This window comes from Macadamia integrifolia, chromosome 5, assembly GCF_013358625.1.
Source record: "Macadamia integrifolia cultivar HAES 741 chromosome 5, SCU_Mint_v3, whole genome shotgun sequence".
NCBI classification, from domain to species: Eukaryota; Viridiplantae; Streptophyta; class Magnoliopsida; order Proteales; family Proteaceae; genus Macadamia; species Macadamia integrifolia.
This window is the reverse complement of record NC_056561.1, coordinates 15,427,170-15,498,145: the sequence shown is the minus strand read 5'-3', so window position 1 is coordinate 15,498,145 and position 70,976 is coordinate 15,427,170. Positions and strand designations below refer to the sequence as shown.

The window sequence follows — 70,976 nt, the reverse complement described above, 5'->3', positions numbered from 1 at the left end:
CAGTGTACCACAATGCGGGCACTGGGGATCACCTTGGATTCTCGTTTTACAAAGACTATCTCCAGTAGCTAAAGCTCCAGCACATGCACGCCATAAGAAAGACTTAATTTTAGGCAAAGATTGACATCTCCATATGGATCTCCAAGTGGAAGAGGCAATAGAATCCCACATGTTCACTGAACGATAAGTTCATGTAGCCAAAGATGGGATTGTGGTTACAATGTCTTACATGAAATCAATATACCTTCTTCGTTAGACTAGACAACACCATTGCTAATCCTAAAAATACAAAAAGCTAATAAGCTAGAAAACTTAAATATGAATCCCAAGGGGTAGTTGAGTTAGCAAGGGACATTTACCTCAGAAAGTGTGTGATTCTGAGTTCAACTCTTCTTAACTCATTAGAGACATTCACATGGGGTGTTTAGTGTTTTTCACTTCTTTAAAAAAAAATAGAACACATTATTAGAGAAAAAAAAAGAGGCAAATATGGTCCTTACACAAATATGGGCTTGCTAGATGCCCACATATGGCGTTACATGTCCTCTAGACATGTTTAGGCTCAGGAATACATATGCTAAGCCCATTAGATATGTAACACTAATGCACTTTGAAGTTGGTGTTCATCCCTTAAAATCTTTATACATACATTACATTTAGGAATTAGGATAGGCTGGACCGGACACACATTGGGCTGGAGGAGGTCAGTCTATCGTAGTCCATATTTCTTGTTAATAATGAGCACCATTTCTTACTTCATATCCCTCCAGGTTTTAAAACTTGGAATCGGGGATCGAATCAGTTTTTGGTAATTCCAATCTGAATCGGATTGGAATCAGCTGGAATTGGTCCTAAGAACCCTATAATCTGAGAAATTCACCAATTCTAGAGTTTCTTGCCATCAATCGGCCTGAATTTGGATGTCACAGCTGTTTTCAATCCAAATCAGCCAATTCACCGATCTGATTCCCAATTTTTGCTAACCATGAAGAAGAAAGGGAAACTGACTCAGGTATTTATGTCTCTAATTTTTTAAACTGTGTTCTTAGTTTCTTACGAAAGACTATATTTACTCACTCCCTTATCCCAAAGTTACAATTCTGATTCTCCCATTAAGGTAAATTCTGATCCACTCCTCTTTTTTGTTGGGTAATTCAAAATTCCTAATTTGCATCTCACTATCTAGTCTTACCAGTGTCAAAATATACGTGAAAAGCGAAAAAGTGCCAAAAGTATCAAATAGAAATCGTATCAAAATTGTATTTATATTGAATAAAAATCATATCGAATTAATACAGCATTGATATTGAAATATAGGAATTTTTTAGTTACGATACGATTTCAGTATCCACTCTTAGTAAATTGTATCAAATTTCATACCGGTTGACTCCCTTAAATCCAGACACAAGTTTTACAGTTAGTGAGAGATCTCTGAGAGCTTTTCAGTTAAGCATCACCAACTCTTTTTTCCATTGCAGTACAATCCCCTACAGTTGCTGTAGCCCATCTCCTATTTCAAGTTTTTTGTTAGCTAGAGTTGATAGTTTCCACGAAGTTCGTTCATTCTCCATATGAAAGTGGTTAAGGTTTTTCTGCACTGTATAGAGGGCCCCCTACCACTAAGGGAAAACGAAAGTCATTTAGTTTACTGAAAAAAGAAGTCTCTCATAATCTCGTATTTTATGCTAATCACAATGGCTAGCTATCTTTCTTCAAGTGAGAAATCAGATAGAGAAACCATCCCCCCAAAGGGTGTTGTTGCCCTCGTTGAACCTACTTGGATCTAAACTACAATTCAGATTTAAGTTTTATTGAAATCAGATTTCTTTTTCATGCTATTTGTGCTTAGACCTTACTTTTTCCCTTTTTTTCTTCCGGTCCAATATTTGTTCTCAAAGGGCTTCATTTCCGTGTAGAAGCAAACTCTCTCAATTTATGTTCGTTTCCATATAGAAGCAAATTCTCCAAATTTATGATCTTCTAGAACTTCAACACTATATTTTTCAAGTCCTTTTGCACGGCACCAACGTTGTGCTTATTCTTCTTTTTAAACAGATTTTTTTACGCAACATTAGTTTTTCAGACTACTGTTCAAATCTCTTTTCAGTTTCTTCCTAAGGAAAATGGTTAGATCGATCATGATTAAATGAGGAAGATTTGATCCTGAGAGAATGGTTGTCAAAGACTCAAAAGACGTAGCATATTTCTCGATCACTGATCACAATCAATCATTTTTACCCCCACTGTCTTATGAGACGGAGACTATGTTAGATCAAACACCAAGAAACATGAAAAATAAAGATACAATAGATCTTCACGACACAGAGATTTAACGAGGTTCACACACCAGGGTGGTGTGCTACGTCCTTGGGCGAAGAAGAAGATGTTTCACTATGCAGAAGAGATATTACACCAAAGCAGCGGCGAGAAAACTAGCCCTGAAACCCTTGCTCGAAAAACCCCAAAAATAGGATGATTTTCTTAACAAGCAACAGTACATTATATATATTCCAAGTTGCAGGTCCACCCATCGGGTCGCGGTTGATCCGGTCGAACCATACTACAGGGGCGTAGCCCCCTCACCCCCTTACGAAATCAGTGATGGGCTTTGGGCTTAGGTCTATCGGCCCAACCCCTCTGTTTCCATCACAGATCTTAGAAAACTTCTCATTCGGGTCATTGACAAAATATGTCAGATCAGGTCAATCTTCAGAACGGGTAAAGAATTCCAGACAAACTTGACAGACTATTATACTTAGACTTTTCCTTTGTGGGATAGGTCAACAATTCCAGATGTCTTCTTTTGTTTTAAGGATAATCACTTCTCGTATGGTGAATGCTAGGTTCCACCACAAGAAAGGACTTTTGGAAGTGGATTGTGAGGTCCCCGTGATTGACGGAAAAGAAGGTAATAAAAAGGAGGCTAGAATTCGAGACCTCCTAATGAGTGTAGAGTTAGTGCACTCTAACTTCACCAACTGCGCTAGACTATTGTCGTCACTGAAAGGGTTTTTGACTACGTAAGAGATCTCTCAGTGTTCAAACTATAAGCTGATGCATTTGCTTTTAGCATATTTTTCTTAATGATATTCCTCCTCTCATCCTACTTGGTCATCTCCCTCTCCCACTCTCCTGGATTTCTCTATCTCATCATTTCCTTGTTACCAAATGAGTTACTCTTTCAGGGACCCCTTCCCTGAATTGATGAACACCACCCTCTTCTTCCTTCTCATCCTCCTCCTCTTCATTGCCATAATCCAAGAAGCCAAATCAGTAGACCCAAAATTCGAAGCTTGCGAACCTAGGAGCTGCGGCCATGGTCCAATTGTAAGTTATCCTTTCTGGATTCCTCTATCGCAGCATAACTACTGCGGCCACCCAGACTACGAGGTAACCTGTTTGGAGAACCAAAACCAACCAGCCCTTTTGATTTCTGAAGTCTATTACCTCTGATCAAAGACATCTCCTATGCTAACCATTCACTTCAGGTGGTGAACACCGAAGCAGAGTCGAATAGTTGCTCTGTGCCTCTGCAAAATTTCACCATCAAGAACACTCCTTTCGAGTTCGACCGCATACCCGTTAATCTCTTCTTCTTCTATAACTGCACAAGATCTGTCCTCTCGGGTTATCAATCCTTCCAGCTTAATTGTTCGAGCAGTGTTACTGGGAATCGCTCGTATGTCTTGTTTGAACACGATTTGGAATTGCCGGACCTGAATTATACTCTTCAGACCTGCAAGTCCACAGTGAGTGCGCCGGTATACACGAATGGTCTGAGTTTGGGAGATTTACAAGGGATGAACTACTCGAGTTTGATGAGTAGAGGGTTTCTGTTAGAATGGATTGAGAATAGTAATTGCAATCGATGCGAAGCAAGCGGTGGCCGCTGTGGATATTTCAACAAACAGTTCTTGTGCCTTTGCCCCAATGGATACCATGGCCAAATCTGCACAGGAATTAATGTCCCCTTCTCATATTCTCATTTCAGTATATTTATATTGGAAAGGGAAGAAAAAAAAAAAATCTTGAAAGGGTTGTTCTCAACAAAAAAATTATTTTTTTTCTCTCTTTTATTTATTTATTTATTTTATCACTGGTCAGATTGATTATTATTAACTAGCTTGATGACCGGCCTGGATCCCTCTAAAATGGAGAAAGAAGCTTGTAATACGTAATATTTGTCAGCACTGCATTTCCTATTTTTCAAACAAAATGTGGCAGTCCTCGGTCATGGCTTGAAGATATGTATAAATTACCATCATTTCTTCTCTAAATGACTTTGATTATCTATTTTATTATTATAATTTTTTTCTTACAGCTATTGTATCGAGCATTATATTTGCAATTATATTACTAGCAATTCTTATGAGGAGGAAATCATCACCGAAGGGATTGATTTCATTTTGGAAGAAAAGAACAAGAAACTCTCAAAATATTGAGGCTTTTCTAAGGAATTATGGATCCCTTGTACCCAAAAGATATAGTTATTGAGATATCAAGAAAATGACGAATTCACTAAAAGAAAATGTGGGTCAAGGTGGCTATGGTGGTGTATTCAAAGGGAAGTTACCTGATGGCCGTTTGGTTGCAATGAAAGTCCTAAATGACTCTGAAGGTGATGAAGAAGAATTTATCAATGAAGTTGCAAGCATTAGTAGGACTTCCCATATTAATATTGTCACTTTTCTGAGATTTTGTTTTGATGGCTCCAAAAGAGCACTTATCTATGAGTTCATGTCCAATGGATCTCTTGAGAAGTTCATCTATAACAAGAAATCAATAAAAACAAGCCCTCACCTCGGTTGGGACAAAGTACATCAAATTGCAATTGGCATTGCTAAGGGATTAGAGTATATACATAGTGGTTGTAATACTCGTATTCTACATGTTGACATAAAACCTCATAATATTCTTTTAAACGAGGACTTTTGTCCAAAGATATCTGACTTTGGTCTTGCTAAACTATGTCTTAGAAAATATCGTATCTTATCAGTGGCAAATGCTAGAGGGACAGTAGGATCTATTGCACCAGAAGTGTTCTCTCGAAACTTTGGAGGAGATTCACACAAGTCAGATGTCTATAGCTATGAAATGATGATACTAGAAATGGTTGGAGGACGAAGGAACATCGATGTGGGAGTTGATCACACTAGTGAGATTTATTTTCCCATTGGATCTATAAGCATATTGAACAAAGTGAGCAATTACAATTAAACATAGTTATTAGGGAAGAGGAAGAAGAAATAGCTAGGAAGATGATTTTTGTTGGTTTATGGTGCATACAATTGGATCCAGTAAAACGACCATCAATGAACAAAGTGGTGGATGTGTTAGAAGGAAACATTGGATCTTTACCAGTTCCCCCCAATCCTTTCTTGTCTTCTCCTTCATGATAACTAGTTTATTTTAGGATTATATGGGTGTTTCAATAAATTGTACTTTTATAAAGATGTTATGATTTTGTAGCGAGTTAATTCTCTGTAATATGAGAGAGGCATGAGGATGAACGAGTGTAACCCTATTTTCTATTGATAGTGAAGCAAATCTCATCTCACCGTGGACGTAGGCCATCTTGTCGAACCATGCAAATCGTTGTATTATTTTATGTGATATTATAACACAAACTTGCACTATTTGTACCAACGTAGTGGAATTTATTTAAGGGAGAGGGTTACCTAATTGGCAATGTGGGGACAAGGGGGCATAAACATAGGCATCATTTATGGTAGGATTTCTATTTTCATGGGGGTGGGGCCATCATTTTGCTTTTCACTATGTCTAGGGATAGAGATCAGGTTGCCTTCTATGCCTCTTTTTTCGCTTTATTTCATTATCAGGGTCCAATGTTCATTGAGTCCGCAAGGCTAGAAAATCTCTAGATACCAAACTTCTCCATGATTTGTGCTTTGTATGATCCCTCCTTCTTAGATGTGCTTGTTGGTGAAGCTTTGGCCATTCTCTTGGGTCTTCAGTCGCTAAGTGACATCTCCCCCCCTCCCCCCAAATAATCTTATGTGGAGGTTGATTTGGCTCCCCTTTGCCATCTCAAGTATCTTGGATGATATTTGGATATTAGAAACTCAATTCCTCAACTGTTCTTTTCTCTATGTTTTTAAGGAGGCAAATTATGTCGTCGATACCCAAGCCAGGAAGGCCCTCTCTATGGTAAGTAAGATAGTATATAATTGCTTACCACTCATTAGCTTATTGATATTTGTAATCAGAATGCCTTGTGCTCTTCTTGCCGGCCTTTGCAATAGATTTGTCTTTTACCAAAAAAGAAAAAAAACTTTCACCATCGTATCATTCTATCTAATTCTTCATTTATATCTCTAACCTCTATGTTTCTAACCAAACATTGATGTCTTACAATTCCAAAATTAATATATTATGATTTCTTTCTTTGATTAAAAAAAAAAAAAACCACTTTTCTCCCTGAGATGGCTTCACGTACAAGGCACGTTTCGTCCTTTTCTTATCTCCTTCCCCTGCCACAGGTTCTTCATTCCTTGAACCATACCCAAAAAAATAAAAAAATCAATCTTCAACCCACTTTTTCTACCAGGTCCCACTGCTCACTTTTCGCCACCTATCCCCTCCTCTCAACTGCCTTTCACCTTTGGGATCATTTTCTCACTCCGCCTGCGTGGAACCATTTGGCGCATCGTTTTTCTTCTTTAATTGGTGTCTCCAATGCATTCTCTTCTCTGGACTATATTGCGTTCTTCTGAGAATGCGTTTGTAGCTCAATGAGCGTTGTCAGTCATAGATCAGGCGTATGATGTTGGAGGTCATGTATTCAAATCTCCGTCCATTCCTCCTTATCTCCCCTCCCACTCTCCCCTTGCTTATGGCCCCCATTATATAGGCTCTAAAAGATGATCGGCAATCAATGAGCAAAGAAATACTATGTTCATTTTATTTTTATTGGAAGAAAGGATAGCGTTCTCTTGTCCATTTTAATTTTAAATTTTTTGATTTAGCCTATCAAAGGCCATGCATATAGGTCAGTAGGTAGGCAGCCATGGGGGCCGCCAGGAGGTGGTGCCCTAGTGGTGGCCCTAGGTGAGGGAGGAGTATAGAGTTTTGGGGGATGGGGGATGGGGAAGGGGAGGGGAAAGGGGGATGGGATGGGGGGGGTGTTTCGAGGGATGCAAGCCAAGCACCAAATGTGGTTAAAAGGACTGCAGATGAAAGGACTCTATCAAGTGATCAAAGCCCCCGAGCATGTTTCAACAAAACATATCAAATCTCCAGACCAAGTCTGGGATCATGACCCCTTTCTTGTTTCAGTCACTCACCAGTTACTATATTTTTTTTCTCCTTATGTCCCTTACATATTCTCTTATGTGAAATACGATCTTATCAAAAGTGAACTCCAAAAAAAAAAAAAAAAAAAAAAAAAATATGTGATCAAAACTTGACCTGCCATCTACATTGATCCGGTAGGAACTAACCACCCTGATTATGTTAAAAATGTGTCATATTTACTAATCGATAGAGCCTAGAATGTGCCTTCAGTTAACTCTCTCCCGTCAGCTTGCCTATTCCATCCAAGATCTTATCCATCCCCCTTACATGCATGCACTAGGCATGATGATTTTGTGTGCTGCCTTTTCCAAAAAAAAAGCTCTCACAGCCAAAGTCACCCTTAATTTAAGTTTTTCTTAGGAAAACTCCTAAAGGAGGGAATGGAGTGGGTGTCCCTTGTGTGGTGTTGAGAGGGAAACAAACTAGCATTATTTTTGTTTTGTTCTTTTTTGAATCTGGACAGTTGGATTTTTAGGTCTAAGGACTGAGCACCTTAGTAGTAATTCTCTCAAAGAAACCCCTCAATGTCTCACAACAGTAGAGTTTATTTAGACCTGATTTCATTGTTTTATTTTTATGTTCGATATTAGAGTAAGGAATGATTATATATTAGAGTCGATTTCAGAATTTCCCTAATCAATGACAAGCTCTAAGAATGTCGTTAGAGGTGGTATTGTCATGTCCAACGAAGACTTAGAGAAACCCCAATTAAGAGGAGTGATCTGATTCCAATTGACGGAGATTAAAGATCTAAGGCAAGCCTAAAATGACCATAGGAGTAGTGAAGAAAGACTTGCATAGTCTAGGATGTGTCCCAAATATGTGCGTAGATAGAATTAATTGGATCTTTCCTTTTATTTTCATTTCTCCTTTATTTTATGTTTATATTCACATAATCAACCCTATTAAGATGGGATAATATTGAGTTTGTTGTTATTGCTATTGTTACTTCCTACTTCATGTGCAATATGAGTAAAAACCTCTCTAAACCAACTCAGGTACTTGTTAATATCAATAATTGGGAAAAAGACCTGAATCTGCTATTCCGTAAGCCACTTGATGAGGATTTAGGGAAGCATGATGATAATATTTACCTCGGATTGAGTACCAAGAGTTGTTATCCTCTAACTCATGCATTATTGTCATCGCACTTTTTCTACAAGAACAGGAGAAGTTGGATGGGCATCTGTGATAAAAAAATTTAGTTCTTGGTATAGTCTCTCACAATACTGGTAAAATATCGTTTTGGATCGGATCAAATTGAAACGATACAGATAATCAATCCGAATCAATTAGGTATCGGCCTTAGCTGATGCAACACAATATAACCGATACAGTCGATACAATACCAATACTTATGATCATTATTAACAAGAATTTTGTTAACACAATTTTATCCCTAACAACAAAACTCTACTCTAATATATACAAATTCAACAATAATTATATGAACCATTATATAATACATGACGTGAAAACCCAATATCAATCGTATAACAAAAAAAAAAAAAATATCATAAATTGTGTCTAAAATTAATTCATGATTTGAAGTTGGGTAAGAAGCATACTCTGAATTTCCATTTCCGGTGGTAGGGTACGTATAGAAACAAATGCAACTATCACATCATTGATGGATTATAGAACGAATCTATCACAAGTGCAAGGGTTGTAGTAAATGTCTTATTACATGATATTTTTTTTCGTATGAGTTTTTACGCGATTAAAAGCGTTGTTCATTGTTGATCTTCGTTCCACATTGTTGTTATTATTATTATTGCTAATGATGGGTATCTAGATCTTCCGGCTGATTAGTCCAGCAAACCTATATTGACCTGAAAATCATATGGATAGAGTCATACCAAGGTTGAATGAGAACAATTCAAGTTTCACTGAAATAGTGAAGAGCACTAAACACCCAATATATGTGTGTGACCCAAGAAAATAAAAGTCGAACTCAAAACTAAACGGTACATTTCAACCTTGACAAGGGAAAGAAAGAAAAATTAAAATAACTCTCTTTAGATCATGGTTCTAAAAAACGAAATGGACGATGAGGGACAAAAATAGTGAGGGCAGCTGATGAGGGCTTTAGAGATGTGTTCATCAAACTTGGAATTTATATTTAATATTAATTTTATTTAATTTTTATGATAATTAATAGGTTATGATTGCCTCATATTTTCACCCAAAATATATTCAACCGGGGATACGATTGGATATTTTGTTCATATGATCGTTAGATCATGCGTTCTTTAAAATGTTCATTCCAAGACGGAGGTGTGAATACACATACAATGTGTAGATTGTATAGAATCCCATGAGAATCATGCATGTATTATTATCAGTTGACAAGTAAGAAGATTCTCATTTATACAATTCGATTGGTACCTTAACTTGAGATGTCATGTATTTTTCTGACTATAAATCATTATACCAGATACCAGATTCAAGGTGTTTGATCGTGAAATAAAGAATTGATTAAGATAAAATCCATTATCTTTTTTGAGGAATAAAGGAGAGGAAATGTCTAAGTATGATTGGATACATATCCAGACCTGATGACAGTTTTTAAAAGTATTTACACAATGGTTGCAAAACTAATATTATTTTATTCAAATTTTTACTAAGATATTTTTCGTCCAATCCTTGGATTGATACAAATGAAGGGTAATATTTTTTTTTTGACAGTTAGAGAAAATTTTTCTGTTATGATCCGACTCGTATTGAGATCTGATCAATATTGAATCTGTGCGATCCCAAGATCAATTCCAATATCTTAATCCTTGCTTTCTAATCTAGAAAAATTACAAAGTGTTCATAGACTGATGTCATTATAAATGAGGGATGCCATGACAATTTTAAATGTATAAATATCTTTTTCTTTTTCTCTTTTTTTTTCTTTTTTCTTTTTTTTTTGATAAAAATGCATGGATATATAAATAATAGTCAAAAAATGGGTCATACATTCAATTTCATACTTAGATTTAATTATTTAAGCTATTCATTTATTTTCAGAGAGCTCTCATTTTTTGTTAATTTTTCAAAACCTTATTTTTTCACTTAGCTAATGTAATTTGGCCGAAACTCGCCATTTGAACAGGAGACCTTGGGCTTATCTTTCACAAAAATTTTGAATTATTAGAAAATTTGGAGTAAATTACCTCCCATTTAAATTATATATATCTACCAAACTATGAAAAATAGAGTTTTCTGATACATGTGAGAGCTCAAAGTAGTGGTCAGAGTATTATAATCTTACCCCCCCAAAAAAAATTGAGAATATTATAAGCATGCATAATTGCATACGCATAAGGATGTATGCCCATACATAGGATGGTATTTAACATGGATACGGATACAAATACATAGAGATGAACCACTTACAAGCTTATCAATGCCAAATCGTTAAAATGAGGTTTTACCTTGAGTGGAATATGTAAGGTAATGTTTTGGTTAAAAAAAAAAAGTAAGCTAAAATATACCACCACTGGAAACATGGGACATGAGACCGTACCTAACAGCTATTCTAAACTGGGCAAAAATTAGTGGATCATGCCACCAACAACATTCTCCTGACCCAAGTCACCCAACTAGCTGGCATACCCACTCCGTCGGTTAGCAACTGCGATTTGTGTTAATCCTACGCAACCGTGCATCAGGAAAATGTGTGTGTGTTTCAGGAAAAAAAAGTGAGAGAGAGAATGATAATTCCAACCGAGGTTGCTTTCTGTGCCGGTACAAAATATCATGATTACAAAAGGTTGGTCCTGTGGTTGGTTGGTGATCTCCATGTATTATTGTCATACATGATTCAGCAGCAGCAGCAGCAGCCGCCAAAAGCCAGATTTCGATCAGCAAGCAAAGAATCGCGCGGACAACTTGCATCCTTGCACTACTCAACTGAGTCACTGGCCCAATTACTGAAACGAGTTACTTAGACCATGTAATTAATAAACAAAAAAAAAATTCCCCCCAGTCGGCTGAAGTCAAGTGTCTTTCAACCTCACGATCACGAATCAAAGTAACCCGTTACCCTTACCTTTCATACCTTGTTTATTACTACTACTACCGCAAGTCTTTTCCAGTCTTTTCATATTATTAGATCCTCAGATCTCTATACAGATCCACAACTTACCCAGTTCTCCTACTGCTCTCTTAATTTCTTGTCAGGTATCATTCTTCCCCTTTTTGTTTTCTCTGCTACTTCACGTACATTATCTCCATTTAGGGCTCTGCCATGAACCTCTCCTGCTCCGTGAGCGCATGACGGAAGTGGCAGCGGTGGCCATAGGGACAGTTATCTCCGGCCAGGACCATCCGGCAAACCTCCGTTTTATACCGAGGGTGGCGAATCACAGGGCGGAGCTCAGAGATGCCGTGTGCGAACTGGCAGTGATCCCCATAAGGACACGTGCCGGTCTCCTGCCATTTGTTGCACAACTCAGTCTTCAACATTCCTTGATTGAACGCTTCCAATTCGCTGGATCCCGCCACATACACACGTTGCTGTGCCACACACAAATACAAGGCGACTTGATCAAAATTATTCATAGAAGCACAAAATTTAGCACATATAGATGGGTCCAAAAAGGAAATCTTTCGTCCAGAACGGATTTTGTTAGGATACTGGGGCCGGGTATGAGTAAGAATGCAATCTGATGAGGGCCCTCCAAAGTCTTCATTAATTAATACTGATAAGGACAGAGCTTCAATATACTAAAATGAACACATTGATTATGGTTTCCAATACACATAAAACATTTCTGCCAGGGAAAAAAAATCTAAAACACATTGATCAAGAATAAGTGGATAACAAACAAATATCAACTATAGGACCAGCCATGCAAATGCTTTTTAACTACTCATTTCAATTTTATAGTGCTCACAGTGCAAGCTAAGAATGAAGCAGTAGACATTAGATAATGAAAATGGTAATTCTATCCAAAAAGAAATTAAATAATCTGAAACAAAATTGTTAAGGTCAGAATTGCTGATGATTATCATCTCTTTCAATGGATGTTTTAGGCCTCGAAAGGAAAGAAAAACGCCCTTCGTGAAGTGCACTGTGCACATAGCCACATGGACAAGGACATCTGTCTACGACCTAGTTTTTCCCTTATATTTTGGGTTAAAAATTAAAAGTATAACTGTATAAAACAGTGACACCATTATTTTTTTTTTTTAAGGAAAGAAAAGACAGTTACGTGCTCGCCACACGAAGTAACAGTGCAGGGCACTAATTTTGCTCTGTGCTTCATTCCCCCACCCCAAATTTGGACAAGTTTTTCAGTTTTTTTTTTTTTGAGTAAAAAATAGTCAATATTCTAAACAGGGTATAATTCTCATAATCTTGAGGGAAAAAAATACCAAAATTTATTTTTATATTGTTCGGTATGGTAGAAAAGATCTCGAAATTCTTCAGCTAAGAGTCTACGAAAAAGGTTGGGGATTTTTCCAATAAAAGATTTAACAAAAGATGACAAGACAGGTGGAAATTTTTAAGACGGAAAGAGGTAAGGGAGTTTTTCTACCGTTCCAGTGTCGACTGGACTAGCAACTCGAAGTCGGCTTGTGGCACTTGAAGCTCCATTGCTGCTCCCACTGGTTTGATTCAACTTCAGGTAGCCACTGGAACGAATTGAGATGCTCTTCGGCAACGAACCCCGATCCAAGCTTCTTCTCTCGAATGGATTATTGCCTATAACACTTGTTGGACTCTCATCCAGAAGTTCACTCGATACGCAACTGGTAGGTGTGTTATGGTCACCAAGACACAGACGACGGAAATCGTTGATGAGCGATGGAGAAGGAAAACTAGAGGGGATGAAGCGGTTCTGAAGGGAAGTTTGGGCTAAGAGTCTCAATCGGTTGTTCAAATCTCTGTTCTCAATTCGAAGTTCAGCGATCTCCTGCCGAAAGGCTTCAACTTCTTTCAGTGCCTCATGAAGATGACTGTAGCATAAACGGTACCGATCCAGCAGTTGATCGTACTCCAATGTGACACGAGCGAGGTAAAGGCGATTCTCTGTGGCTATTTCATTTTTATCTTCGTCGCAGGAGCAACCAGAGGGGCTTAGTGAAACGGAGTTCGAGACAGATGCTTTTGTAGGGAATGAAGACGAGCAGAGCGAGGTAAAGCCGATGCCCTCAGATTGGCGATTTTGCGAAGGGAGCCGCTGATCTTGCGATAGGGTCGAAGCGGAAGAACTGATGCCGTCATCGGTGGGAGATTTATCATTCTGCATTTCTTGATGAATATTGCTGAGCAGAAAACAAAGAAATCCTCAGTCATTTAGCAGCAAACATTTCGGATTCTTCTCGTTCTAATTTCCTTTGAAAACCTCAAGTGAACATGGATGACGGAAACTGTGCGAAATTATTATTTTTGCAATCGATAACCGTAACGACTATTGCATTGGAAAGTGCAGATATCATAAAGCTTCATGATCCAGATCTGATACTCCGAGAAGAAAAACGCTTAAGCAACAACTATCTTAACCAAAAAGCATTTCACGAAAGATCGTCATAAAGAATCGAAACTAACTTGAAAACAGATAAACAGAGATGACTCAGATCAAGAAAATTGAGAAGAAACCTAAAATTCAAAAGAAATCAACAACGAACAATAACATATTCAAGAAAAGAAAGCATGTGACTCTTGGCATTCGTACGTCGTCTTTGAAACTGCTAATATAATCGCATACTCCTAGTTAGAACTACTACTCGAAAGATTGTTACAAAATTTACTGGAACGGAAAGATCATACGAATTTAGTGAAAAGGCTTAAACGAAATCATCGATTGCTTCAAGAATTCAATTAAAGCCAAGAAGCTTAAATTCAAAGATCAAATGAAAATAGTGAATAAAAAGCTTAAACGAAATCATCGATCGCTTCAAGAACTGGAATGAATGCAAGAAGCTTACCTGCGTGCAACCGTGGCAGAGTAAGCTCTCTATGCTTGGGAAGAGGAGCAGAGAGAGAGAGAGTTGTAGGGGCAGCGGAGATCAGAAACGAAGGGGATGACCTCGTTTATATAGAGGTTTGAAGGCGAAGCATGCTCGCTTGCGGGGAGACCAGGGTCGGGTGATCTCAAACCGTAGTCCGACGTGGCAGGGATCGCAGGACCACCAAACCTACGTGGCTTGATAGTACGTCTAAATTACCGTTAATACCCATGATCTGTTATAACTCTGGAGCTTCACTAGGGGGTGTTCTCGTAATCTCAAAAAGTCAAGAAAGAGCTGTAAAAATCTTCGAATCGCAACGAAAAGCACGTCCGATGATTATACAGAGCATAAGCACATGATACTTTTGTCAGGCAAATGCCGTTTATAGAGGCACCTATCATTTTGAATTACCAGTTTTATCCCCCAGACAGACACTTAACTACGAAAGAATCCTACGACTTCGATAAAGTTGAGTCGCCGACCCGGTCCCGTTTTTCGGTTTGTTTCCGATTCAACTCAATATACAATATGGGATATTACTCGGTTCAGGTTCGACTAATACAAGTTTAGTCATTTAGTCTAAAATCGGACCGAAACAAATGAAATTCTAATTTTCAAAATCAAACTGAATAGAATTTTCTCAATCCTATTCGGTTCGATTTTAAATGTCGATTTTGATTCAAATTGACACCTTCACCTAGACTTTATTGGCTCGACTTCATTCTTGAAATGATCATCTTATTTGTTAGCGTGAAAAAACCCCTCAAATCTTGTGTAAGCAACACCAATATGTAGGACCATCTTCATCCCAAGATGGGGCAATGTGGTCATTTCACTAGACCTGTATCTGGGCATAGTACTAGTAGGGTTTTTTCTTCCTATTACTTATTAAAAACCTAATATTAGTTTTGATTTGTTATTAACCATATGATTTAGTCATCCACTTAAAAGAAGGGTGATTTCGGCTAAGACAATCTCTTAGTATATAGAAGTTTAACCGTATATGATCAAACCATAACATTTACCTTATCATAGATCAACGGTCAAGGTCATCTGCTAATCTCCCGAGTAATAGCTTAATTTCTGGGCAACCTTCATGTCATATAATGTGGGTCCCTAATAGTGGCTCCCTATATTATTGTGCTAGGATGATTCTAACAACCTTTGTAGGCCCCAGGTTGTGCCAAAGGTTTGGTGTTGGAGGATCTGGTCGGAGGGACCCACCTTTTCTTATGTGGGCCACCACACTATTGACCTTTGCAATATGATGCCTGGAGTAAAGTTCAAAAATTCGGAATCGAGATACATATCGGTCCGATCGATTCTGATTCGGATTAGATAAAAATCGGTTGGAATCAGTTTAAAATAGGTTTATTCACATCTTCGCGAGCGCAACCCCTCTGCATACCCAGCTCGGGTTAGCTCAGCTTTCTGGTCTTACTTGATACGGCAATAATTCTGGGTTACCTTTTGAGTGTACAATTAATTTTTTTGGTGGTAAGAAATTCATTTCTTATTGATATTGCTATTAATAAGGCCCGAAAGACCACTCTTTTGTCTAAGGATGCCTAACTGTTGCACCGATTATTCGAGGGGGAGACACTATGAGATGGATGGTTTATCTATAGGGCGGATGTCTCCTAAAGAGTAACGGAGGTGTGCGAAGGTAGGCTCAAACTGGTTTTTGTTTTTTTTTTTTTTGAAACCTTATCCAAACAATTAGGGGCACGATTTTAGAAATCGATACATGATCAATATGATACAAATATGACTTTTTTTTTAATGGAAAAAAATGATGTTTTGATCTCGATTTGGAACCGATATGATTCAATAAATATTGTATCGATATTTATCGGCAGCAACCAATATGAGCTGTTGCATATGTGTGTTTGCTTGGATTGAAAGATTAGGGTATGATGGTGGTGGTGGTAGTAGTTTGATTTTCCTATCATTTCATGAATAATGAAATGGACTAAGATATGATGATCATAAGTTAATTTAGAATGAAAAATACCAAAAGATGACATCATGTGTTTGTGTAGTTGCTTCTTCATTACAACTATAACTATAACTAACTCTTCTATGTAAGAAGTTTGGTTGTCCCATCAATTCCATATAAGACGTTTGGTGCACGGAACAAAATTTTCGATATAGGTCCAAAACTCACTAGTAGGCAAATGATTTTGACTCTAATCTTTGCCTACTTGATATTATATTATTATGTGAGAAATACTGCTTTTCAGTCAAAAAAACAAAAAAAAACAAAAAAACAAAAAAACAAAAAACAAAAACAAAAAAACAAAAAAAAAAAACAAAACAAAACAAAACAAAACAAAAAACTAAAAACTAAAAACAAACACAAAATAGTTACTGATCAATGCGATAGTGCTTCCTTATGCAACGGTAGTTGTTGACGTTTTTCAAGAAGTGCGGACCCTAGTGACCCCCTTAGTGCGGACTTCCACGAAGACTAGGAAAGAGTATGCCCATGCACCTTTTTCTTGATTCAAGGGAATGGTTGGCTTGGGTGTAAACCTATTGCTCCTAAAATGACCTTATCAAAAAAAAAAATGATCATATTGAAAAACACATTAAAAAGTATGGAATCAAGGTTTGGTTTCTTTTTTTTTTGGTAAGGGGTGCGTTTGATCCAATGGTAAGGTATGAACGTTGCAATTTGGTGGTCAAGTGGTCGAAACAACCTCTCAATATTCTTGGGTAAGGCTGCGTAATTCTCATGCCGCTGGTCCTCATACATGTAGGAGTTTCATGCACTGGATGTAACCCTTTTTTTTTCATTTTTTTTAAACTTAGGGTGAGAGAGAATCTCTTAATCCACATAATTTGATCTTATGATTGAACTAAGACGAGGGGGGTTTTGACTTTCAATAACTATGGGTGGAAATTTATAATGATACACAATGTTCCAAGAATCCGATCAAAGAGTCAAATCACTTTGGATGAAGATATTCTTCCTTCCCCCTAAGTGAAGGAAAACTTTCACCTTTGAAGCACAAGGTGAAGATTGAATCGTCGAACACGTCAACCTCTTAGGAGTCTCCAACAAGGTTGGAATCCTAGCGCGCTATGACTGAAAAGCCAAAGTGCGCTCAAGTGACAAAAATAGAAGCCCTGTTCTTCAACCACCCTGTAGTTTTCTTCGTGCTAAATGCCCTAGCTGATCTACAACCACCCTAGACGAGTTTTGGTGTTTTACGCTAGGGTAGCTTGCTTTCATTGGTGGTGGGTGGATGAAGGGTGCTCTTCAAGTAGCTGAGGGTGCGTCACAATCCAATCCAAGTTAGACAAACCGGGCACCACAGTGAGATGTGAAAACACCCGATCCCATTCCGACCTTGATATGTGGAACCGTCTTGCACCATCTGTACTAAGATTGTTTGGGAGACATGATCCAATCCAGATGAAGATGGAAGGAAGCCCTTTGTCCCATCATTGCTTGCGTCAGTTAGTTGTAGGTTTGAGTTGACACACCCCATTATCGTTTGTTAGTCCTGCGTAAGCACATCTTCCCATATAGGGGATTTGGTGGTTTGGCGGTTTGGCCTAGGGATATGATCATTGCCATGGAGCATCCTTTTTTCATTAAAAAAAAAAATCCTTTTAGGAGTTACACTCTACTGGTAGGTCACTAACTACTAACCAATTGTACTGACAGTTTCTACCTACATAAATTCAATGGTAGCAGGTTGGGTGAGAATTTGCCACCATGGATTTAGTTCATGGAATCAATCACTATTGATATCAATACCATTACAAATAATGATGCATATCAGTCATCAGACCTTATCGATACCAATTCTGGAATCAAACACCATTTTTCATCTAAAAGAATACCACATTCATACTAGATCAACTGATCCATAACAATCAGGCAATTGACCACTGTTATAGAAACATCCTCGAGTGCAAATTTTCTGTAGTACTATTAGGGCCCGTTTGATAACGTTTCTAGAAACGTATTTCTACTGTTTTTGTGTCAAGAAACGATAGAAATGGAACAAAAAGCATTTGATAAACCTGTTCCATTTCTGCTTATTTCAAAAACATAAATAAGAATTTATGTTGACTTATGGTTCAAGAAACAGAAACCACGGAACAAGTAGAACTTGTTTCATCGTTTCTGGAAACAGACATGTGGACCTTTCTTTCCCCCAAACCCGACATTATGCCCTTGACACCAACGTCTGAGCATTCGATGCCCTTTGAGTATAGATATTTCTCAATGGACTTGAGGGATTCGATTGGAGCTGAGCAGAGGAATCAACGTTGAGGGCTTCAAGGCAGAGAAGCTTCTCACGGAAGAGGACACCAAAATCGATGGTAGATCATGGTTTGATGGGGAGATGAGCGAAAAAGCAGAGCCTCAAGAATCGACTTTTGGCGGCTTGTTTTAGGTGCAACCGATGGCTTCGGCTTCATTAGTTGTGACTACGGCATCATCAATGGTACCGAAGAAGTTAACTTCAATGACGACTCTAGCTGCGGCTCCGTCGAAGGGGAAGCATTACAGAGGAGTAAGAAACGGCCATTATACCAAAAAAAAGACAACGGCCCTAGGGGAAAATTGCAGCTGAGATCAGAAATCCGGCAAAGAACGGCGCTAGAGTTTGGCCTAGTAAGTTCGAGACGGATGAGGAATCTCCTGTGCCAATTTGTAAGAACTAGGGCAAAATTTGTTTTCATTTTTTTTTTTTTTCAAAAACTTCTTTGATTTATGGATCATACAAAGGGGGAATTTGTTATTTTGATCAAGGACGGGAGAGATGATGATCCAGACTAGGCAACCTCTCGTAAGTATGAAGTTGTGAGGGGTTTGGTGGAGAAGCTCATCAATGAGAACCTCCGTGAAGGTTCCAAAACTTTAAAGGAAGTCAACCATGCGGCCCTCTCTGGGGTCTTCTCCAAGACTCTTCGTCAGCTTGAAGCTACCATGTTGAGGCAACAGGAGCACCAGCCTGTCGTCAATGGTGATGGTGAGGTAGGATTTGGGCAACTTCGTCGCCGGAGGAACAGGGTCTTAGGAAATATTCGGTCATTCCGAGAGGGTGCAATGAACGTGTTCTTCGTTGACGGTGTTGATGGTGGTGGTGGTTCAGTTGAGAAGTGGGCAGCAAAGCTGTCTTGGTTGGCTTGGAAGATGGGGGATTGTGGATGTGTGGAGGAGGCGGAGTGGAGGTGGGGGACGGCATCGAACTTGGCCAGGCTGGTTCCTGCGACAGAGAAACGTTTCAAGAAACAAGAGGTTTATCAAACACCCAAAATTCCGTTTCTGTTCCCATAAACATAAATATTTGTTTTTGTCATTTTTTGAAACAGAAACGGCAGAAACGTTATCAAACGTGCCCTTAATTGTTGTTGTTTCTATTTTCTGTGTCTCCATTAATCTCTTAGTTGGATAGAAACCTAATGGCTATAAAAGTTAAGCGTTAAAGAACGCTACCTCATAGTATAACCTACACCCACACACATGGGGAAGAGCTGGGCTTAGGCTTGGGTGTCTTTTCACAACCTAGTTCCACTTCCCCATGTATGTGGGGGTAAGGTACACCAAGAGGTAATGTTCTTTTCCTCAAAAGGGTTAAATAAAGGGCGATAGCCCACAAAATACCACTTGGGAATCTAACATAAAACCTTAAGGCGCCAAATGCAGATAGCTCCTGAAGTATATAAAGGCATCACGGACCTGAACAAACTAATATACGACTATAACTCTTTAACTTCCAACATCTCAACAATTCTATAGTTGGAGAGCGGATAAAGTTGAGGTTTTAAATCCCCCAAATCTCCGGAATGAAAAGGAAAGAAAAAAAATGAAGATTTTATATTACTCTGGGAGTCCTAATTGCAAAACAGAGCCACAACCACAAGTAGAAATGAAAGAATTTCTTTGCTGGGCCCAAAATTTAGAGCTTTTATGGATACCAAACCTTCAGTTTAGCAGCTCTTGGCTGTTATTAGAACCATATCATTGTTACATAAGCAAGATAGAAAGAGAAAAAAAAAAGGGTTGAAATTCACGCAATAAAAGAGAATGGAGCAAACCTGCTATTAAATTTCCTTTAGATTGATCATATACAGAAGCAAATGAAATTAATAAAGGAAGCACTTCTCAACAGACGCGTTATAGTAGCATCGGGTCCATACCCTCTGCCTTGACAAATTGGCTTTCCATCCACTGCTGCATCTATTCAAGCTTCCAGAGAATCAAACTGGATACATTTTTCTTACCTGAAAAAAAATAAAAAATAAATAAATAAATAAATGAAGAATTAGATGAGTTCATATAGGAGCATAACCAGTACATCCATGAACATGATCCAGGCAAAGCCAGATCCATATTTAAACTCAACACTCTTACTTCAGGTCAGAATTGTATTGGAGGGCTAGTGCTTAAGTTCTATGATTCCAGTTTATTTCCACTTAGATTTGTGGTTGGAGTTCTTCATCTAAATACAAAAGACAGTTCCTTATTCATAAAGGAGCATTATTTGTTCATAGACACTTCCAAGTACAATTGGTTTCTTGGGTTTACGCTTCGATATATTATTTAGTAACGAGGATAGAAAAAATATAATTTTATACATAAAGACCAACCAGCAGACAGAGAACATATTTTCTTGCCATGTGTCATTCTTCAAGAATTCTCATCTCCATGACTCCAAGTCCTGGTTAATATATAATTTTCAGGGCAAATTTTTATTATCTATCCAGATACTTAAGAGAAAGAGCTTTTTTTCTTCTTCTTTCATTTTTTTCCTCCACTGGTCGATAAGAGGTTGATACAAACCTATGATTTTGTCCTTTTTTTACAGCTTTTCTTTCCTTAAAAAGGGACAAAAAAATCAGTCATGTAAATCTCAGTGAAATTCACAAGTACACAATGGTACTTATATAAACTTATTGACAAGGCAGAAGCAAATTTCTGGGAGACAAGAAGGAAACCAATAGTCCAGAAAGAAATAAAACAAATTTACATTGGAAGAGTTAATACGATAACAATAAGAGTATCAGCTTATACCAGTAAGTTGGTGTATGCAGGTATTATAGGTGAAAAGATAATGATAGTATGAACTTCACCAGAAGGATACATATGTTCTTAATAAAAAGGGCCTAGCCAGTGCAAGGGGCTCCCACCATTGCGGGGTATTGGGAGGAACATAATGTATGTTCTTAATGAAAACTAATAAAATGGATGGACAATGTAATACAACATATTCATCTCTGCACTTGTAAATCTGAATCTTCTTGTTGGTTATCCTCAACTTTTTCTCTGTAATTTTGGTTAAACAGCTTTGTAAAATAATAGTTGCTTAAATTTTCTCCTACAGTATAGGAGTCAGATATGTCAAAGTTATTGTTTCAAGTTCAGCACGTATCCTAGTAAAACAAATATAAATTGCAGGATCAAATTATTTTAGAGTTATGAGGGCATTAGAACCATATTCATAATAAGAAATAGGCCTAAACTTCTTTTCTAGGCCAAAATATACCTTTAAATAGCAGGGAACACCGAGTCTTTAGCATTGCAGCTTTTCTTTATTTTAGAGCAATAGCAAGGCTTCCGCATACAGAATACTGAAGAAAAGAACATAACTGACACAGAGAGATGGCATAGCTTCTAACAGCTCGTTGACATACCAACAGAGTCAGACTTGTATCCCTACATATCAACAGAGTCAGACTTGTATCCCTCTGCCTTGACAAATCGACCTTTTATTCGCTTCCGTACATCAGCTCTAGCTTTCCGAGAAGCATATCGAATTCGTTTCTCATACCTAAACATAAGGGCATGAAAAGAAAAATTAGATGAGTACACAAGGGAGAATAACTAGTAAACTTACATGAAATGATATACAAGGAAAAATTAGTGTCGTGCTTTATGTTCTTGGATTTCATCTCCATTCAACATTTCAGGATTTGTGTGTGAAGCCCTTGCTCTCTATTAAAGAGATGAGTCTTTTGGTTAAGTCATAGTTGATCAAGTTGTAGCATCTCATACCCCTTGATTTTTCTTGTGTGGTTTGGAACATGGAAAATGTGAAAGATTAACCAATAAATATGCTAACCACGAAAAAAACTCAGTGTGGACATGCATAAGGACCACTTTAAAAACCTGTCATCATTAAATCCAACTCATAGACATCAAATAATGTACACGTAGTTTTGGGTTATGGCTAGTCTGAGTCATGATTCTAGCAAGCAGTTGCATGACCAAAGCAGTGGTGTGTTTCTGGTAGCTCTGCATAAATTTCCTATCCATGTCATAAACATAGGAAGAAGGTTCTGGAACCAACAGTTATTCCCAACATATAAAGGCATGATTGGTTGTTTTGATAGTTGGACAAAGGGGGAATTCTCTTGCCAGGCCACATGTCAATTCTATTGTTTTACTATGTGTAGGGATCTTCCATTTGTCTCCTTCATGATCCAAGTTCTTCAAATAAAAGCATAACATTTGCACATGGAAAAATCAGAATGGAACCAAAGATTAACCCCATGACTAAATGTAGAAGTGGACAACATGTCCACTAAGTTTTGGCGCCAACCACCCTGCCAAGCGTCTGAGAATAGAACACATGCTGGAATGCTTCAAGCATTTTTAGTGCTGGAAACCCACTTCCTGAAACATAAACCTTAAGGATCTAGCAAACAATATTTTACAAGATCTTGAATTTTCTTAAAGTCATCCATCACATTATACATTCAAAGTTCCTTATCTTTGCATATATTATTGCATAAGCTGTTCATATCTGGATAGGCTGATCCTTGTAGACATAGGAGTAACCTTTGAGTTGAGTGTCCTGGTTTGAATTCACTAAGCCAGCTGAAGGTTTGGTGTGGGATATAACAACTCTGAATGACACAACCTTCTCAAGACGATTATACTCCAGAGTTTTTTTGCATCTTGAGGAGGTGACTGAAAATCAAAAGTTATTTTCATCTTTTGATTTTATTTCCAGGAAGCCATAAAATACGGGAGTCATACAAACAGTTCAGAACCACTCTAGAAGATAAAACTCAGCTTCTCAAACTGGCCAGAGAATCAGTAAATTGCCTCCTAATCTAGTCAAATTGGACACCTGCAAAGTGCACTTCATGTTATCATCTTCGAAAGAAGGGATTAGAGAGATACTTAGAACTTACATCCGAGCCTTCTTCTTCTCCTTATACCTAATCATGGCATTTTCTCTTGCTTCAGAATGTGCACTATCCAGATCTGGTGAATTCCATGGTGGTTCCCCTTTCATGATGTTAGGTGAAATTCCGCTGTCAAGATAATCAGAACCACTGGTTTCAGCACTGGGCTTTGAAAGAGAGAATGACAAACTTGAGGATGGACAGATTGTATTAGCATAATCAATACTTCCAGCAAAGTGATGAGCTTGATCAGAGGAACCAATGTTCTTCTCTTCAAGAGACGACTGAGTAAAGAAATTTGATTGAGCAACTGAAATATCCTGTCATAACAGAAGAAGAACCAAATTACAAGAAAAGCACAACACTTGGAGCCAAAAATTAGAATGGCAAAATTAAAATTCACAGAAAACAAGAACAAGTACGACAGTCTTATTTCTCTAGTGGGCCAGTAATTGGAGAAGTTATAAAATACATGTGCCCAAAACAAAATAAGGAGAAATATTAGTTTGGCCACGGAGAGAGAATTATGCATCACTCTGTGTTGACTGGACAAAACTTTCCAATCACTTCTCTCCTTACCCTTCATATTCCCTCATACAATTGCTTGTCAAACAACTCTTAAATCCAACATCATAACCAGGATTTTCAATTATCATACGCTTCATGATTTGTTTGTTCATGACAATACAGATTCCTAACGTTTGATACTACACAACGAAACAAGGACAATTTGAAATCAATTCTCTGAGTACATCCAGAATTTTCTGAATGTCCTACAAATGTAGGGCAATGGAAAAACACAAAGGAAAAGATGAAATTGAGCAGAAGATACAATTTTTTTCTGAGAAAGCATAGAAAAGTTGGACTTACTACAAGTTATGAATAAATTGTGTGACATTCTTTCGCTAACTTTTTCAATTCCGCATCCCTCCGACCTCTCAATGTAAAAGACATCTCATTCTTTTATCTGTAACTTGTGCACCTAGAACATATAATTGTTTGGAAATCAATTCTTTCACATGTATTTATCCTCACATCTTGTGCTTTCATATTGGCAGCACATTAGCACGACTTAAACTTTTTCTATTTTGTTCACTTTGTCTAAGTTATATTTCAATTCATGTTCTTTTACTCTAATAATTACCCCTGCCATGGTGTGGGGGAGTTGTGCTCTATGTCCTGATTTGTAGAATAAGAGACAGTAATCAACCTCCATTGCTCTTGTGTAACCATTTTCTGTTCTTTCAAAGGATACATCATTCTTTGTCAAACAACTGGCAATATCTTTCTCGTGAAATGCTGATCTAGTTAGATCTTGATCAACCCCAAAAAGTTCTTCATAGTTTCTGAATGTGAGATCAACATCTGGAACATTAAAACCATCGTTGCAGCCAATTTCTTCACAAATTCCAAGATCTTGCATATTTTGAGACCACACCTGCACTAGTAAAAGAAAAGGATCTCAGATGTTTCAAATGATATCACTGCATGGAATGATGTAAAAGAACACCATAACCATTCATTTCCGATATTTGAAAGAGAAATGTTATATTATTATGAAAAATCCATGGGTAGATGAAGTTGGTTTCTATCATCCAGTGTCAGGACATGATTGAGAACTAAAAAGGGCGGAGGGGGGAATAGACATTCACATCAACAACAAAGAAACTTTCAAGAGTTAAGACATCTTTTGTGGTGTTTTGTGGGGTGGGGGGCGGCGTTATCCATAACTCCTTACTCTTGAAAGCTCATTCAAGTTAGATATGATCAGTCACTCTAGTAGAAGCAGATAGGAAGGCTCAAGCCTATGAAATTTAATTTTAAAGATGTGTATGGTTAGTAGGTAATGACTAAAGCCTCAGGAATTAAGATTGAAACCTCAAGGAATATAGCTACTATTTTTTGTACATGGAGTATAATACCAGGATCAAATCTGAAAAGGGTAAATAGTGATGCAGACTGCAATTCTATAACCCGGTCAATTCTTATTCCCATTTGTGATGTAAACATCTTTGCTCAGAGTTAATGAGAATATTCTTCTCAAAACATGATTTTTACTTAATCACTATAATATCCCACCCATTACAAAATGAAAGACAAAAGTCATAAGATATCCCATTTCTTTATGGGATCTAGTAACTGGCATAGATAAGTGCATCTTTAAAAGAAATGATAGTGAACTTTGCTGATAAGATGAGACAACCAAAGTTACTAACACTAGGATTGCAAATCAGAAGTTTGTATGGTTTCCAAATGTTCCTACAAGTATTTCTTGGACATGGAAAATTTTCAACACATTTTCTTATCTCCCTATACAAGATATGACATGAATCACACAATCAAAACTTTGATTGTTTTCTCCATTTTTGATAAAGAAGCAAATACTCCTATTAATAATCACCACACCTGATTAGTCTGAGAAGGAATTTTGCACTGCCAAAAGTCACCATGCAATGGAATTCCAGAATTTGAGGAAGAATTTAGAAGCTCCATTTGAGATAATGGCAAAGGAAGAGGCTGCACCAGCTCATGATGTATTCTTTCCATTTGAAGATCAGCACCAAGACCTTGAGGATGTGGGCAGTGCTGATCAAGATCTTCAGAGAGCTTCCCTGAAGTTTTATCTTTAGTCAAATATATGTCAGGTTGCACTCCATTACGAATCAAAGCTGGTTGATCATTTCCATCATTGAATTGAAGCCTTTCCAGGTCAAAAATCTGTTGCAGAATAAAGTCGCTATCTGGCTGCAGTTGATTTTCACAAAATATGAGCAAGATTCATTTGTCTCAGATATCAGTAAACACAGATGACTTGGATGCAAATGAATAATGTTCACAGTGATGAGAGAGAAGATTTGTGGTCTTCATTGTGGTTCATGAAATGACTAAATAGAAGGGGAGAGAGAGAAAATGACACAATAAAGATGTAATCTGCTCAATACTAACAGGACAGTTGTTGCATCAAAAGGGATCCTGCAACTTTATTTTCCCTGTTTTTCATTTATTATTTCATAAGCTTGTCATTTTTGTGGTTGGTGGGGCCTTGATGCTCAATATGTTGAGAAATTAATAATTTCTTTATACCTAGGTAAACTTAATCATTAGTTAAGATAGTATTTTGCATTTCAGGGGTTCAAAATGTTGAGATGCTTGCAATGAAGCTTGGAAACTAGTTCTTTTTCATGGAAGAATTCACTCTAAAAGGCATAATAAGAGATCAATATATAGAAAGTTGATAATGGAGTGAGTCAAAATATGTTAAATAAGGTAGTAACTTAAGCTCACTTATAGTTCTGCAACTTAATTAATTGTTAAGTTTGTCTGGAATTCTTGACCCGTTTTGAAAATTGACCCGATCCGACATATTTTGGCAGTGACCCGAATGGGAAGTTTTCTGAGATCTGTGATGGAAGCAGAGGGTTCAACCGGATCGACCGTGACCCGATGGGTTGACCCGCGACTTAGAATATATATATAATGTACTGTTGCTTGTTGAGAAAGTCATTGTATTTTGGGGTTATTCGAGCTAAGGTTTTAGGACGTGTTTTCTTGCTGCTGCTTGGGTGTAATCTCTCTTCTGCATAGTGAAACATCTTCTTCTTCGCCCGAGGACGTAGCACACCACCCTGGTGTGTAAACCTCGTTAAATCTCCGTGTCGTGCAGATCTATTGTCTCTTTATTTTTCGTGTTTCTTGGTGTTTGATCTAACATTAATCTATATGTAGCCACAAACACAATTGCGTTGGTTCATGTCATTGATAAAAATAACATCTTCTGATGGATAATCTCATAAATGTAATAAAAATCAATTTACAAAACAGTTGGATTCTTTTGCACATGGAGACTACTAAACAGTTTAATACAGCCCATGGCATGCCAGTATTTTTGTCCATGAACCCTTCCTTTCTGTAACTGGATATATAGACCAGATGTTAACCTAAAAAAAAAAGAAGATATATAGACCAGACAGTTGTTGGTTGAGTTGTCTAAGCTCAATATGGAGTTCCCCATGTAGTCTTCCTTGTCAAGAGTACTTACCTCATCCCTTATTATTTTCATTTTCATATTTATTAGTGGTTTGCTACAATTTTGATGCTAATTAAGGACTACTATTACACTAGTATCTTGTCTGTTCCTAGTCACTGAAGATTAGGAAACATGACCCTGTCTCTTATTTACCATAGCCAAATATTGTTGATTGTCAGACACACAATGCTTTATGATCATTTGATTTTTTCGGAAATGACAATATGGCAACAATACATTATAGGTGATAAAAAACTTATCTTGTCACCTGAAACCTGTGGTGGTAGACTGTTCTGTTCTAAGAAAAATCTGAAACATTTGATTTTTCAAGGAAACCTTAAAACTGTATTCTGAATGTTAGGAGTAAAAACCTCGATCCCTTTGCCATTAGCTGGCATATAAATGTATCTGAATGATCTCTGCCACTAGCAGCTATAAATGAATTCACTTACAAAAGTTAAAAATATTCAAATTTCATTTAATCAAATGAAAACAAGAGAAGAATCTATAAAAATTAGTTAGGCATATTGAAAAAGAGGGGCCATTTTCTGGATAAAAGCTCAAAAAAAAGTATAAAGTAAAACCTCTGGAATGCTAATTCCAGTAGCACAGAATCCTCTGCATGGAGTCAACTTAAGGTCCCTAAGATTTGGAGTTTATGCATTGGACAATTAGGAAAAAATCAACTAAGGCCAATAAAGACATGCCAAACTAAATATTGTGAATGTTACATCTAGAAAGAAAAGTTCTTTGAAAAGTGCACCACATTCATAATGGACCACCAAATGGGAGTGGAATCAGTTGATCACCATAATCTTTAGAAAGGATGCAGTTATGCTGCATCAAAATCCTGTTCCTATTCAAATTTTTTGTTAAACTGGACTCCATCCTGTAACCTTGGCATTACCTACCTTAAATTTAAGGACATCTCATAACAAGCAAGATAGAATGGCATACTTTGGCACTCTCAACAGGGGAGATGTAGCACAGAGCAATGTGGTGACTTCAAATGTGGATGGTTAGTAATTATAAATTAATGAACAAAAGAATACGGTTACAAGCTAATAGAAGGATGCAACAGTGTATGTGATTCTACTTTATGAAAAGTTTCATATAATGGATACAGGAAAATTTCAGAACGGGGACCTAAGATGAGATTTTGTATTGTTTTCCAGCCACCACATTTCAGCCTTTTAAGAAGAAGATCATATATATATATATATATGTGTGTGTGTGTGTGTGTGTGTGTGTGTGTGTGTCAAAAGTTCATTAGGATGGGCCCATCTTGATTAGCTTACCAAGGTGGCTCACCAATTTTTATCCACATGACTGGACGATGTGGCAATTCTGACTATTGGATAGAAAGGTCTAGGATTGGAATAATTCTGGTCTTGAAGAGATCATTATTACCAAGTTTGAAAAATCAATATATCGTCAACTTGCTTCCATTATCTTGTCCTTTATTTCTCAGGATATGAGTGCTTTAGAAAGCCATTCATAAGCTCAAACCCCCCCCCCCCCAACTGATTCGTAAATTTGAAATCATTTTTTACAATGTTTATTATATAGGAAACTTGTAATTCCAGCTATCCAAATACAATGAATCAGGGAAGGAACACAGTCATCCATGCTTACCAGCTCTGATTAATGATATCATAGAGCCATCATGAAGCTTCTGACCAATTATAATGCATCAAGCACAGTTTGAATACAAAAGATAAGTAAAGCTAATTAGGTGATGGGACAAGTTAAAATAAGAAAATAATTGAACTAGCAAACCTTTGGGATTAGCAATTCTGCCTACCTTGCTTTGCAAATTACTTGGACCCACTTCATCATCTGGTCTGAAGATAGAGCTGATGGAGTTCGCTTCAGATGTTAAAGAAGATCCTTCAATCCATGGCTTCGAACCATTAAAATTTGATGCACTTGGAGCCAAAGCACCAGATGAAACAGATGCTACAGCCACATCCTGAGAACTATTAGCCCGCAGTTTATTCAAGTCATAGCCCCATAAAACAGCAAAGTCACCAGCAGGAGGGCAACCCGTGTAACTAATCATCTCTAGCCTTTTATGTTGAGCAGAGGATTCATGCAGATTTTCATCACAACCCACACACATAAGCATCCGATGATCCATGCATCGAAGAGAAGCTGGATGGTTTCTGCAACTTTCACAAAGAAGGGCTCGGTAATGTCGTCGGGATAAGGCATTTGCTGAATGAGCCCGTGAATCACATGAAAGGCAAAGATGTGCTGCATCTGCCTTACAGTAAACAACTGGTCTTGATTTTGCACAGAATTCACAAGGCTTCTCCATTTCTTTACTTATCTACTCTTAACCTTAAACAAAAAAAAACCTTGAAACCTGCTGCTACGGCACTCCAAATTCAAATTCAAGCTGTGACGGTTGAAATCAAATCTCGCAATAGATTGATCCTGATTAGTAGCATCCATTTCATTTATAGATCTCTGATCAAGGATCCAAGATATGAAAAATCAAAGGATCCTGGACAAGATTGCATTCCCAATTAGAAATACGGAACACTAACTATATGATATAAACAGAAATTCTCGAAACGAAAACTGAACCAATGACTATTCCATCCGACTTCTCTTCCTCAGAAAAATCATGAAAATCTTTAAATCCGGAAGAAGAAAAATGGATTCTGGATCAAAACTGATCAATTGTAGTTCCGAAAGAAGTAAATGCTAACCTTCGTTCGACCTTAATCAAACTTCGATTCAGTATAAGAAATATACAAAGATTGGGCGAGACGAAGAAGAAGAAAGTAAATTTCTGTTAAATAATAAACCTAAAGAAAGAGTTTTAAGTGAATATCGCCATTAACAGAGCTTCAGATGTGGAAGACTGAGCTCTGCTGTTTATGTTTAGCCTGTTTAAAACTTCACCTTCTCTCTCTTCTTTTAGTTTTTCTCTCTATCCTCGCGAGTGACTTTTCACTCCTACGTGTCCGGTTTCGGCGAGAACTTACCGACGTGGAAAGTGACATATTGACACGTGTGGGTACGTGTGAAATGATATAAAGTGCTTGTGAAGTCGGCAAAGTGATCCAAAAGTTTAGCTACATAAACCAATAAGAATTGGACACGTCCTATAAAGACTATAAAAGACGGCTACGTGGTTTGCGCAACCGAGATGGTCCCCGCCAAGACAGAGAGAAGAGAGAAGGGCAAAAGGTAAAAACACGTGAAAACCGTTGAATGAGACCCAAGTGCTAGAGCTAAGGTCGTCGTAGACCCCGACTATCTACCCTCGGATCGGAATATAGTGTCTTGATGTCCAAGCTTAATGGCTTTCAGATTTGGCGAAGGAGAACTTCCAATTGAACACGTAGACAACAAAGAACACGTCACATTTTAGTCACAATCCCAAAAACTTGAAATAAAAAAAAAGTCTTACATTAATTGAAAGGATTACCTAAACGTGACCCTATAAATAAGGAAGACGACCCAGTTTCCCTTATCCACACTAAAGAGGAAACCTCTTACACACGGTATCTGACCCTTGGATTGGACAAAGGAAGATAATTTTGACCGCGAGAACACTAGAGTAAAGTTTAATGATGATGAACAACTGCTAATTTAGATGATGAATTGTGATGTACAAAAAATTCATGCTCACAAGTATATTTCAAGTTTGAACCTCGTGACTTTTACTTAAAAATGTGAGTTTAAGACGACAGGTTTCTGAGCTTATAGGGTGTCTACTTTTATTATACTTTTAAGGTGGGACATAATGTCCAAGAATCTAATCATAAGATCACATCAAAAGATTCTCTCTTCAACATTGTCTATGGATGAGGGAAAACTTTCTCCTCATAGGAAAAGCAAAACTTTCTATCAAAAGAAAATGGGAAAAGCAAAACTGGCTTGTCTGGCATTGAAAGGGATAATAATATTGGATATCCATTTCTGATTTTGGACTTTTTCCTGTTAAAGATTTTAGGTAGGGCTTTTGAGTTCAATTATCAGGAAAAGGTGAAGGGCCACATGATAGAAATCTCATTTCTGGAAACAAAACGAACCAATCAGATTTTGGAAATCAATTCCTAATGGGCCCCCAGTTACAACATTAGAAAATATTATTAGTTCAGACTTCAGACTAATGCCCAGTAGTCCCTTTTTCCATATCCGTAAAACAAATTTCAACAAATTCAAATGTCTTCATAAAGTCTCTTCACTTGCCACACCATTTATTTCTCAAATTTCTCATCCCGATCACTAAGGAAATTTAAAATTCCTCATCTCATGCTTATATAAAACATACTAAACTGCAAAAGTATGATCCTGCTGTGAAATAGAGCACTTCTAACAGAAGAAAAAAAAAAAAAAAAAAAAAAAGCCATTGTCAATGCCTCAGTAATAGGGTGTTCCATTTTTAACAATGTAATCCAACAATTTCAGAAAATAAATGTACCTTCAATTCACTTACCTTCTATTATTCTCAAGTTTTCTTCCATCCTTCAATGGAGTTGTTTCCCTAAGCTTCTCGTGCATCGTGCACAGGTTTCAGCCAGTTGAGAACATAAACTAAAGCATAGAATTGTCAACCAAGGATAATCAATAAATTAGCACACTCAACTGACTCATGGACTCATTGGCAAAATAGATGAACAAAACCAAGGATGGTGAAAGCAAGAAAATTAAAGAGTTCATCAGTTCTTGGCTCTGAGAGAGTTATTGTCTTTGATCCGGGCACGGTTATCCAGCTTAACAAAACGCTTGAGTTCTTCATATGGAAGAGTTTCCACATTCTTCCTCCTCAGTTCACTCAATGCTGGTTTCTTATCTAACAGGTGCCACAACCAATCAGGGTATTCAGAGTCTGCCATGAGCTTGGGGTCTGCCCCATCCTTGAGTATATTGGCGCCAACCACTGTGGTGGACTTGACCTCTTTGCTGAGTGTGGAACCCTTTGGAGCATCACCAGCCCCACCTCCTTTCGAGCCCTTCTTTGCTTTTCCACCACCAGCTGCAAATGTTCTGCGGCTCACTATACCAACTGCCTCCTTGGAGATGATGTATTTCAATGACCTGGGATAGCTCATAGCCATTTCTAATCCCTGCAGCACAAAAGAGTTGTTTTTTTATTATTATTTATGTTATAGTGGACAAACAAATGTAAGTGCATAGGTGTGCACTATCATAACAAGCTGAAACTATAGATCTGATAAATGAAAAAAAAAAACCATAAAAAAATAGCAAGCCTTTTGGGAGGCTGAATGGTGAGCTCAAGAGCTCAGCTTTTGTCTCAATTTTACTGAGCCGACAATCAAAGACAAGGGAACTCTTGAGGAAATCCGAAGACAATACCTTGCAGCAATGCCTCTTTCATCTCTACTTAAACCAAACTTACAATTAAAAATAAGGGAACTTTTATTGAAATGACATGTAACATAGGCATAGAAGGGCCAATGTTTAAAACATCCAGTTCCATTACTTCTTACTAGTTGTGATGATGGGAAAAACTGGTCTCAAAACAGAAAACATCAACATCTATGACAAATGACTTGGCTTCCTAAAAACTAGATCAACTTCACTGGATCATTTTAGTATTCATAAAACCTGATAGGAGAATAATTCCATGCTTGGTCAACTTAGAATAAATATATAAATTGATGACATCTTTCATATTCGAATGCAGATAGCGCTTGTACCATTGAGTTTGTTTCTGTTTCCAGACCTCATGTAACCAAAGCATTAACTTCCCTAAGTACTGTCACAAAAGAAGGAATACCAATTCTGGGGTCCTCACTATGTCAGCTGACCGTTATTGTACGTGCACATAGAAGGCAAATCATTTTGCAAGCTTACATTTAGAGGCACAGCCTAATCCCTATGCATAAAGCAAATTATGTAACCTATCCCATATGCGAACTGAGAATATGAAGGATGTATGAGGATATTCCATTAAAGTTTTTAGAGTGACAGAAATCCTCCGTATTAGGTGAAGAAATGTGTGCATGTCAACTTGATTCAGAGTAGCAGATAATGATTCCATTAGAAAATATGAAATTATATGTAAAGAGAGCAAACAACAAGAACGAAACCTGAAACCCAGGTAACATATACACCAAAACGATCACAACAAGAAGATTTGGTAAATTGGAACTTGGAAGAAGCGTCGCTTGTAGACCCCACCCCCCCCCCCCCCGGGGCACCTTTGCCAAATCATCAGCCACACCATTAGCAGATCTTGGCCAACATTGAAAAAAAGAAAAAGAAATAACAGGGACATGGGTTTTCTTAGAATGTGCATATATCTCCACAACCCTGTGCTATATGAACTCAATCACTATAAAACCAAGGCTAAGTCACCCAGAACAATCAAGTTCAATCACCCATTGGAAGAGGGAACTCTTAAGCCCTTGATTACTGCCATTCTGATGCGGATCCAAATCCCAAGGGCTGAAATCGGATCGCTTAGGGCCCACTTAAACACTCAATAAAACAAAGGCAACACCCAATAACAATTGTATTGAAATAAAGCTTCAACTAAATGGCAGAATTGTAATTAAGCTGAAGTTTCCAATGAAGGTGGCAGTTTTGTAAATAAATAGAACTTTAGAAGGGAGTGGCAGACTTGTAATTAGATGGAACTAAAGGCCAAGCTACAATATGCTAGTAAAAGGGTAATTTAGGAACCAGGGAGAAAATAGGACAAGAGATAATAAGGAAATAGAATTGAGGGTAGTACGGTCAAACCAAGGTTTTAAAAAAACCTAAACATAAGAAGATTTCTCAAAAGGGAAAGCCACGTTCAAGATGGGGAGGGGTATACTTGGAACTAAGAAATAAAATAGGTCCACTGAGAATAATAGAAGAAGAGAGGGGTATTGATGAAATTTAAGGTAAAGAAAACAAACCCTTCACTTTATGAGGTTGTCTTCAACCTCTCGACAACTCACAGAGGGGCGGTAGGACTGAAAAACGAAAAGAAAGGAACCTTGTTGATACCTGTTGGCTGGGGCTGCTATTCCAAGCAAATCATCACCACAACCTGATCTTCCCAAAGCAATAGATTCAACTTGGGGTAGCCTGCAACAAAGAGATCCAAGGACCTGACCAGATCTGGACAGAGAAGGATCTCGCATGCAGGAAGGAGATTTCCTACGGTTGCTTCAGCAGGCCTTGGATGGTCCTGCTATTCTGGTCGAAGGGCCCCCTAGTGGTCCTCAAGAAACCCTCCAAAGGGCTTTAGTTTTGGCTGACTGGTTGGAGAGTTCTGGCCAAGGTCGACTGTAGCTCAAACCCTGATAATGGTGATCGATCTTGGACCTGTCTCTGTACTTCAACCTGAACTTGGTGGCTGGTCTTGGATCTTCAATCATGCTCCTACAACTCTCTCACAAAAGCTAAACAGAAAATAAAGAGGGAGAAGAGAATTGATGGTGGGGTTGAACAAGAGGGAAAGAAAGACAAAAGGATTTCAGAGAGGGATAGGGAAGAGGGAAGCATTCACGGTAGCCATAAGCATCCTTCAATTGTTCAATGTTCAAAATAACTTCAAAATCTCCAAACTGAGTTCTTCTCTATTACATGACTAATATAAAGGAAAAATCAAACAATTAATGGAAACTATTCTAAAATTAGAAGCTAGCTAATTTAAAAAGAAATTAATTCTAAAACAATAGAAAATCAAATCAAAAGATATTTCTTTCCTAAGTCCATCGTGCAACTGCATCACATTCATTCAACTGTAATGAATCGAACCTCTCAATAGGACCTGAGCATGCCAAGATAGCAATGCCTTCCTAATGTAGGACTGGATTTGACAACCAAACCAGACCCAAGACTGCAGGATCTTATAAACCAAAGAACAACCAAAATTCACCGAAAAGGAGACAGCAGCAATAATCCAGAATTTAATCAGTAAACAGAATTTGAAAATCAGAAGTAACAAACCCAAATTTCTGGAATATCGACTAACAGAAATTATACCAGTAAGCAGAATCAATTAACAACAGAATTAGGACAGAAAATTGGTCACAATCAGTCACCCCAAATCACAGAAATAGTATCGATCTGATAGGACAGTAACACGGTGAATAAATCAACCCAGTAGCAGTTTTAGATTTAAATCAGAAACGGTTGAAGCACTAACAGTCTTCAATAATCAGAAAACATTATTCAGCAGTCCAGAAAATACTATTCAGATCAGCAGAACTAGAATCCAGAAAATAGAAACTTCAACCCACTAAAAGACAAAAATCTGGAGACTTCTAATATCTCATCAATGGCTGAGTAGAATCAGCCAATATTTGGATCGATCCTCACTGGTATAGGGAGGAACCTTCGACCACAGAAATGGCCTAATTGGATAACCAGATCAGCTGCTTCCAGCAGGGGCGAATCCTCTAATTTGCAAAATTTTCTGGGCAGCTGAGTGATAGATTACACACTGGTTTTGCAGCCCTAATAAGTCTTGAAAGAGATATAAAAACTTAAGGGAATAATACTTGAAGTGGACCTCCTGGACTTCACGCCGCAAGGAGTCAATTGGATCAAACCCCAATTCCTTCAGCCTTGATCAAACACAAGACAACTCTTCATGAAGAAGACAATAGCAACAACCATTATTTTTTTTATCAAAATCATTCTAGGCTTTTAGGAGCCTCCTCTTCTTTATTTATAATGTTAATGGGGGAGGGAATTACAAAATAGAAGGTTCCTCAAAAAGGAAACCAAATATTCTCCTAATACAATAGTTACTAAAAACTGAAATTAGAAACTAACTGAAATTAGAAACTAGTTGAAAAAGGAAACTAACTACTAATGACTTGACTCAATTAATAACTTGACTCTTAAAGAAACAAATATAACTCAAATCAAGCCCAATTAAAAAGGAAACTAATGAAAATGGAAACTAACTAGTAATCCCGTATTCAATCTTAGACCCCCCCTTTTAGACCCATAAAGTGGTCTATTACACTCAAAACACATGGGATCAAAGGCCCAACATGTATGGAACCCAACCCTAGCTTATTCCTAATAAAACAAGCCTATTTTGTAATTAATCTGCAACAACTCTCCCCATCTTGAAAAAATTCGTCCTCGAATTTTGCAGTGATAAGGAGGAAACAACATGTGCGTAATAGCTTTAACCATTCCCAAACAAAATTCTGGTTGCTTGTAGACTTTTGGAAGGTAGTCTTCAAGGTGTGGAGCTTTCTCTTCAAAGAACCATGATGGCATAACAAACTCTATATGCTCAACCTTTGAATCAATACCAACTGCGAATGTCGTGTGCATAGAATTGTCAATGTTGGTAACCTTCTCATCAAGGATTGGAACAAACGCTTCCTTTTCATCATGAATCTCAAAGACTTGTTGTGGAGTTCTTTTAATCACTACCTCATCTTCCACATCTTTAGTCTTGTCTATTATGCTCTCTTCAATGTAGAATCCTTCACTGGAGTCTTCTTCCATGGTTTCAGTCTTTGAAGCTTCAAGAACATACTCTTTAATGTGAACCTTGACTTCAAGTTCTTTTGGTTTGAATAGAGATATCTTCACTTCACATAGAGGAGTTGTGGCTCTTGGGGTTGCTAAAGTGTTAGGTTTAGTGGTTGAAAAAAATTTCTTGACCTCCCCAGCTTGGTAACTAAACCTTCTACCTGGCTGTGCCATAAGTTCCTCTGCTCGAAGAGCCTTGTCAAAGCAATCTCTCACTGTATACACATCAGCAACACCAATTCCTCTATTAATTTCAGCTCGTAATCCCAGTCGAAACTGAGAAAGTAATTGCCTCTCATTCTTCCTAATGCCTGTGCAAGAATAAAGTGCATCAAACTTATTCATATACTCCACCAGAGTCATATTTCCTTGACGAAGAGAGTTCAGTTGGTCTTGTATGCGAGCTCTGAAGTTGCGTGGCAAGTATTTATCTGATAGCTCAAGCTTCATCTCCTCCCAAGTAGTAGGCTCTCTACCACGGTCCTCCAATTCATATTCATAGGTTCTCCACCAATCACAAGCAGCCCCAACTAGCTTAGCACGAGCTAGTTTCATTTTCCGTTCCTCAGGTAACTGATAATAGTCAAAATAGTCGTCTAGTGCCACTACCCAATCATAGAACAATTGGGGGTCATATCTCCCATCAAACTCCTTCAGATCGAGCTTGACCTTCTGTGAATCTCTAGAATACCTCTGTTGCACGGGACGCTCAGTCTCAAAATATCCTTTTACACGCTCTTCAACAGTAGGTTGTGCTATCGAAACTCTCTGTGGTGCTCTCAGATTAGGGTTTGCTCTCCTGTTAGTCAACTGAGCAACTACATTCAATGGGGTTTCTACTTCGGGTGTTGTACGTGAATCATCAGTAGGCTGTTGTGGTGGGGTCTCTTCATTCAACAACCTGGAATCCAATTCAGCCTTCAATTCAGTTCTCCATTTCTGTAGAAACTCCATAATAGAAGCTAAGGTGGGGGTGTTGTTCTCAGCCATGCTCTGATACCACTTAATGTAGGACTAAATTGGACACCCAATTAGACCCAAAACTACAGGAACTTTTAAAACAAAGAACAACCAAAACCAACCCCAACCAGGTATCAGAAATTAACTTCAGCGACAACCCAGAAACAGTACCGAACCTACAGAACAGCAACACAGGGATTAAACAAACCAGTAGCAGTTTAGAACTAATCCAAAGATTATTAAAGTGCCAACAGTCTTCAGAAATCAGAAAAGATATTCAGCAGTACAGCAGGTTATCGATTTCAAGAGAATAACAACAGAATCCATTCCAACAATGATTCTTAGGACTAAACCAGGAATAGATGGGAGTCCGTTCAGATTTAAGTTAACAGAATATTAAGAACAGCAGTCCAGAAAACACTATTCAAACTAGCAGAACTAGAATGCAGAAAATAGAAACTTCAGTTCACTAAAAGACAAAAATCTGGAGATTTCTAATTTCTCATAAATGGCTGAGCAGAATCAGCCAATATTTGGGTCAATCCTCACTGGTATGGGGAGGAACCTTTGATCAAAAAACTGGACTAATCGGATACTCAGATCTGGTCATTCCAGCAGGGGTAAATGCTCTGTTTGCAGAATTTTCTGGGCAGCAGAGTGATAGATTACATAACTGGTTTTGTAGTCCTAATAAGTCTTGAAAGATATATAAAAACTTAAGAGAGTAATACTTGAAGTAGACCTCCTGGACTTCACGCCACAAGGAATCAATTGGATCAAACACCAATTCCTTCAGCCTTGATCAAACACAAGACAACTCTTCATAAAGAAGACAATAGCAACATCCATTAATTTTTTATCAAAATCATTCTAGGCTTTTAGGAGCCTCCTCTTCTTTATTTATAATGTTAATGGGGGAGAGAATTACAAAATAGAAGGTTCCTCAAAAAGGAAACCAAATATTCTCCTAATACAATAGTTACTAAAAACTGAAATTAGAAACTAGTTGAAAAAGGAAACTAACTACTAATGACTTGACTCAATTAATAACTTGACTCTTAAAGAAACAAATATAACTCAAATCAAGCCCAACTAAAAAGGAAACTAATGAAAATGGAAACTAACTAGTAATCAAGTATTCAATCTTAGACCCCCCTTTTAGACCCATAAAAATGGCCTATTACACTCAAAACACATAGGATCAAAGGCCCAACATGTATGGAACCCAACTCTAAGCTTATTCCTAATAAAACAAGCCTATTTTGATAATTAATCTGCATCACAAGTGGTACAAAGACATCTTCCTGACCAAAGTTTTAACCAGACCCGACGCAAACCTTCCCTGTTGGAAAGAAAAATTCCTTATAGGTCTTCTAACTTTATTTTCAGAAAAAATCAAACGTCTTCGTAAGCAAAATGATGGGATTATCCCGTATGATCAAATGACTTACGGCCAAATTATTAATCTAATCCATGAATAAGGCTTAGCCCTCTGTACTGATATTAGATTAAGAAAACATATTAACAAAGAAAATAAATTTTACAAACGTGAATTAGGAAGATTTTGTGAACAATTCGGCTTTGCTCCTATTAAAACTCCAATAAAACATAAATATAAATCCTCTCGTAAATTCTACAAAGACTTTTACAAATCTAAAAAATATGCCTCACGCAAACCATTTACTACTCCTGAGTTTTACCAAAAATCCCCTTCTAAATCAAAACATACCAAGTATAAAAAGCCTTTCAAGGCACCTAAAAATTCTAAACCAGACCAAACTTCCCAAGGTTGTTTTAGATGTGGCAAACCTGGCCACGTCGCCAAATATTATCGTGTTTCAAAAAGAATTAATTCTTTGCAAATTTCTGAACAAGACAAATCTCAAATTCTTGCTCTTCTTCAAGAAACCTCTTCTTCATCCTCTGATGAACAAGAATACAAACTAAATCAAGTCCAAGCTTCTGAGCATTTTGTTTCCAGCTCTACTGATAATGACAACTTCCAAGCCTGTGCTTGTGACTCTTGCATTATTGGTTTAAGTTGTGAAGATTGTGCTCCCAAATCTGTTCGTATATTACGAACATCTCCCCAAACAAATATTTTTGAATACATAGATAATTTAGCTATTCCAGAATAAAAAAGAGCCTGCTTAGAACAATTCAAGCAAAACGTTGCTTCCCAAAACACTCCCCAACCTTATAACCTGCAAAAAATAATGCAAAAATTTGACAAACTCCAAACTCCTTCAACCCCTGACCACTCTACAAGAATCAAAACTCTTGAAACTACTACTGCAACATTGCAGTATGAAATTAAAACTATCAAACAACAACTGTCCCTTCTATCTCATCCACAAAATCAATAGAACCCCTCAACAAACAGTGAATCTAACCCAAATGAACCATTTGTCAATCCATTCTCAAACCCCGAGTCAAATACTGGATTTGTTAATACCATTTCCTCTCAAAATTTGTATATCCACATAACTCTTGTGATAAATGCCTCTTTCAAATTATCTACCATTGCCCTTGTTGATTCAGGTGCCCAACTTAACTGTATCAATGAAGGTGTCATTCCGACCCAGTACTATGAACGGACAACCCAATGACTAGCTACCGCCAATGGGTCTGGATTGAATGTCCAATACAAATTATCAAATACCCATGTTTGCAAAAATGGTCTTCGCCTCCCCCAAACCTTCCTTCTAGCCAAAGACCTTGATCAAACTATTATCCTCGGCCAACCCTTTCTTGAAAAACTCAAACCTTTCAAAATTACTCAAGACAGTATAACTACCAAGTTTAATGGTCAAAAGGTCATTTTTTCCTTCTTACAAGCTCAAACGTCTATCAACCAAAGTATTAATAAAACTAAACAACTAAATTTTCTTAAAACTGAGCTTCTCCATCAACAAATTATAGAATAAATTAACCATCCCAAAACTATCCAACAAATTAACCAACTTTGTTCTAAATTCGAGCATGACCTCTGCTCCGAGGTTCCTGATGCTTTTTGGCATCGAAAGAAATATATGGTTTCCCTCCCATATGCCAAAGATTTCTCTGACCTTCAAATCCCCACCAAGGCACGAACAGCTCAAATGAATCAAACCCTTCTTGAAACTTGCAAACAAGAAATCAACGACCTTCTTGCAAAACAACTTATTAGGCCTAGCACCTCCCCCTGGAGCTGTACGGCCTTCTATGTTAACAAAGCCTCTGAAATTGAAAAAGGCACTCCAAGATTAGTTGTTAATTACAAACCCCTTAACGATGCTCTACAATGGATTCGATACCCAATTCCCAACCAAAAGGATCTTCTCCAAAGAATTTATCAAGCCAAAATAATTTTAAAATTTGATATGAAATCTAGATTCTGGCAGATCCAGCTTCATGATAAGGATCGTTACAAAACTTCCTTCACAACCCCCTTTGGCCTCTATGAATGGAACGTTATGACATTCAGCCTCAAAAATGCTCCTAGTGAATTCTAAAAATTATGAACGACATCTTTAACTCCTATGAACAGTTTACAATTGTCTATATTGATGATGTTCTAGTTTTTTCTGATTCAGTGGAACAGCATTTCAAACACCTTAGAACTTTCTATCAAAATATAAAAGCAAATGGCCTAGTCCTTTCAAAAAGAAAAATGGAATTCTTTCTCACCAAAATCCGTTTTCTTGGACACATGATCGAAAAAGGTACCATAACCCCTATCGATCGTGCCATTTCCTTTGGTGACAAATTCCCTGACTAATTATTAGACAAAACCTAGTTACAAAGGTTTCTTGGGAGTTTAAACTACGTCCATGATTTTCTCCCCCAATTCAACAAAATTACTAAGCCATTATTTTTTAAGCTAAAAAAGAACCTAGCTCCTTGGTCCTCAACCCAAACTAATGCCGTTCAAACAATCAAAAGATTACTCAAAGAGATTCCTTGCATGTTTACTCCTAATCCTGAAGCATTTAAAATTGTAGAAACTGATTCCTCTGATATCGGATATGGTGGAATTCTCAAACAAAGACTCAAATACTAACAAAGAGCAACTTGTCCAGTTCACCTCTGGTATCTGGAATCTTCCCCAAAAGAACTATAGCACTATAAAAAAAAAAGAAGTTCTCTCCATAGTACTTTGCATTCAAAAATTTCAAAATGAATTATTAAACAAACCATTTTTAGTTCGTGTTGATTGTAGCGCTGTTAAATTTGTTTTACAAAATGATGTCTCAAATTTGGCTTCAAAACAAATTTTTGCCCAATGGCAAGCCTTACTTTCAATTTTTGAATTTCAAATTGAATATATTAAAGGAGAATCCAATTCTGTCCCTGACTTCCTTACTCGTGAATTCCTATAGGGCCACAAACTTCACAAATTAACCTTCTCCAAATGGCTCCTCCCAAAGAGTCAACCTCTTCAAATTCCCTTGTTCGTTCAAAAACAAGTTACGACACTACTGCCGCTCCCTCAAAACAAATTGAAACCAGAAACCAATCCCAATTAGCCTCCTCTAACGACCATACTCCCATACCGTGGTCCTTTCCTCGGCTCCTGGTCCCCTTCAAACCACAAACAAAATCAGCTCCAACCTCCAAACTACCCAGGCCAAGCCTGTCCAAACTACCCAATGATCCAAATTCAAAAGCCAATACTATGAAAAACCCCTCAAAGACGAACTCTTCATCATTGAAGAATCCCTACAAAATTATATTGATTCTCCAATCAGTATCGCCCAAAGAGTCTTCTTTCAAGGATGGCATTTCTATTCCTCTTCTCCTGCAAAGACACAAGAATTCTACGAATACATCCTCGTAGATACTGACTCTGTCAGACTCAAATTAAACTTTGATAAACAGGATAAATCCCTGGTTACACATACAACTGTAACCATTTGCAAAATCCTCAATCTTCCAAACTGGGACAACCATCCCCTCATAGCAAAAAATTTCTCAAATACCTACAACCCCTCTGGTTATACCTACTATGATTACCAAGAGGCCTGGTTTAAAGCTTTTCAATTCCAAAACAGAATTAACCCCCATTCCTGGTTTTTCTGTTTTGATTACAAATTCAACAATCAAACCCCCCTTTGGTTTCCTCGGTGGTGGGATCAATATAGTCCCTATGTTTGATATTCTACCACCCCAAATCCAAAATTCCTACCAAATATTTTGCCAACACTCTCCACAGCAACCTCACTAACCTGATCTCCTTCGGTTTTTCCTCCACTGCCGCTTGGCATGGATCCTGTTTTGGGAATACGAGATCACTGACATCCAAACCCCCGACTGGATTGCCCCGGTGCTCTCTCGGGTGTACAACGTCAAATGGTGGGATAATTGTGATGTCTCAAAATGTGAAAAATCGACCCTCATTCAAGCATCACGGGCCTCAAACCAGTCCTGATTCTCCCGGCCTCCTCAAAATCAAGCATCAAAAGTGAGAAGGAAGCTCTTCTAGCCTGCCTCGCTGAGCTCGATTCCGACTCAGAAGGAGAATCAAGTGATGGTGCCTACAGCCTTAGTTCCATCAAAGGATCTATGCTGGCTCACTGTCATCATGAACAACTGGCTCAAAACCCAATTTTTTAAGTTTTTGTGCCTCAGGATTAGAGATAAAAAGGCAAGGAATTTCTTTAACCAATTTTTTAATTGTTTGAACGGCATTAGTCTGAGTAGAAGACCAAGGCGCCGGATTCTTTTTGAGCCTGAGATATAATGGCTCAGTAATTTTACTAATTTGGGGAAGGAAGTCTCGGACGTAATTTAAACTTCCTAGAAACCTTTGTAACTGGGTTTTGTCTAATATTTGGTCGGAAAATTTATCACCAAAAGATATAGCTCGATCGATAGAGGTTAAGGTACCCTTTTCGATAAGATGTCCGAGAAAGCAGACCTTAGTGAGAAAAAATTCCATTTTTCTTTTTGAAAGGATGAGGCCGTTTGATTTTATAATTTGGTAAAATGTTCGAAGGTGTTTGAAATGCTGCTCAATTGAATCCAAAAAAACTAGAACATCATCAATATAGACAATTGTAAATTGTCCATATGAATTAAAGATGCCATTCATAATTTTTTGAAATTCACTGGAAGCATTTTTTAGGCCGAATGGCATGACATTCCATTCATAGAGGCCAAAGGAGGTTGTAAAGGCAGTTTTGTAACGATCCTTTTCATGAAGCTGGATCTGCCAGAATCCAGATTTCATATCAAATTTTGAAAATATTTTGGCTTGATAAATCCTTTGGAGAAGATCTTTTTGGTTGGGAACTGGGTAACGAACCCATTGAAGGGCATCATTAAGGGGTTTGTAATTTACAACTAATCTTGGAGTGCCTCTTTCGATTTCAGAGGCTTTGTTGACATAGAAGGCCGTACAGCTCCAAAGAGAGGTGCTAGGCCGAATAAGCTTTTTGGCTAAAAGGTCGTTGATTTCTTGTTTGCAAGTTTCAATAAGTGTTTGATTCATTTGAGCAGGCCATGCTTTAGTCGGGATTTGGAGGTCAGAAAAATCTTTGGCGTAGGGATGGAAACCATGTGTTTCTTTCGATGCCAGAAGGCATCGGGGACCTCAGAGCAAAGATCATGCTCAAAATTAGAACGGAGTTGGTTTATTTGGTGAATAGTTTTAGGATGGTTGATCTGCTCCATAATTCTTTGATGAAGGAGCTCAATTTTGAGAAAATGTAATTGTTTAGTTTTATTGGTACTTTGGTTAATAGAAGCTTGAGCTTGTATGAAGGGAAAAATAACATTTTGGCCTTGAAATTTGGTAGTTATACTGCCTTGGGTACTTTTTGAATGGTTTAAAAGTTTCAAGAAATGGTTGACCGAGGATGATAGTTTGGTCAAGGTCTTTAGCTAGAAGAAAGGTTTGGGAGAGGCAAAGACCATTTTTGCAGACATGGGTATTGGACAATTTGTATTGAACATTCAACCCGGACTCATTTGTGGTAGCAAGCCACTGGGTAGTACGTTCATAGTACTGGGTTGGAATGACGCCTTCATTAATACAGTTAAGTTGGGCTCCTAAATCAACAAGGGCAATGGTTGAGAGTTTAAAAAAGGTATTTACCATAAGGGTTATGTGGATGCACCAATTTTGGGACGAAATGCTAAGGACAAATCTTGGAGGAGGGGTGTCATTAGCAAAAGGATTTTCAAATGGTTCAATTGGAATTGGTTCTTTGGTTGTGGGATTTTGTGGAGGTGGTTGTCGGGACAAGAGGGACAATTGATGTTTGATAGTCTTGATTTCATGCTGCAGAATTGCAGTAGTTGTTTCAAAGGTTTTGATTCTTAAAGAATGGTCAGAGGTTGAAGGTTTTTGGATTCTGCCAAATTTTTGTATTATTTTCTGTAGGTTGTAAGGTTGGGGAGAATTTTGGGAAGCGATATGTTGTTTGAGTTGTTCTAAGCAAGCACATTTTTGTTCTGGGTCAGTTAAATTATCAATATATTCAAAAATGTTTGTTTGAGGAGAAGCTTTTAACATACGAATAGATTTGGGAGCACAGTCTTTGCAACTTAAACCAATAATGCAAGAATCACAAGCACAGGCTTGGAAATTGTCATTATCAGTTTAGCTAGAACCAGAATGCTCAGAAGCTTGAACTTGGTTTATTTTGAAATCTTGTTCATCAGAAGAAGAAGATGTTTCTTGGGGAAGAGCAAGGATTTGAGTTTTGTTTTCTTAAGAGATTTGTAAGGAATTAATCCGTTTAGACACACAACAATATTTGGCGATATGACTAGGTTTGCCACATTGAAAGCATCCTTGGGAATTTTAGTCCCGTTTAAAATTTCTTTGATTTTTAGGTGCCTTGAAAGGCTTCTTGTATCTGTTATGCTTTGGTTTTGAAGGGGGTTTTTGATAAAACTCAGGCATTGTAAAAGGTTTGCGGGAAACATAATTCTTTGATTTGTAAAAATCTTAATAAAATTTGCGAGAAGATTTGCGTTTATGTTTATGTTTTGTCGGTGACCTAAGAGGAGCAAAGCCAAATTGCTCACAAAAACCTCCTAATTCTTTTCTATAGAATTTGTTTTCCTTGTTAATTTGTCTCTTTAACCTGATATCAGTGCACAAGGCTAAGCCTTCTTCATGAATCAAGTTAATAATTTGGTCGTAAGTCATTTGGTCATAGGGAATAATCCCATTGTTTTCTTGGTGAAGACGTTTGATTTTCTCGGAAAATAGAGTTGGAAGCCCTGTAAGAAATTTTTCTTTCCAACAGGGAAGGTTTGCGTCGGGTCAGGTTAAAACTTTGGTCAGGAAGGTATCTTTGTACCATTTGAAATCATGTAATTTTTTACACCTAAGGTTTGATAATTATTCGGCTGTTCTGTCTTTGAGACGAGAAGGGTTACCTAAAAAATAATTTGCAATGCTGAAAATAAGAGTATTAACAGCATCCTCAATAGGTTGTCCTTCGGCATCAAGAAGGGGAGTACCATCAGGGGTAGTTTGGACGGCCATTAATATTTCAGTTTTTTTTGTCGTTAGTTAAGACATAATCCCACCAACCTTTGAGTTGGCCGGTAAAGCCAGAAATAAGCAAGGTTGCAACGGCACTATCAGCCGTATTTTTGATATGGTGTGCATTACTAACCATAGTCATTTCTTGTAGTTTGTTCATGAGATTATGTTCGGACAAACCATCTATGTTCCATTCATAGATGATTCCGCTTTGGTAAGAAGTTTGGGGGCAGTTCCTCTGGCTTCAATTTGAAGGTCAGGGAAGACCGGATGTTGGGTTGAACTTTGGCCAATTTGGTTGACTTGGGGGATCTCAGAGTCAGAGCTAGAAGAGTAACTCGAAGAATATTTTGAAAGGGCATCAATTTGTCGGATGACCGACTCAGCAGTTGATTGATTTTGTATTGGTGTGTCGGGAGCTTCTAGATTTGCGAGGCAATAATTGATTTGATTAAGTAAAAATGATTTGTTAAGTTCTCGTTGTTGTGTTTGTGGAATATTATATGGTTTGAAAAGGGGGGTACTATGAAGAATAGTGGCCGGGATTAAGGATGAAGAAGCCACAGGTTTTGGTTAGACAAGGCTCTCAACTCGGGAGAGTTGATCACCTATGGTTTGAAGACTTAAATTTGTAAAATTTAATTGTTCAATTTGTTTTCTATTTAAATTATCTTGTTCTGCTACTTTGAACAGAGAAGCAGTTAATTCTGTGGTTTTTAAGGTATATTTGACACTTTCCACCGGGGGATGGATAGCAGTGGTAGTTGGACTGGTGCCAAGGGTCCAAGATTTATGGGTAGCAGTTTGGGTACAAACTTGATTATGCCATGGGTAATCTAAATTATTGTCTTGGGCATAAATATCAAAGTATGTAAAAAAGAAAACATTTGTTTTAAGATTTGTCATAAAATTATACCAATTTGTTCTAATTTGATTTTGTTGTTCAAGATTAAAGGTTTTGAAGAACCAATCTCGTTTTGGTTTGTTTTTTGGTGATTCGAAATCAGTTCGTAAAAGGGGCTTGTCGATTTGATATTCTTTGTTGGTTTGGAGCATATAGACTCCTGGGTCACGTTGAGGTTGAGCCACCTCAGACAGGGTAGGAGATTGGGGGTGATTTTGGTCAGAAGGAGTTGAATCTGGAACAGAGGATGAGGTTTCATATGTTCCATGGACAACATTTTGACTGGAATTTACTCCAGAAAGGTTTTGGATAGGAGGAGTCCTAAGAGGCGGACTTAAGGGAAAGTAATTTGAATTTAAGAGATCGAAGCATCAGAGCAAGACCTCCGAGAACTTTGGTAGATACTTTAGGGTATTTATCGGTTAAACCGAAGGGTTACTAAGCCATCTATAGTTTGGGAGATGGACTGGATATTGGTGTTTGAGATTTGGGGTTGAGGTGTAGTGGTTTGCAATTTCCACTCATCAGGGAAAGAGATATATTTCCACTGAACGAGCCTAGGATAAACGACTTGACCTTGGATACAGTCGGTTTCAAGGTAAAGGGTCTGTCCTTTTAGAGATCGTTTGAGGGCTCTGGGTTTGACAGTTTTCATAGGTTTGTATTTGATACGATGAATGACAGCAATAGGAATTGATCCATGCATCATTCTGTATCCATGGATTTTAAGGTTAATTTTGAGGGAATGTAGAATATTTGGGTCTATAAGTGCTATGGACATGTCCGGGTAAACATTAAAATAGATAGGACCATAACAAAGGCTTGTTTCAATAGCTCCTAGAAGGGAATCATCGAAATCTATAAATCTTTAGTCACGTAAGGCCAATAACATGGAAGTGTTAAGGCCTTCACGATGAAGGGGTTTGATGGCCACTTGGACGAGGCCAATATGGACATAATTAAATTTGTTTTTGAGATGGTCTTGTAAAGACCTGGGATCAAAAAGGGTAATTTCATGTGTTTCATTTGTAAAATTGATGGTTTGTTCAACAGTTTTGATGGTCTCGAAATATGTTTGCCAGTCATTCTCGTATACTTCTCTTTGTGAAATTTTGGGCATATGCCGCATATCTCAATTTTGGAGTCTTTTGTCTATGTTCGTTATTTGTTCATCATAATTGAGCACATTAGAACTTGTGCTCGCCTCACCTTCCGATCTCATCAACATAGAGTAGGATAGACGATTCATTGTTTGAGAAATCTTAAACTTGGGGTAACCTCCTAGATCTAGTCATTTGAAGGGGTATTTCCAACTTAAGTTGGGCACAAACGTGGTCTTACACTCTTCTGCCACTCCTCCCAACAGTCCAAAGGCTTATACACTGTCAAAAACTAAAAATATATATATCGGCCTACAGAAGATTTGTACGATGAACAAACCAACCTCACCCCTAGAAGAAGAGTCCACCGGAAATTTAAACTCTTAAGACTTTTTACAAATGCATTCTCCAGTGATCTTTCTCTTCTCATTCACATCCTCCAATGATCGCTCCTTCTACTCCACTGGCAATCTCTGTTACCCTGTTTTCTGGCAGCTCTTTCTCTCTGAGTTTCCAGTTTGCGCATCTTAGGAGTGATTTAGATTTCAGTTTCATGGTGAACACTAAGGTTTATTATGGTTCAGGGTTTTAAGGATTTTTTCGTTTAAAAGACATAAGAAGAGTTCCCCATCGAGATTTGTGTTTCAGGCAATGGGAAGGAAGAAGAAGACCTGCAGGAGCAGGGGGGAGAGAGAGAGAGAGAGAGAGAGAGATCCTAGAAATAAGGGAGAAAGAAGAGGATCATCAATTGAAGCTTTTTTTCAAGGGGGAGGGTGTTTTGTGCGTCTCATTTTAAGTCATCCAATGAAACAACCCATACACGACCCAAAAACTATATACTACCCTCCTTGAAGCATTTTAGTTGTTTGAATTTATAAGAGGACGAAAGTATCCCAAAAATCACAACAAAGATTAGAAATACCCTGAAAAGGTCTGTGTGTTATGCTATCTTACAATATTTGGGATATGATAGCATATTGTTGACAAAAACACACTGAAAAAAATATCAATTTAGAAGGGCACTATAATTGGTGTTGTTTGTCATCTTATATGCTTTATTAACCAAAATACTGTTAACAGGGGTTACAGAATAGGGTCCTGATACTACATTAGGACCCAGGTTGAATGAAGGCATTGAAATTGTTTTTTCTCTCTTAAAAATTAGGAAAAATACTGTCATTTTTTTTTTTTTTGGATAAATAAATAAATTTATACCCAAAATGAAGAGAAAATACAAGGGGAAAAAGGGGGGGGGAAAAAAGGGGGGGAGGGGAGGCTTAAGCCAACAAGGAAAAGCCAACCCCAGGGGGAACAAAGCAAAAAGCAACAAAGAGACAAACAACAACAACCAACAACATCAGCAGCAGCCAACAACCAACAGCAGCAAGCAACAACCAACAGCCAAGGAACAACGGGGGGCGAGGGAGGGGCAAGAGGAGGGGGAGGGGCAGGCAAAAGGCTCCAGGAAGAGATTATGTGGTCATTTCTGAGAGAAAAGGGGATCGGCCGGGATCGGAAGGATTTCAAAATGGATTTTTGAGGCAACATCAAAGAAGATGGCTTTCCAAATCCTTTCCAGGGAGCGGGAGTTGGAAGACCATCTACGAGTGTTACGCTCCATCCAAAGGTGAGTAATTGTAGCAGAGAAGGCAAGCTTGCCAATGGTGGAGCCAGCAAAAGTCATCCAAGTACATTCCCGATCAAAGGGAAGAATTAACCTAAGGGAAGGCCAGCAACGAGCTAGGACAGTTTTCCAGACCAAGGAAGAAAGAGGACAAGATAAGAAGAGGTGGGGGATATCCTCTTGACCATCAGGGTAGAGGCAACAGGCAGGGTCAACATGAATTTGCCGACGAAGAAGGAAGGACTACGTGGGGAGGAAATTGGATAGACATCTCCAGGTAGTGAAGCTGTGCCAAGGAATATGACCTTTGAACCAGGCGAGGTTACGCCAAGGAACAACAGGTCCCGAGGAATTGACAAAGGACCAAACAGAGGCAGAGGAGAACAACCCATTGGAAGAAGGAAGCCAGACACATTTGTCTTCCCTTCCACGATGCCCAGGGGGAATGGGGGGAGGGAGGCCCACAGATCCGCAAGGATGGGGAGGAGAGAGAGGAGGGGTCCAGCCCAAAGGGGAGAAAATGGAGACAGGAGAGGATTTGGGAAGACCCAAGGAATAGATGATTCTAGGGGTGACTAGAGAAGAAAGGATACCCGAGGGGTGCCAAGGGTCCATCCAAAGGGAGGTCGACTGCCCATTGCCAATGATATTGGAGCAAGCAGTAAGGGCGAGGGGTCTGAGGCTAAGGATTTTCCGCCAAATCCACAAGGCATCAGAGGGGGAGGGGCAAGTCCAAAGGGAGTTATGGGTAAGCAGAGAAGAGTATACCCAGTCCACCCAGATGCTTCAATGCTTGGAGGCAATCTTCCAGATAAGCTTGAGAATGCCCACAGCATTGACCTCATTGATCCTTTGATACCGAGACCTCCTTCAGATTTGGGCCAGTAGACCTTTGCTCAAGGCAAAGGATGGAGAAACCTGGAGGAGTCGGAACCTTTCTAGAGAAAGGAACAAAAGAGACTTTCAATGGTTTTGACAGTGGAGGCAGGAAGGATAAAGATCCCAGACCAGAAGATATGGAGAGATTGGAGGACAGATCTGATAAGGACAAGCCGACCAGCATAGGAGAGGAGCTTGCCTTTCCAGAGCTGGAGCCTCTTCTAGATCAGATCAAGCATAGGGGAGCAATGGGAAGAGAGCCTAGAGGAAATGAGGGGAAGGCCCAGGTATTTCATTGGCAAGTAACCCAAGGAAAAGCCTATGATGTGAAGGAGAAGGGATTGAGTATCGGAAGAGACACCAGAAAGGAAGAGATTAGATTTAAGGAGGTTGATAGAGAGCCCAGAAAGGGATTCAAAGGATTGAAGGGCAAACATAATGGAAGAGATGGAGAGGGAATCAGCTTTAGAGAAGACCATGATGTCATCTTCAAAAGCGAGGTGAGTGAGGGAAAGAGGCTTACACCTGGGAATAGGGGAAATGAGATGAAGATTAAAGGCCGACTGAATGGAGCGGGATAGCACCTCGAGAGATAGAGAGAAAAGAAAGGGGGAGAGAGGGCAGCCTTGGCAGATACCCCGCCCAGAAGGGAAGTATCCGGCAGGGCTACCATTGACTAAAACTGAGAACCAGGAGTGAATATGCAGCAGAAAATCCAGTGGACAAAGGAAGTGGGAGAAGGACATTTGGAGCAAGACTTTAGAGATAATCCCAACTGATAGAGTCAAAACTCTGTCAATTATTTCACAGTGAACATCTTCAACGTATTAAATCGAACTTCAGAAGATTAATACATATAAGGTGCTAGGTCTATGTGCATGAGTTCCTACATCAGGCCTAAACTTTTTGACACCCCCTACAACAAACAAAAAATGTACTAATCCCTTTATCCTGGTCCCATGATGCCGCACACTCGGATTTGGTTAAACCAGTAACACCGAACTGACCAATAACCATGGCAGTAAGTTCCATCAGTTTAAAGTTACAAAATATCATCACCCACCCCGCCCCCCTCCCAAGAAAAAAAATGAAGTAAATATCACTAATTGAATATCCCTTCAGACCACAAAAGCATGGTCTATGATTCTATGGCATCAGCACTGACAAAAACCCGATTTGGTGTTACTTTGTTTCTTTCTTTTCTTTTTTTAGTTACCAAAAAAAAAAGTTTCTTTTTTTTTAAAAAAAAGTTTCTTGTTTTTTCTTTCCTCTTTTTTTCTTTTTCCTTTCTTTTTTTTCCTTTATATTTCCTTTAATGCATATCCATGTAGCCGACCCCATTTAGTTGGGAAAAGGCTAAGTTGTTGTTTTCATTGTTGTCAACTTGTCATCCCTCCTGAACAACACATAAATGGGAAAATGGTTTCTATCCAGGAGTGTGGCGCAATGAGAGTGCGTGTAGGCATCAACCAGGAGGAGTGTGGTGGTCATTTTGCACCCCCTGTGTCTGCGCAAAGGGACGCACTTCCAGATAGAATGCATTCCCATAATAAATATCCAATTGAGTATAAATAAATCATCAACCTATTTTAGTATGTGGGCTTATTGTTTAGGGTGAAATAATCCTAATTTGGAATGTATATTAGTATTGCATTGTAAGCCACCTTCTTTTCACCTTATATTTCTTGTTTCATTTTCTCCTAGTGTTATGCTGAAAGCCATATTATTTGCACAAGGAGAAAATTTTCCACTCTAAATTTTGTTCAATCAAAACCACAAAACTTGCCAAGCAAGCATGCTAATTACACTAATGTTTATACTAGAAAGGCTAAGAGATAAACATGATACCTTCTCCGTATAGTATTCAAAAGCCTTCTTCTTCTGCCCTGCTTCATATATGTTGCACTGGGAGTATATCTGGCACAAAAATAAATAAATAAATAAATAATAGAAAAGTCTGCAACGAGTGAAATGCCTTTACACAAGTATCTACATAGATAAGGTTTGTGAAAATCCAACTAGACATCCTCTCAAGATAGCCAGTAAATTTTGATGGTGATTTCCCACATAATTTTCATTATATGAATCTTGATTGATATGATTTGGTATTTATGTCGATCTCTATACCAAATTATATCTATATTATAATAATAGATTTAATATTCCAAATTTTTGTGACAAATAGAATATAAACAATAGAATCTCCTATACAATTTCGAACAGAGCTACTTGGAGACTTGGAGGGCTATGATCTGGGTTGCTGATTCGTGAGTGGGATGTCCAAAAGTTTTTTTTTTTTGGCCCTTGGGTCCATGTAGCCGACCCCATTCAGTTGGGATAAGGCTAAGTTGGGTTGTTGAATCTCCTATACAATTTCAGCCAAGAAAAAAAAATACAAGAAGACTCAAAAGAATAGAAAGCACAAGAGGAGAAATGGTAACTGCAATGAGATCCTTCTTCTGTGCAATTCTCATCCTCAATCTCCTTGGGGAGGGTTAGTTTTCTTTATTTTGATCAATTTTTTAAGTTTGAAGTTATTATTTTGAATTACTTTATTTATTAATTTCTTTTTTTTTTTCTGATTGTTTGTTTTTGGTTATTAATATGAAAACTACAGGTTGTGCCAATGTACCTTGAAAAGCATAACAGTTTCAAGTGAAAACGGGGAAGGTGGTGGGAGGGAAAGACGAGTACAAGGTGACAGTAAGTAACACCTGCACATGTACACAAACCAGTGTGACACTGAACTGTCCAGGATTTGCTCTGCAGAAAGCATCGACCCTTCAGTCTTAACAGTGAATGGGAATACATGCACACTCACACAGCCCTTGTTTGATTCCAAACCAGTCAGTTTCAATTATGCATGGGAACAATATTGGAAAATGAGTATGGAAAAGTGAGAGGTTAGTGCACCAATAATGGCGTAACTAGAATGTAGTCCCCAACCTCCCTTTCATATTGGATAAATTTTTGTATGATAGGCAGTAACTTGTAATTGTGTAATTGTAGGCCAACAATTGAACACAAATAGCACTTCACTCCTAAAAGCAGGAATAAACTTATAGACATAGGAAGGGTCCAAGATGTTTAGCCTACACCTGCTAGGAAGGGTCAGTGTAGTGGACAATCACATATACCGCTAACCATTGGCCACCTACTTACTAGTCACCATGAAAGACAGCATTCAAATCTTAAATTTTCTTTAAATTGTAAAGGGACAAGAAATGGGGCTCCGTTTTGACCGCATGGGGAATGTCAAATGTATTGATGTGGTAGATATGGAGAGGATAAGATTTCCAACATATAGACACTTTAGGCCTATCTCACAACTCACATGACTTGTGCACAAAAAACCTGCCCACCAGGAGAATAAGTCTAGCAAACCATCCCGCAGAACTCAGATGCATTTTTAATCAATTGAGTTGCAGGTGTCAAAGTCATCAGTACCTGTGATTCTACACTGGCACAAACAGCATATATGCCCCAACCTCTGGTGTAATTGTTGTAAAGATGAACCTTGCCAAATCTAACACGAGGATGACGCTGTCGGGTCCCATCAAAAAAGCAATGGTGAATGGTAACTCGTATGCATCTGTCTCCAGTGTGACTGGGGTCTGCACCAATGAGCATAGTCTTGTCATGCCGCGAAAAATGACATCTGCTTGCACAAAGTAAAGAGTCAGATTAGAAACCTTTACTCAACCCGAAAAAATTCTGAATTTGTAATGTGGACAGGTGAGATCCTCACCTTGAAACAGTTATATCTGTACTTTCACGAGTGATATCAATCAGTCCATCGTCATAATCCTGCAAGCTGCAACGATCTATCCATATGTGCCTCGACTTAGGTTTTATTTGAATGCCATCAACATCATGTCCCCTACCACCTTCAAACTCCAGATTGCATATAATTATATGTTCACATTCCTTCAGCCTTAAGCCTTTGCCAGTGAGTTTTATCCTTTGGCCCCGGCCATCAATTGTCTTGTATGAAGATACACTCAAGTAAGATGAGAGCTCAATGGTGCCTGAAACTTCAAAAACAATCCAAAGTGGTCCTTTTCGACGACATCCATCACGAAGTGATCCAGGACCATCATCTGCATTAATAACAGAGAAGGGGGGAAAGTGAGAACTTTTAGTACAATAAGCATTATTCTACTGCAAGCTATGAAAATCTACACAAAGCAACCATAGCATCCACCACAAATCAAAATAACAGGAAACAACCACAAAAAAAAAGGAGGCAAGTAATGTGATACAAAACTAAGATGTCCCAGTGGGATTTGATAATAACAATTTCAAAACCAAATTTATATCTAGGCAACCCTGTTAATTGCAAACTGTACAGTTCCAAAGGTTATACTGGAACCAAATTTCTTCAAAACCTTGAAAACCTAACAGAAACCATAAGATTTAAAAAAATAATAATAATAAATAAAATAAAATAAAGGTAAAGAGATGTTGATAACAATGTCGATATGAATCTCTTTATGCTCCTATGATCTACCATTCTCCTTTCAGTCCACCTGTTGCACTAAACCCCTAATGGGTTCTCATGAGCTTGGAGGCCAATGATGGTATGCCTCGATCCCATCATCTATATTTTGGATACAAATGCACATGAAGCAGGTAGATGATATATGAAAACTAAGAAAACCTAACAGTTACACTGGATCCACATTTCCTCAAAAGTGAAAACCAAAAAATAAAAAAACTAATAGAAACCATAATGACAAGAACAAAAATGAGGAAACTGTGACAACCATGACAAGATGAATATCTTTATGCCCCCTATGATCTACCATTTTCATTTGAATCCACCAGGATCACTAAACCCTAATGGAGACCAATGACGGTATGCCTCAATTTTAATCTCTATATTTTGCATATAAATGCACATGAAGAAGATAGACGATGCTTCCACAGAAATTTCATCATATTAGCGCAAGTTCTGTCAGCACTTCCATATAGAATCGCTAATTGTAGTGGCGAAACGGTTAAATTAGCCAATCCAAAGACCCTTGTATATACAACCTCTATAGACAAACAATACAGAGCAAACCAGCATAGCTCAGACATCCAAATTCAAAGAGAAAAGAAACTGCAAACGGCAATGAGGGGGCATATGAGGCACAGCAGACCTAAACAGACCCCAGTGGTAACTTATATAAGAATAAATTCGAAAGAAAAGAGATCCAACTCTGAAAGGAACTCTAAGGAGACGCCAAAAGAACGGGAGAAAGAGAAGGAAGAGAACCTGCTAAAGTGGTGACGTGATAGAGTGGTCCATCAAGGCCACCGACGGAGAAACGGCCGAAACCCTCCGCCCGCCCGGCCAATGCCCTCAAGCTGCAATCGACGACGGCGTAGGGAAGAGAAGCCATTGAAGTTAACGTTGAACTCTGGCTGTGAGGCGGAGGTGGAGGCTGAGCTGTAGGCAAGTCACCATAATTAAAAGAGCCGTTGCTGGGGCCGTTTTCCCGAAATTTGCTGTTGTAGCTGTCGATCCCAGAACGGCCATGTCTGTTACCCATGAACCTCAACCTCTTATTGACTCTCTATTACAGTCTATCTTCATTAATTATCAAATTAATGATAAAAATTTAAGAACGGAGTTCAGAAACGATCCCGCATCACGCGTCGGCATTTGGCACTGCACTTCGTTACTATCGCCTTACCATCGCTTTGCTTTATTTCCCATTCCCATAATGGCTTTGTTTGGTGGTAAAGCGAATGCAAATTTTTTGAGGTAAAGTGGATTTTTTTTTTCAGAAAAAATAAATTTAGATGTTTAATTGTAAGAAAAATATATTTTACATATGAAAAAAATTTCACTTAATCATTAAAATTTATCTTTTTATTTCCTCACCAAAATAGGGAGAAAAAAAAAACCCTATTCCCACGATCTCTCTCTCTCACCAACTTTTGGAATTGGCCTTTCAGTCGTTATCACTTGTGAAGTTGTGATCTATTAATGTTTTCTTTGTGATCATCTTTTGTATTATTTTAAATATCTATTTATGCTACATTCATTTGATATATATATAATGAAATGGTTTATTTTGGTTAGTGATAGAACATAGTATCTGATGACATTTGGTTTGATTTTGATACGGACCTTGAATGACTTGATTCACTTAACCAATATAAATTTTGAGGAGCTGGGTGGGTTCTAGATTGAAAAGTACTCCCCCCCCCCCCATCATCTCTTTTGAGGAGTTTGGTTGGATTATTAGTTTTTTAAAATTTTACATCAATTTTACATCCAACCAAACAATTATGGTAAATTAATTTCACTTCATTTCTGTTGCAACCGAACGACTCAAAAGGGAAAAAAAATTCGCTTCACTTCCCTTCACTTCACTTCACTTCACTTCCCTTCACTTCACTTCACTTCACTTCCCTTCCGTTCCCTTCCCATTACCCTTGCAACCAAACGCAACCAATGGGAAAATAGGGTCCTCGGAGAAGGGGAAGATGATGGGAAAGGTGGGGCTTATGTTAGTCGAGCCCAGTTCACTTATAGCTTAAATTACCCAAATTCGCTTGGAGGCCCTGAAGGGAATCCACAGGCGATGATGGGCTAGGGGGTGCTTACATCGGTGGTGTTGGTGTATGATGTCTTGTATTCCGTTGCAGTTTAATCCAGGGAGTACTGGTGCAGCACCTAGACAGGCAGGACGGCAGTCCCGCTAGCCGGTTAGCGGGCCGTGGGGGTTGCAAGGGGGGCAGGAGGCCCCCCTGCATAGCAGAGGGTGTAGGGGGTGTAGCCCCCCGCTCAAATTTTTTATTTGAGGGTAATTGTGTACTTTCCGGATTAGGGTTTTTTCGCTATATATTTGTAGCGAGGGTTTCTTTCTCTGTAATGCAAGTAATACTGAGAGGTGTAATGCAAGTAATACTGAGAGGTGTGAGGACGAGCACTGTAACCCTATTCTCCATTGATAGTGAAGCAGGATCTCATCTCACCGGGGACGTAGGCAACCTTACCGAACCTCGTAAAATCTGTGTGCATTGTTTGTTTTGTTTTTCCATTATCTTCTGCATCGTTTTAGGGTTGCGTTTCTACAGGTGGAGCCCAGCTCACTTAATAGTTATGTTTATAACGCAAAAGAATTAAAAAAGGAATGAGTTATTAATGGGTTAAATCTATATTTTACGAGGGAAAAAAGTGAGAAAAAAAGGAATGAGTTATTTTAATGTGCCCTCACACTGGGTTGTAAGTATTGGTATTGTATCGGTGATATAGTATTGATAGATTGATATCGATACTTGACCAATCTATATCAAGTATTAGTATCAAAACAGGGGTACAATCATAAAATCAAGCCTATTTTTATGAAAAGTAAGGATAAAAATGACAAGGTCAATCCAAGATCAATATCGAATCTATTGATATTGATCTAATACTTGAGAACTAAATCACTGGTGCACTCTTCCTTTCAGGAAACCCTCTCATTTTTAACCCTTTTATACAACAATTTTTTTTCCCCACACATTTCAAATATATATTTGAAAAATATGCAATCTAAAGAATTTTATTCTTGGGGATGTTACGTTTTCTAAATACACATTGTCAACAATTTCAACACAAAATAGATTATCTTTCACAAAATTGCACAAGATTTCATTGGGGGAAAATACACATAGATGATTAAACACTGAAGTTTCCCTCTCACATAAAATTTTTAGTTTTTTTGTTTTTTCTTAATGGAAAAAAAACAGTAAAACAGTGTGGCCCTTGTGTCAAGACACATGGGAGGACGAAATGATCGTTTTGCCCCCCATGAAGGATAGAAATTCCACCACTCTTGATGCTTTTATGTATGCTCCTACTATGCCCTACATTGGTGTTGAAGCTAAGCTATCTTTTAGGAAACCCTCTCCCTTTTTTAATATAGGAGTAAACATTAGTGTACATGATGTGTGCATATTCCTCCCCACAACAATAGTGTGGGGAAATATCCATAGTAAAAGGGAAAATGTATTATATTCAAAAGCATGACCTACGAGTCTATGACAATGATCTTTTGTGTTTCATCTCTCTCTTCCTCATATGAAATATTATCTCTACACCTTTCTGGGGAACATAGGCTATGCTCCCAGTTTAGCTTTTTTTTTTTTTTTTTTCTAGTAGAACATTCCCTTAATACAATTAGGGGAAGAGGAACACTACCCATCCATTCTCTATGTTCCCCATGCCCAGACACAAAGCACACAACCCTTGGTTTTCAGGGGGGGGAAGGGATGACTTTTCATAGCCCTTGAAACCATGGGCATGGGGAATGCAAACGAAAGAACATTCTTTCTCCTTATAATTAAAGGCACGAGATCTTTGCCTAGTCACATACTTGTACCATCACGAGGGTCAATGAAAGTACATGTTGGAGCATTGACATGGATGGGATTCTTGATTTCATGAGGCGGGGCGATATTTTATGGGCTCCAATGTCTCGGCACATGAACCACGCAATCAGGTAGTCTACTTCTTTACCTATAACTAGGGGAAAAGATAACCATTGGGATGGGTACACTAGTACTTTCTTGTCTAGGACTCTAGGTACACTAGTAATTTGTTGTCTATCTCCTTGTTGCCATCCAATGTACGATATTATTTGATCGCACCTTTTTGGTATGGTCTTTCTTCAATGCGGATTTATTTATTTTATTTTATTCCCTTTTTATAAACTATACTAAGATTGGTTATGGGAAATGGCTTACCGTCCGGAGTCCCCAGCCAAACGTATTTAGAGGTACAAACAAAATCTAGTACTTGGGCTAACCTTTTTTTATGGTAAGAATACTTGGGTTGACCAACTTGAATGGTTGAATGGGGAACTAGTTGAATGGGGAACTGAGAAAATAGCTTTATCTTCCGGACTTCCCAACACGTATCCAGATTCCAGAGGTCCAAATAAAATGGTACTTGGCCCAACCACTTGAATAGGGAACTAAGAACGACTTTGCCGACTTTTTAAACCCTTCCTGTTTGCTAATGCACACTTTAACAGAGACACCTCAGCAAGAGATATTCAGATTTCCAAAAATATGGCCTACAATTGTGACTTGTGTGTTTTGTGGTGCTCCTTATGTGCTGGCTATCTATGGAGGGTATGGTTTTGTTCCTTCGCTGCTAAGGATTGTAGGTCCAGGCTTATACCAGATAAAACCAAAAGGAGGGGCATTTCATATACACTTGGAGTGTATCGGTGGTTCCTTCCTTGCGAAGTAAACACGGAAGAACTTAGAGAAGAGAGACTGAGCGTGTTTGAATTTGGCTTTTCCTTTTAAAATTTTTCTTGTAGTCACAGAAAAGGTCGTAGGATTACGTCTCATGTGTCCCCATAGTAATGGCGTTTATGGCTATGGTTACCTCTTACTCTTCTTCTTGGCCGCCTTACTAGTCATCAAATCCAAAAATCCAAAACGACAGGTCCCAAATAGCCGTCTTGGCAGCGCTAATGGTGGGATATCACATCCAAATTCCTACACACATCATATCCGACTCTGATCAATTCAAAAAGAAGAAGAAGAAGCCCGCAAAAGTCATATCCATCGTTACGAGTTACGACTTGAGGTTGAGGGGCCATCAATGGAGACAAAAATGCCGTTTGAGATAATTTTAAGTTTTATTGATTCCTATAGTCCATAGAAGAAGAATGACACTATGAGCCATTCGTTTATAAGTTCACTTTCGGCAAGGGAGCACCCCAGAGCACCCCACCCCAAAAAGACGCCATAGACACCAATTCATAAATACGAGGTTTTGAGCGAGCTTTCTGTTCGGTGGTCAATGCTAGTCAGTACTCAGCAACTGATCAATACTACGTACACTACAGAAGAGTTGATTGAGGAGAATGGAAGTGTAGAGATTGGAGTCTGGCCGGAAATGAAGAAGGGTCATTACTCCTCTGCCAAAAGAAGACGCCCATGGACTCCTGAAGAAGATCTGCTGCTCAGGAAATGCGTCGAGAAGCATGGCCAATGCAACTGGCATCTTGTTCCTTCCATGGCAGGCATGTCTTTTAACTTCCTTCTCTCATCTTTTTTTGCTTACTCTACTTAATGCTTCCCTCGGCTTTGATGTCGGTTGAGGTGGTGGGGGATGGGGGATGGGGGGGTGGTTGGTTGGTCAAGGTGGCTCTTTTTTGTGGGCCTTGAAGCTCGAGGGACTTCAGGCCATGACTGGTGCGAGTTGGAGAGAATTGGGGAGTAGTAGCATTCCCAGAGCAGAAAGGGCAGATGAGGGTACCGCCGTGTTGGTTTATGCAGCACTAAAAATGTGGCATGTTATCAAATCATCATCTAATCAATAGTACTTTTTTGTTTATATCTTTTACCCACGATAAAATGATTTCTCTATCCTTTAAATCGAACCAATGGGGCCTTTGGTGAATGGATCAGATTTATGTATGAGAATATGGTCCAATGGTCCGTGAATTTATAATTTATTAAATGAAGAGATAGAAAATTGATTCTAAATCGATGAATCAAGGTCGTTCTCATATGTTCTTGTGTGTGAACCTGATGTGCTCTCAGACCCTTTGTGGTTTTCTCCAGCCCATCTAGGCTTTATTATTGGGTAGGAAATGTAGAAACAGTTTCTTCATATGGGACCTATTTTTCTTGACCTTAGAGTAGAAAGAATCTCTTCATCCATAGCATTGACCATTTGATTAAATCAAAGAAAAAGTATCTAGATCTTTGATTCTTCCAAAATAGGGGAGGAAAGTTAATGTTGACATATTCTTCCTAGGATCTAATTATAGTGTCAAGTCTTCTTCACCTGTGGAGAAGAAAAACTAAATCCGTTTTATTATGGTCATGTGTTTGACTATTGCCGGAGCCCTTTTTTTTTTTCAGCCACATAACTTTTCATCCACTACCTTTATTGTAATTGACTACAACTTTTAGGCAAGATTGGTTAATTTTCCAAATCTATTCAATGTTGACGAAGGAAAACTTTCTTCATAAACCGTAACAACAAGATGAAAATTTTCATCCATGCAATTTCAAAGTAACAAAAATCAAATGGTTAGGTGTCATGAGAAAAACAATTCTTTTTCTTTTTAGAAAGAAGTTTTTTTTTATACCGTGAGTCTAGGAAAAATACTCTCATTTAGGATCACAAATGTCGAGATAGAATCCATTGCTCGTACGATCATCTGGTTGTATGAGTCAATGACCAACACCTGTCCCACTTCCTGCCATTACAAGGATAAAAATGGATAATATCTAAGAACAAAAAAGACAGATGGTGATCGCTAACTCGTCCGACCAAGTGATCGTACGAGCAGTGGATCCGTTCTCATAAACGTGCTGCCCTCTATACTACGAATTTGATAATACCTTATGATAGTTCCTCGCGTTCTCTGCAAACCTTCCATAGATTGAAGGAATACTGCCTCAAATTTTTTTCCTCTATTGGAAACTATACTAGTATTGACATAAAACAAAAAGGGAATTATACCCAAATTTTATTTTTCACAGGGATAAAGAGGTGCCGTAAGAGTTGTAGACTGAGATGGTTGAACTATTTGTGTCCCAACATCAAGCGAGGGGAATTTACTGACGACGAAGACGACCTCATCTTCAGGCTTCATAAGCTCTTAGGCAACAGGTATGCTGTTCTCTCCATATCCTTTATTGTTCTGATCAGGAAAGCCCAATAAAACATTTTTTCCTCCAAATTGTATGACCTGGTATAGAATCCATCAAGATGGTCCTCCTCGGAACCACATAGGACGTACACTTTTGCATTGTTGTGTCACATTTTGGATGGGATTCAAATTTTGGATTCTAGGTCAGAATCTAGTGGTTGGAGAAACATTTCTGGACGACCTTGATTCTAGAATCTAGCTTGAAATTTATGATTATTCTTTCCATTGTGTATTTGGATTCTAAAATCTTCTCCAAATCCCATAATTGTGAATCCGGAATCCATTCATATATAACCTTAGTTCCATTTTATCCTTAGTTCCATTTTTTGTGTCTAAAAACATCTTTGGCATGTCTTCTCGGAATAGATTTTGAATGTAGAACGCATTTTGAAATCTGATTCTCTTATGTTTCCTTCATTCAAAATGTGATATAAACCCAAAATATATTCTAAGAATACATACCAAACACCTAAAAATTAAATAAATACAAAACATAATAGCTTAAATATGTTGTACTTTTTATTTTTAGTCAAATCTTATCAAGGGCCCATAAGGCCATTAGAGGTTGGTGTCCCAACTCAAGAAAGAGCGGCCAGAGGGTGGGGGTGTTCTAGATGGGTACACCATTAATGGGGGGAGGTGGAAGATAATAGTCAAGATACTTGAACTCGAGACCTTCTAGTGAGTATGGGCTTTACCCACCTCAAGTGATGTTTTTACTTGTGCAGATGGTCGTTGATTGCGGGAAGACTGCCAGGTAGGACGGCTAACGATGTGAAGAACCACTGGAACTGCCACTTGAAGAAGAAAATTGTCATCTCTGATGTATCTAAAAAGGAAATCCATGAGAGGGTCCAAGTTATAAAGCCACAGCCTCGGCTTCCGCCCAAGGATATACAGACTTGTGTAAACAAACAGTACTATGGCGAGAATGAAGTGGGCATGTTGATGACCCCTCCAAGGGCTACGGACAATAAGCCTGTGAGGTGTTGGGATAGCTTGCTTAGTAATGAAGAGGAAGACAATATAGTAGTCATCCCTGGAGACATAGACGAGGTGGTGAAGCAGCAACCCCTTGTAGGCAATAATAGCTCTTTGTTTGATAGTATTGAGCTCGGTTCATCTGCTGAGGGTAGTGCCTTTATGGCCGAAGGCTGTGATTGGGATGTCCTCACCACTCATGTGGACTTGTATCACAGTGATTGGTTCGATACCTTATAGCCCAATCAAAAAGGAACCTGTCTTCCCTTACGAATATGTGATGATATCTGTCGAGAATTTGAATCCAACGCCTGTCTTTTTTGCTTCTATATATATATAAGCATATTTTGGTATGTTTCCTTGGGATTAGAATGTATTTTAAGGAAAAGAGGTGTACAATAGAAGTATAAAACGTATAATAAAATTCTACGTAAAAAAAAAGAATGTATTGTATGGTTAAAATGTTTTTGTATCTTAATTTTTACTGTGTATAAAATTATAAAATTAGATACTTCTCTTTTATACATATTCTCTGTCTGGGCATTAATGCTAGAAGGTTTTCTGAGTAGAGGAAGTTGCACTGTAGAGAAAGTTTTACCAGAACTTTAAATTTCCTTTGAAGATGACTGGAATTATCCCATTTACGTATATTTATTAATCAGATAAACATAAATTTAAACTATGCTAAAGAAAACCTTAATCACTGTCAGTGAAGGAGTTCCCATTTCCCAACTCATCAATAACCAAAATTAACCAAATGCTACTTTACTCATTCCCATTCCCATTCCCATTCCCATCAAGCCCAGAGAAAAAGGCAAATTAAAAGCCTCCGCCCTTCCCGGTCCCCCACATTATTTGTTGTACCAGATTCGTCCGCTAAATAGTGCAATAGATGAGCATCATAAATGCTTTCCATCACAAGTCGTGATACCTCTTTTGCTTTATTCCTTCTGGTCTTCTCCTGTCTTAATCTTTATTTGCCCTTCTACTGCCACCAATAAATAGTGATTTCTTGGGATCGAAAAAAATTTAGCTGGCCGCTGGGTTTAGTGAAGTTACATAGTCCAATAAATGAAATCTTAAAAGATAATTTAAAATAGAAATAAAAAATCTACTGTCACCAATAAATAGTGATTTCTTCGGATCGAAAAAAATTTAGCTGGCCTCGGGGTTGTAGTGAAGTGACATAGTCAAAGAATTGAAATCTTAAGAGGATAATTTAAAAAAGAAATAAAAAACTTAGAAGAGTATATATATATATATATAAACTTAAGCGAAGGGAATGATTTCGTTTATTTGACTGTTACAATTACTTGACTACAACCCGGGTAATAATTTTAATTTTTTTTCTCTCAGGATCACTGTCAGCCCTTCTTTTTCTCGACAGAATGTCACAATTTTGACATGTCACAAATAAGTTTGCTTTAAATGTGCATCGAGGCTTGGGTTGTAAAATTTAGAAATAGATCGATTAAACTTGTCAGTTTGATAGAATTTGCAAAAACTAATCCTGACACCTATCAAGCCAAATAGATCTATCTATCTTGAACATGGTTTTAAAACTTGAATCGGATCAATTAGTATTGATTGGATTGAAATGGTATTTGTTTACTGATCTTGATTCTTGCCCTTTCAATATACACATGAATGGTTCAAAAGTAAAAATCATAATAATAATTGATTAAAACAAGAAAAAAAAAGGTCAATCTAACTGATATGGTCCAATCCAAGTCAACCCAATTTGATATCAAAATAGAATTGGTCTTCATCAATCCCATGACCATTTTGCAAGTTTTAGAACCTCGATCTTGGAACCTATTGGTTCCTAGTCAATTCCTAACCGATTGAACACTATTGAGGATGTGATCATATCGGGTTTGAATGAGAATCATTTAACTTTTATTGAAAATAGTGAAGAACACTAAACACCATGTGTGAGTGACCCAAGATGTGTCTAGTGGAGTCGAACTTAAGACATCCGAGTTTACGGTTTATACCAAGTTCGTTGCTCACCAATTGTGCTACCCCTTGGATTAACATTAGCTTAACTTAATGGTGGTGTTTCAACTTAAACATTCAAGCCTAAGGGAGGAGGTTGTGGAATTATATCTTTCACACTGGGGTGAGTGGGTGTGTTGTGTGTGGATTTGGTGGCCATTCTAGCTCCTGTAACATTGAAGATCAGGATAATTTTTTTTTTTTTTTTTTTTTTTTAAACTATAGAGAGTAAAGCAGAAATTAAGACGCCTGAGTAATGAGCTCACACGACAACCAATTTGGTAGTTGTTGAGAGAACAATTGGGCCGGTTTTATGGTTGGGAAGATCATCTTCGCATGCCCATCTCTCTTTCTGGTTCAACTAGGCCACTCGTCTCGGAATGATGCTTCTATAAATGTCAGGTTTGAAGCCATTGTTATTGCTCATACGGTATACAATTCAAAGTTCATCATCAATAAATCGATCTGATCTCTCACACTGTCTCTGTCAATATCAATCATGGAGCTCTTGATGTTGGTACCCTTTATGCTTGCCCTCTTGTATCCATTCATGTTCCTCCTCATCAAGCTGGTTCATCAATGGAGAGAACAGGGCACCTGCTACATACTCCACTACGAGTGTTTCAAGCCCTCTGGCGACAGAAAGGTGGACACTGAATTCTGCGGCAACATCATCCTGCGAAACAAGAACCTGGGCATCAACGAGTACAAGTTCCTCTTGCGAGCCATCGTCTCTTCCGGCATTGGCGAGGAGACATACGCACCCAGAAACGTCATTTCTGGCCGAGAAGAATCTCCCACACTACTCGATGGCATCTCCGAGATGGAAGAATTCTTCTACGACACACTCGACAAGCTTTTCCATCGCACCGGAGTTCCACCGTCGGAAATCGACATACTCGTCGTGAACGTGTCGTTGTTCTCGCCGGAGCCCTCCCTGGCGGCGAGGATAATCAACCGTTACAAGATGAGGGAAGACATCAAAGTCTTTAATATCTCCGGAATGGGTTGTAGTGCGAGCCTTATCTCCATCAACATCGTTCAAAACATCTTTAAGACTTACAAGAAAGCGTTCGCCGTCGTCGTCACGTCGGAGTCTATAAGCCCAAATTGGTATTCTGGCAACGACAAGTCAATGATCTTGGCCAATTGCCTATTCCGCTGCGGTGGGTGCTCTGTTCTACTGACAAACAACCAGAGTTTATGTCACCGGGCAATGTTCCGGCTCAGGTGCCTTGTCCGGACGCACCTGGGCGCCAGCGACGAAGCCCACGAGAGCGCGCTTCAGAAGGAAGACAATCAAGGGCGACCTGGGTTTCACCTGAGCAAGAACTTGCCCAAGGCTGCCACCCGAGCCTTCTTCAAGAACCTGAGAGAGCTAGCCCCCAAGGTTCTGCCTCTCAGGGAGCTGCTCAGGTACTTCATTGTGTCACAACTCCGGCGTGCCGGAACGTCATCGTCTGGCAATAAAGCCGTTCCGACTGTAAATTTCAAGACCGGGATTGACCATTTTTGTCTCCACACGGGAGGAAAGGCGGTGATCGATGGTGTCGGGAAGAGCCTGGGGCTGACAGAGTACGATTTGCAGCCGGCAAGGATGACCCTTCGCCGGTTCGGCAACACATCGGCGAGTAGCCTGTGGTATGTGTTGGGGTACATGGAGGCGAATAAGAGGTTGAAGAAAGGTAATAAGGTGTTGATGATCAGCTTCGGTTCAGGCTTCAAATGCAACAGTTGTGTGTGGGAGGTGATGAGGGATTTGGAGGATGGGAACGTGTGGGAAGATTGCATCGCTAACTATCCTCCCAAAGCTTCTGTTAATCCTTTCATGAACAAGTTCGGTTGGGTCATGGACGAGAAGCCTGAAACTGTCACCGTCCCTGTGGATTGAAGATTTTAGATTCACATTCTTAGGGCTTCCTCTTTCTTACGATTGGGATGCTCAAAATTGTTAATTAATGAAATAAGGCCCGTTTGATAACGTTTCAAGAAACACATTTCTACCGTTTTTACATCCAGCAATGGTAGAAACGGAATAAAAAACGTTCGATAAAACTGTTTCGTTTCACTTGTTTTCAGAAAATCTATTTATGGTTCAAGAAACGACCCAGGTTCGCCATCGTCATTTCTGGAAACTACTTGTGGCCATTCTTTCGTCGGTTACTATCGACTTCCATAAACATGACTTATCAAACACCTTCAAATCCGTTTCTATTTCTAGAAACGGAAATTTATGTTTCTGCTGACAGAAACGTTATCAAACGGGCCCAAATTCGTCGGACCTGGGAAGAGTTAATGGGGATTCGATCGTTCCATCAATCTAGATTTCCGAGTTATTAATTCATTGAAGCTGGAAAAACCAGAGACTGCACCTACATTCTACAACTAAACCTTTTTTATCTCCATATCTTCACCGAATTCCAATCCCTATTAATGGAAAAGGTACAAGGGTTAATAGCGGATGGGATTCATTCGCCGTCGGCATTAATTACTGGTAAGCATCAAAGCATTCATGTCAGTAGGGATGTAAACCGATAGGATAGGATACAAATTGGATGTATTCGGCTTCGACTATTTCCTAATCGAATATAAATACCCCGAAACGAAAATAGATGTATATCGAATTTGGATTTTCAACAATCTGTTTACTCTCTAGCTATAATCCATCTTTTTAAGTTGTTTTAGCTCTTTTTCTCGTTCTTTAGAACCTGTCTAGACTTCAAGAACTCTTAAAATCATTAATTAATTATTTAATTGAATCGGATAATTTGGATTTTAATCTAGACTCCCTTTGATCAGATACATATACCCCTAAATGGATACGAATGCTAATTCAAATTCAAGTTTGGATTTCGACCATCCATTTACATCCCTCCATTTCAGGATAACTTCGATAGCTCCATTGAATTGGTCAACCCTATTAGCTATTGATTTCGAGAGACAACTTAACCATGGCACTTGTAACTTGCAAGTCCTAGGGCAATTCATCAAATCATAAACTTAAAACTCATGGAATAAAGTTGGTTGTGTCGCTCTTTTAATTGGACCATGTGGGAGTTGATGTCGCGATTATGACTTTTTGGAATGTGACAATCGTTCACAGCAGCTGCATTGGTGTAGAGAATCAAGTAGTTGGGAGCCCCTTGGATCGTGTGCCTATGTATATCCAGATACTCTCAACCATCCGATGTTGATCACATCTCACTGCTCGCTGCAGAGGACGTGGATTCCTGTTTTTGGATATCTTGGGTTTGGAATTTGAATTGATCATGTATCAAATTTCAATCTAAAATATAAATTCTGTCCTCTCATTTAAACAAGATTTGAAAATTGGAGTCGGTGTTTGGCTTATCCTTGATTAATTTCGATATGGATTAGTTTGAATTGGCCAAGATCTTCTACTGTTAGGATAAAAAAATTACAAAATCCTCACAACACAACTCCTTATGATATAACCCTAATATATATGTTTTGCGCATTACATAAAAAAATCCTTATCTTAGAAAGTATAAAATTACCCTTACTAAATAATTCTAAGAATAACTCATAAAATAATTCTTAAATTAAATTGAGATCAGGCTCACCAATAACAAGATACTCATCAAATCCGATGCAATAAGAACCACCCAACATCATTATTAATAGCTGCATTTAACGAATTGGACCTAGATGTTCAACAACCAAATGTCTATGCATTGAATGATTTTGATGATTCCGTAAGCTATAGTGAAAATGTCAGATACAATATTTAGTCAGGATCAACTCATTTTGCTCTTAGTACCAAAGTAGTAAATCCTCCACAAGAATTTGGTAACCCAGTTTATACTTAAGACTTCCTCACACCTCTCATGGTGATTTATACATTACGCATAAGATACGGCCTCCTCATGTAGGTCTTATACTTTTTTGGTAGAAACAGATTCATTCATTATCTTGTGTCGAGTACGTCTTATACTAACATGTCTCATTTTCAGTTAAAACAAAATTTTCTAAGTTGTAATATAAAGACATCGAAAATTTTGAGACCTCCCAAATTGTAGAAAGATAAGAAGTATAGTAAAATATAGAGGATATATGGATGAATTTGAAATTTTAAAATGCAATCAAAATTTCGGACCACAAAACAATATGACAATTTTGGACTCGTCCCTCTCTCGCCTCGTTGCAATAAAATGTATTTGTCTTTTTTTTTTTGTTTTTTTTGGTAAAGTGAAGATGTATTTGTTAGCCTCGCGAGCACCACAAACTCAGACATTCCTCCAGTTTAGTGGATAATGAGCAATAGAGCTTTTCATCAATGTTTGATACCTCCACTGTGGAGGGGTGGTGTGGGGTAGAAGTTGGGGAGAAGCTACTTTAGCCTTTTTACCAAAAGCAGAGACCAACTTTCTTTCGTTGCGCCTTCCTCTTCTGTCCATCTCCTCTCCTCTCCACTTCACATAACACTAGAAATCGCAACTCACGGTTTATAACTGAGATGAAATTCTAGGGTTTGGTCAGACCGCAATCATGGGTTTAGAAATTGAAGACGGTACGTCTCCTCACTCCTCTTGTCCTTTTCCTCTCCCCTTTGTCTTGGTTCTTGAACGTTTAACAATATTTGTTTGTTGATTTGAATTCCTGCAACTGATCGTCTTTGTTCTTCATGGGCTCTGAAGGAGGGGAGAAGGAATCGGAGAAGGGTCTGAGCACTTCAGCCGACCCTCTGCCTTCGCCTTCTCCGTCACCGACGGCGACGGCTTCTGCTCCGGCTCTGGTCCTGTCGAATTCCGGGAAAAGGATCGACCAAGGAGGAAAGAAGAAGTACGTAAAGCAGGTGACCGGTAGGCATAATGACACTGAGCTTCATTTGGCGGCTCAGCGAGGTGATCTGATGGCTGTGAAGCAGATTCTCTCTGATATCGACACCCAAATGGTCCGTACGATGAGCGGGGCAGATTTCGATGCTCAGGTGGCGGAGATTCAGTCTGCCGTCGTAAATGAGGTCAATGAGCTGGAGGAAACTGCGTTGTTTACGGCAGCTGAGAAGGGACATCTCGATGTGGTGAAGGAGCTTCTGAAGTATTCCACCAAGGAGTGCATTTCCAAGAAGAACCGCTCGGGCTTCGATCCCTTGCATATAGCTGCCAATCAAGGACACCACGGTAATAATTTTCAATCAACTGTCTACTTCTTTGTTCTTTTTAAATCGTGTAGAGGCCTTTTTCCCCCATTCCGTTTTTGTAATTTTGGACGGCGCTAGTTTTAAATCAGCTCAAGAAAGTTGGGGGTTGCTCTGAGAAATAGAAGGCGTGTTTAGGTTTCATGTGTTATGTGAGTGTAGATTTATAAAATTGATACTCTTATACTATCTTTTAGTCTGTGTTGTAAACGAAAAAGTTTTACGATGGCTTAATCAACCTGCTTGAACTCAATGTAGGCATGCTACAGAGACTACTTTGCAGAGAGATTCCATTT

At 38.5% G+C, this 70,976-nt stretch overlaps 7 protein-coding genes and 1 pseudogene across 13 annotated transcripts in view; 4 read left to right on the top strand and 4 right to left on the bottom strand.

Annotated features, from left to right (window-relative positions):
• The first annotated feature begins 2,829 nt into the window (after positions 1-2,829).
• LOC122077914 lies at positions 2,830-5,396 on the top strand (annotated as a pseudogene).
• A 5,620-nt stretch (positions 5,397-11,016) lies between these two features.
• On the bottom strand, positions 11,017-14,358 carry LOC122079129 (zinc finger CCCH domain-containing protein 15-like). Its single transcript, XM_042645382.1, has 3 exons — positions 14,239-14,358; positions 12,846-13,575; positions 11,017-11,820 (listed from the first exon to the last, which is right to left on the bottom strand). Exons 2-3 carry the CDS (start codon positions 13,557-13,559, stop codon positions 11,539-11,541), a joined length of 996 nt encoding a protein of 331 aa, XP_042501316.1. The 5' UTR covers positions 13,560-13,575; positions 14,239-14,358; the 3' UTR covers positions 11,017-11,538.
• A 5,795-nt stretch (positions 14,359-20,153) lies between these two features.
• On the bottom strand, positions 20,154-31,693 carry LOC122079877 (zinc finger protein CONSTANS-LIKE 9-like). 7 transcript variants are annotated; one of them, XR_006140553.1, is made up of 7 exons: positions 30,166-31,693; positions 29,253-29,957; positions 25,828-26,166; positions 24,566-24,859; positions 23,428-23,741; positions 21,774-22,058; positions 20,154-20,511 (listed from the first exon to the last, which is right to left on the bottom strand). XR_006140553.1 is itself a non-coding variant. In XM_042646638.1 (6 exons), the coding sequence occupies exons 1-5, from the start codon at positions 29,766-29,768 to the stop codon at positions 21,944-21,946; spliced, it is 1,578 nt and encodes a 525-aa protein (XP_042502572.1). In that variant the 5' UTR covers positions 29,769-31,693; the 3' UTR covers positions 20,154-20,511; positions 21,922-21,943. The 7 variants fall into 7 exon arrangements, 2 of the variants coding, with proteins under 2 accessions (XP_042502572.1, XP_042502571.1); XR_006140552.1 differs by having other exon boundaries at positions 29,253-31,693; XR_006140554.1 differs by having other exon boundaries at positions 24,572-24,859; positions 29,253-31,693.
• Positions 31,694-31,824: 131 nt separating this feature from the next.
• LOC122079878 (54S ribosomal protein L37, mitochondrial-like) lies at positions 31,825-32,569 on the bottom strand. The gene has a single exon (XM_042646640.1). It carries the CDS (start codon positions 32,524-32,526, stop codon positions 32,128-32,130), a length of 399 nt encoding a protein of 132 aa, XP_042502574.1. The 5' UTR covers positions 32,527-32,569; the 3' UTR covers positions 31,825-32,127.
• Positions 32,570-52,156: 19,587 nt separating this feature from the next.
• Positions 52,157-56,581, bottom strand: LOC122078415 (probable pectate lyase 4). Its single transcript, XM_042644387.1, has 4 exons — positions 56,138-56,581; positions 54,626-54,977; positions 54,325-54,535; positions 52,157-52,794 (listed from the first exon to the last, which is right to left on the bottom strand). Exons 1-4 carry the CDS (start codon positions 56,412-56,414, stop codon positions 52,645-52,647), a joined length of 990 nt encoding a protein of 329 aa, XP_042500321.1. The 5' UTR covers positions 56,415-56,581; the 3' UTR covers positions 52,157-52,644.
• Positions 56,582-60,206: 3,625 nt separating this feature from the next.
• LOC122080204 (transcription factor MYB1-like) lies at positions 60,207-63,848 on the top strand. Its single transcript, XM_042647119.1, has 3 exons — positions 60,207-60,896; positions 62,371-62,500; positions 63,269-63,848. The coding sequence occupies exons 1-3, from the start codon at positions 60,674-60,676 to the stop codon at positions 63,759-63,761; spliced, it is 846 nt and encodes a 281-aa protein (XP_042503053.1). The 5' UTR covers positions 60,207-60,673; the 3' UTR covers positions 63,762-63,848.
• Positions 63,849-65,886: 2,038 nt separating this feature from the next.
• LOC122079382 (3-ketoacyl-CoA synthase 12-like) lies at positions 65,887-67,574 on the top strand. The gene has a single exon (XM_042645798.1). The coding sequence runs from the start codon at positions 66,019-66,021 to the stop codon at positions 67,408-67,410; it is 1,392 nt and encodes a 463-aa protein (XP_042501732.1). The 5' UTR covers positions 65,887-66,018; the 3' UTR covers positions 67,411-67,574.
• Positions 67,575-69,778: 2,204 nt separating this feature from the next.
• Positions 69,779-70,976, top strand: part of LOC122079379 (ankyrin repeat-containing protein ITN1) — a 5,502-nt gene continuing 4,304 nt past the window's right edge. Inside the window, exons 1-2 of the mRNA XM_042645794.1 lie at positions 69,779-70,050; positions 70,178-70,663. Coding sequence (XP_042501728.1) covers positions 70,029-70,050; positions 70,178-70,663 — 508 coding nt within the window. The 5' untranslated portion in view covers positions 69,779-70,028. The remainder of the gene's footprint in view (positions 70,051-70,177; positions 70,664-70,976) is intronic.

Bases quoted from the DNA above. Each gene is read 5' to 3' on its own strand.
- LOC122080204 (XM_042647119.1), top strand. From the start codon at position 60,674: ATGCTAGTCAGTACTCAGCAACTGATCAATACTACGTACACTACAGAA. The intron at 60,897-62,370 runs GCATGTCTTTTA...TATTTTTCACAG, and splicing joins TCTTGTTCCTTCCATGGCAG to GGATAAAGAGGTGCCGTAAG. The intron at 62,501-63,268 runs GTATGCTGTTCT...TTACTTGTGCAG, and splicing joins CATAAGCTCTTAGGCAACAG to ATGGTCGTTGATTGCGGGAA.
- LOC122079877 (XM_042646638.1), bottom strand. From the start codon at position 29,768: ATGGAGAAGCCTTGTGAATTCTGTGCAAAATCAAGACCAGTTGTTTAC. The intron at 26,167-29,252 runs GTAGGCAGAATT...AATCAACTGCAG, and splicing joins CAAGTAATTTGCAAAGCAAG to CCAGATAGCGACTTTATTCT. The intron at 22,059-23,427 runs GTAAGTTCTAAG...CCTTATGTTTAG, and splicing joins GAGAAGAAGAAGGCTCGGAT to GTATGAGAAACGAATTCGAT.
- LOC122079129 (XM_042645382.1), bottom strand. From the start codon at position 13,559: ATGCAGAATGATAAATCTCCCACCGATGACGGCATCAGTTCTTCCGCT. The intron at 11,821-12,845 runs GTAGAAAAACTC...TGTGTGGCACAG, and splicing joins GTCCAGTCGACACTGGAACG to CAACGTGTGTATGTGGCGGG.
- LOC122079382 (XM_042645798.1), top strand. From the start codon at position 66,019: ATGGAGCTCTTGATGTTGGTACCCTTTATGCTTGCCCTCTTGTATCCA.
- LOC122078415 (XM_042644387.1), bottom strand. From the start codon at position 56,414: ATGGGTAACAGACATGGCCGTTCTGGGATCGACAGCTACAACAGCAAA. The intron at 54,536-54,625 runs GTGAGGATCTCA...TTGTGCAAGCAG, and splicing joins ACAGATATAACTGTTTCAAG to ATGTCATTTTTCGCGGCATG. The intron at 52,795-54,324 runs GTACTGATGACT...TTTTTGTGCCAG, and splicing joins GTGCCAGTGTAGAATCACAG to ATATACTCCCAGTGCAACAT.
- LOC122079878 (XM_042646640.1), bottom strand. From the start codon at position 32,526: ATGGCTATGAGCTATCCCAGGTCATTGAAATACATCATCTCCAAGGAG.